Source organism: Triticum urartu, chromosome 7A (assembly GCF_056163025.1).
Source record: "Triticum urartu cultivar PI428250 chromosome 7A, HENAU_Tu73, whole genome shotgun sequence".
NCBI lineage: Eukaryota > Viridiplantae > Streptophyta > Magnoliopsida > Poales > Poaceae > Triticum > Triticum urartu.
The window spans coordinates 676,348,932-676,420,619 of record NC_141879.1 but is presented as its reverse complement, the minus strand read 5'-3'; the positions used below and the strand labels follow the sequence as shown (position 1 = coordinate 676,420,619).

The following is a 71,688-nucleotide window of genomic DNA, read 5'->3' as shown; positions in this document are numbered from 1 at the left end:
CTTGCTCGTAAGATGGAGCAGGTAGATATGCCCTTCACACATGCTCATGGTGTGGCGCACTTGCTGGTTAGTGTGGCTAACATCGAGTTCTTGCCGGACGTGGTCAGATGGTGTCACGAGGGTATTGCTTATATGTTGAATGTTGAGTATGAGGACCCTAATTTGTTTCAGGAATTTGAGGAGGTACATCATATGGACACTACTGAGGGGGGAGGTGCTCCTGGGAACCATGGTGATAGCGCACATAATGATGGTGACAGGGCTTCCAGGCCTGTGGATTCGTCTAAGGAAGGAGAGTCTGCTCAGGGGAAATCGCCGAGTTCGGTCCCGTCTAACATGTTGCAACTTGGTTCCGTAGGAGCTTTCTCAGCGCCTCCTCGTCTCTGGAGTGATCACGTGGACATGGATGACCCGTCGGAACATTTGCCGCCGGCGATTACGGGGATTGAGTCCGCCTTGTTTGTCGATGGACCGGGAGGAATTACTGGACAGGAGGTTCTCGCTACTCCTCCTACATCGCCGTTGCCTAGGCTGGAGGTGACGGCCACGCTGGACGGCTCGGCGGATTTGGGCGGGCGGGAGGCCCGGCCCTCAGCCGCGCTTGATGCGCCTGCTTCGAGGGGGCCCATGGCCTGTGCGGAGGCTATGGCCTCCCCGGGGGCTATAGCGGCCTCGGGTGGGACATGCGGGCAGGAGGCCCGTGCACCACTCTCTCCCTCCATGGCGATGAGTTCCCCTACGGCGGATTTGGCGCCATCTGAGGCGGTGGCAGCTTTCTTCGGAGGGTCGGCCGCTGGAGGTGGTCAGGGGCCGACTATCGCTTCTTTGGCCAGACCCGCTCCTACGGCGGGCGCGACGTTCATCTCCACGTCACCGCGCGCGGGCGGGGGTGTGGTTGGGCAGGTGGCCGCCGGCTAACCGGGCTCCGTTGTGGAGGGAGGGCTGGGTGACGCGGCCATCTCACCGGCTGTTGGGGGATGGGCAGGAGGCCTTTCCCCTAGCAGAGCTTCCCGCGAGGAGGTCATCGCCTTTGGCGGTATCCCGGATCCTGTCTCCCAGGGGAGGCGGATCAGCGGGAGGCTGCAGGAGCAGCCGGACGTTGATGACATGCAGCTCAGGTGTGCTTTGAGGGCTGCCAAGTTGCGTGACGTCGAGATCTCCACTGGTATGTCTGTTAATAAGTCGAATTCCATTTTGCATTTTACTGATGATGAAATTATTCATAATGCAACTCAAGTAGGAGTTTCACTTGGTAATAATGATCTTGAAATATCCAAGTCGGTTAACGACATTCTTGATTTGGAAGCTGAACGTGCGGTAGATATGATTCGTCACATTGCTGCCGTTAAACCAATGAACGACTCGGAGATAGATGCGCTTGGGGTTAAGGTTCTTGATGGCCTGTGTGCCGATCTTGACCCTGCATTAATTGAGACAGAGGAGGACACCAATCCTGAGACGTCTCTTCATGCAGATGAGCCTTTAGTGCTAGAAGCAGAGAATATGAGTGCGGTGAGCAGGCTGATGCTCACATAAAGCCAAAACGGACGTGGAAACGGAAGGTCTATCCAGTCTCGGCAGCGCGTAGGAGTACTCGGATCCGTACGGCCAAAAAATTTCACAATGAATTATGAGAGGCATTTTCTGGAATAGCAGAGGTCTTAGAGACTTGGCTAAAAGGAGGTTTCTAGCGGATGCTTCTCTTGAACATCATTTAGATTTTATTGCTTTGTCTGAGACTGGAAGAAGCAATTTCACTTCTCAATTTCTTGCAACTTTATCCGGGGGGTTGATTTTGATTGGCATTGCCTCCCCCCTCGAGGAAGATCCGGTGGGGTTTTACTTGGGGTCAAGTGCGAGACGTTGGAAGTTCGAAGCGTAGTTATGGGAGAGTTCACTGTCAAGTTTCGAGTTAGAACTAAGGCAGATGGATTTGATTGGGCCCTGGTGGCAGTTTACGGAGCTGCGCAACCAGAACTCAAGCCAGATTTTTTGGCGGATCTGGTATGTATTTGTGGTAACGAACAGCTCCCTCTCTTAGTGGGGGGGGGGATTTCAACATTATCCGTAGAAAGGAGGAAAAGAATAATGACAATTTTGATGGCCGATGGTCGTTTATGTTCAACACTATTATCGAAAGCTTGGATCTCAGGGAGATAGAGCTATCAGGAAGGAAATTCACTTGGGCTAATTCGTTACCGGTTCCGACATTTGAGAAACTTGACCGTGTGCTAGCAAGTGTCGAATGGGAACAGAAGTTTCCTTTGGTAATTGTGCAGGCATTGACACGAGGTGTCTCAGATCATACACCATTACTAGTCGACTCCGGAGTTCAAACCTTTGTGGGCAACAAGAACATTTTCTCGTTTGAACTTGCCTGGTTTGAAAGAGAAGGGTTCCTTGAGTTGTTAGCTAGGGAGTGGGCTAAAGACTCAGGAGGAAGGACGCCTATCGAGCGATGGCAATGCAAGATTCGTCATCTCCGAAGGTTCCTTCGTGGTTGGGCGAAGCACACGCATGGAATTTATAAGGCGGAGAAGGAGAGACTTCTTCTACTTATTCAAAACCTTGAAGTTAAAACAGAAACTTCTATCTTGGATTCCAATGAGTTGGAAACAAAGATAGAAGCAGAGATGCAACTTAAAAAGCTTCTTCGCGAGGAGGAATTGAAGTGGGCGTTGCGAGCTAAAGTTCGCAAAATAGTGGAAGGCGAGGATAATACTCAATTCTTTCATATGATTGCTAATGGGAAGCATCGTAAAAAGAGAATTTTCCAACTAGAACAAGACGAAGGGACGATAGTTGGTCAAGACAATCTCAAAGTTTACATTACCAATTATTATAAGCAGTTGTTTGGCCCCCAGAAGAGACTTTGGTGACGTTAGATGAGTTTAGAGTTGAGGATGTGCCTCAACTTGAGACTGCCGAGAATGAGCTCCTAACTGCTCCTTTCTCGGAGAAAGAGGTGTTTGAGGCCATTGCACACATGGAGAATAATAAGGCTCCAGGACCGGATGGGTTTCCGGCGGAGTTCTACAAAAAGTGTTGGCATTTTATCAAGGGAGATTTGATGCCCATGTTTCAGGAGTTTTTTGAGGGTCAGCTTCAGTTGTTTAAGCTGAATTTTGGGACGATTAATCTTCTTCCTAAGAAGACAGAGGCTGTTCGCATTGAGCAGTTCAGGCCTATATGTCTGCTCAATGTGAGTTTCAAAATCTTCACCAAGGTCGGGACGAACAGACTTACGCAGATTGCGCACTCTGTAGTTCATCCGTCCCAGACTGCTTTCATGCCTGATAGAAACATCCTTGAAGGGGTTGTTGTCTTGCATGAAACGCTTCATGAGATTCACTCCAAAAAACTTGATGGCATAGTTTTTAAAGTGGATTTCGAAAAAGCATACGATAAAGTTAAATGGTCTTTCCTTCAACAAGCTTTGCGTATGAAAGGTTTTGATCCGGCCTGGAGAAACCAGATTGATTCCTTCACGCAAAAAGGGAGTGTCGGGATTAAGGTGAATGACGACATAGGTCACTATTTCCAAACACACAAGGGGCTAAGGCAAGGAGACCCTATGTCACCGATCTTGTTTAACATAGTGGCTGATATGCTGACTATTTTAATAGGTCGGGCTAAGGATGCAGGGCAGGTAGGTGGCCTGGTTCCACATCTAGTTGACGGCGGGATTTCCATTCTCCAGTATGCTGATGATACTATCATCTTTATGGAGCACGACTTGGCGAAAGCAAGAAACATAAAGCTGCTGTTATGCTTATTTGAACAATTGTCTGGCCTCAAAATCAACTTCCACAAGAGCGAATTATTTTGCTTTGGAAGAGCAAATGATGACCAGGAGATGTATCAACAATTGTTCGGATGTGAAGTGGGCTCATTACTGTTTACGTACTTAGGTATACCCATTCATCATCGTAAGCTGACTAACATTGAGTGGAAATGTATCGAGGATCGTTTTGAAAAGAAACTGAGCTGTTGGAAAGGGAAGCTCATGTCATACGGAGGACGATTGATTCTGATTAATCCGGTCCTTACCAGTATGCTTATGTTTCTCTTATCTTTTTTCCTGGTTCCAGTGGGCGTCAGGAAAAGGTTAGATTTCTACCGATCTCGATTCTTTTGGCAGAATGATGAGCTTAAACGAAAGTATAGGCTTGCTAAGTGGGATATTATCTGTAGGCCGAAGGACCAAGGAGGTCTAGGTATTGAAAATCTGGAAGTCAAAAACATATGTCTCCGTAGCAAGTGGCTATTTAAGCTGTCATCTGAGACGGAGGCCACTTGGGCACAGATTTTGCGTAATAAGTATCTTTATGCTAAAACCTTGGCTCAGGTGAATGTGAGGCCTTCCGACTCACCCTTTTGGAAGGGTTTGATGAAAGTTAAACAACTCTTTTTCAACAAGACAAAATTTATTGTCGGGAATGGTGCCACTACGAGGTTTTGGGAGGATACGTGGCTTGAGGCAACCCCCCTTGCACTTCAATATCCTACATTGTACAACATTGTCCGACATAGATAAGCCTACGTGGAAAATGTTTTACAATCCGCTCCCCTCAATATTAGTTTTCGACGGACGCTAGTTGGAAATCGTTGGAAGGCCTGGCTACATCTCGTTAGACGTTTAATGGAAGTCCGGCTGTCTCAGCAGCCAGACCAGCTGCATTGGAAACTTACTCAGAACGGTGTGTTCTCGGTCAAATCAATGTATCTGGATGTCATTAACTCTAGCGTCATCCCGACCACGTTGCACGTTTGGAAAGTTAAGGTTCCCTTACGAATCAAAGTGTTTATGTGGTTTGTGCATAAACAAGTCATTTTGACTAAGGATAACCTTGTAAAACGCAATTGGGCGGGTTCGTCTAGATGTAGCTTCTGCGATCATAACGAAAACATCAAACACCTCTTTCTCGATTGTCCGTTGGCTAAGATTCTGTGGCGGTCGATCCATATTGCGTTTAATATTAATCAGCCCACTTCTATCAATATGCTATTTGGAACATGGCTTGATGGGGTTGATTCTGATACTGCAAGACACATTCGGGTTGGCGTTTGTGCTTTATTGTGGGCAGTATGGAACTGCAGAAATGATTTAGTCTTTAACAGATCAACAAACATTCACTTTTTGCAGGTTATCTTCAGGGCCACGGCGTTCAGCCGTATGTGGTCGCTACTCACTCCAACGGAGGCCAGGGAGCGTTTGGTTACTGCGTCTACCCGATGGGAGATGGTAGCTCGAGATATTTTCAACCAGTTTGGATGGCGGTCATGTAATAGGATAGGCATGTAGTGCTCCTATTGTTTTTGTCAGCCGGTTGTGGCTTTGGGTCTTATCTCTTTTGAGCTTTTGTTTATGTTGGCACTACGACCTTTTGAGACTTTGTTACTGGATTATCTTTTTAATAATATGAGTCGTATGCATCTTTCTGATGCAGAGGCTGGGGTACACCCCCTTTTCGAAAAAAAACCTGCCGTCGCTCACCGCATCGCCTCATTGAAATAAAACAGGGAGGTGTGCCGCTGAAACTGAGCACGGGCGGCGAGCACCGCCGGAGACTTGCCGCCATGGACTTGCCCCACGCCATCGACCGCCCGAGCCAAACCATCAAGCACCACGCCATCGCTCGCTGGATGCCGCTCACCTCGTACTGGTCGCCGTCGAGATTCTGCTCGAACCAGATTGTAAAAGGACGTGGGGAGTGGGCTGGATCCGTGAGTCAACGGAATAAATGTAAAATTACTTCGATGTCAATGGCCATTTTTTATAAGTATGATGTTGGCCATTCTTTATGTTGATAAGTATGATGTTGGCCATTTTTTATGTTTTACTTTATATATATGTGGTTGGCTATGATCTCATACTAGCAATTTAGCCGAGGCAGATCGTTTTCTAATTTTTTCAGGAACAAATCCATGAGTGCAAATGTTTTGGCGAAATGTTAATTGTCAAAGTTTCGTCAAATTTCTGGCACTCAATTTGTTTCAAAATTAGCAAAGGTCATGCCAAAATTTTGTTTGAATTTTGTAGATTTAAAAATATTAGGGGGATTCCCGTGAAGAGGTGGGACAAGGAAGACACTAAGTTAGTTACAACGAGCAAACCAAATCCGTACAAGCAATTAACGAATCAGAGGCATAAATAATTTTATCCGATCCTAGTACATTTGGGATTCCCGTGATAAACGATTTTGCCTTGAATGACCCGAAAGTAACACGAGTCAAGGAACTCATGGTAATTCATTAAGTCGTATGTATTTTGTTACCTTTATGAAGTGCATTTCTTTATGAACAATCACATATCTAAACGGCCACTTGCCTGCATGTTGCAGACACAATATTATGTGAAACAAGATGAAGCCTCAGTGGAGTCCTATGAAAGGTGGAACGACCCTCTGAACAAGGCATGGCACGTGGTCTTAGGCAAGGACTCGTTGGCGAAGCCGGGCACTGATCGGGTGACCGGCCCCGGCTATCATGAAAGATGGGGTAGAAGAAAACAAAGAAAATCAGCCTATGATCAACAATATGAAGATGCATAAACGGTTTGGATCTAATCGTTACCGACGCCGAGTTGCAGCGGAAGAATACGAGCCGGTGTAGATCATACTTAGGGTCCCTCAAACCGTAGATGAACGGTCCCGTGAACCGCCCACAAATAGTCCATTGAACGGAAGACAGAAAGCATAGCCTCTCTACGAGTTGCAAGCGTACGGTCTTCACGATCCGGCAGCCTTCATCATCCAGAGCTAATCGTCGCTGGAGAAGTAGAGGGAGGAGATTAGAACCACACTGGGCTTCTAATTATGAGGATTATAGAATCTAGGCCTAGCTCTAATTGATCAACTAGGACCAACTAGAACTAGAACTAGAGAACTAGAGTAGGCTCCAAAACTTGTGTGTCTAAAAGTGCTAAAAGCCTCTAGTATATATAGGTTAGAGGGGAGAGGAGGGGCGCCACAGGGACGAAAGGATTCCCCTCCTTGCGCTGGCTAAAGGAGGAACAGGGAGTCCTTCCCCCACCCCAATTCGGCCTCCCCTCTTGGGCCCTTGTGGCTCAAGTTGCCTTCCTCTTCTTGGTCCTTTAAGGCCCGTTGATAACTAATTAATTATAAAAGCCTCCTAACAATTATTAGAGCCTTTTATTATTAATTTAATATCTCTGAGAAAAAATTACACCTATATATTATTTATCAGAAATACCCGAAATTGCCCGGTAAACTCCGAAACCCTTCCCGTGACCCCGAAACGCTTCCAATTCCTCTCGAAACTATTCTGAATATTAATGAAACAATTCCACAAATATATTCTAATTATTATCGTCCTACTAAAACTTAGCAGATCGTGATTACCTTAAGCTTATGACCTTGTAGGTAAACATAGATATGAACGAAACCCCTTTCGTTCAATGATCGATAGCGGAATATTGGATGTCCATATCGATCCCTATGAGTACATGAATGTCATTCGAGTGAACCTTTGGTTATCATGTGATGTTTCCTTTGCTTCGCGGTACTTTAAAAAACCCGAGGTGAGATGTATTGGTATCTCTTGAGTCATACACTTGCTCATTATACCGGTCTCCTCATTACCAGTTTTGTTTTTCTTTCTCGTTCATGTGTTCCGGCATCTTCGTGGCATAGTCACGTGTGTCTGGCTAGAAGATGATAGATGTCGTCACACGGGAGGGCCCTAAGAATATATCTCCATCTTCGGAGGAACAAATTCCACTCTCGAGCTATCTAGTCCCTTGTCAAACTTTCCGACGAATCTGTAAGTTGTCGTTATGATCACTGTGTGGTAGATGACGTTTGAGCAACCCCAAAGTCCAACATATAGTAAGAAGTGACTATGATACTCTCATGGTCTAAGTAATTGAAAACACATGTTAAGTCTCCATGTTATAACAACTGATTTCAAACGATGTTAACTCAAAGTATAACAAACAAGTTTGGATCGATTCAATATGATCGTTCTTCTAACATCATACTCTCAATGTAATTTTAGGACTATCATTACACTTAATGATATCCTAAGATCCGGAAAACATGAACACCAACAACACTTGAGTCAGTCTTAGAGGCAAGACCAGGAACCTAATTTTACTGTTTATCATTCCACACGTGCATACGACTTTTCCATCGAATCGCATATTCTAGGATCATAGTAGTTATAGCATAGAATATAAACTCTTAATTATGAATACAGAAATATAATAATACAACAGTATTGCCTCTAGGGCATATTTCCAACACACACATCATCCGAAAGATGATGAGCTTAAAAAGCAAAGACGGGTAGCTAACCGAGATTCATAGATGCCAAAATGGTTAGGATGACAGAAGAGATGGCAAAGGGTTTCGATGCCAGAGTAGCATCCTCCGCGCATGCCGAAGTGAAGAAAATGTGGCCAAGTCTAATTGAGATCAGGAGACAAAAATTAGCAATAGGGATGCCTGCTAAACGATCAACCCAAATCTTCTTGACGCCGGCCAACATGAACTTGGATAAGGAGCCACTGCCCAATCCAGCACTTCATAGCAGCCCATCTGTCTCTTATACTGGCTAGAGGACATCACCGACTGATATCGACACCCTTACGGTTATTATCACTGCCTTAACACATGCATGTACCTTCTTGCATTGGTATGGTTCCTTCATTCAAATCTCTAACATCAATGAGGAATACATGTTCTGTAGGTGGACGCACCGTGCATTCTCCAAGCCATGGTGAACGGCAAACTCAAGGAAGTTGCAACCGGTACCGTCGTTGCACCAAAAAGCAAAATGATGCACAATGTAGTAATGCCAACAAACCTTGCTAGGGTGTCACTGTGTAGTGTGAGGTTTCAATGATCTAGAGCCTGCTGAACAACCTCTAGGTGCACATGATGGTATACGTTATACACTCATACAATCCTTTGGTTGGAACCTTAGGTGGCCTAAGACGCAGATCCTGTTGGAGACACAGTCCCCAATAATGATAACAGCCTCATTGTCGGCGCCTCGTACGACCAGCCTTGCATAGTTGGAACCATCTCCTTTGGGTCAAGGCACACTCGAAGGTCCCAAGGACAGCATACCTCCCATAGATCAGAAGCAGCCGAGAGGGAGGCAGCCGAGAGAGATGAGGTCGCCTGGTATGCTGAGCATGGTGGCGATGCCATCGATATGTTTTTGAACTATATGAACTATGATGGTAACATGCCTCCTGCTACAACTAACCCTAGTAGTGTTGCCAAGAGTCTTTTTAACACGCGGTCAACCGATGATACTCAAAATGACCAATCTCAAAAACCATCCGAAGCCAAGGTGACTCCAAACACCTTGAATAGGCCAGTCCGAGATAGTTTGGCATATGTCCCAGCCAAAGTTGTACCAAAGAAGAGGAAGCAACGAACTACAAAGAAGGATTACCAAGCCACAACCGGCAGTCAGAAACAGGCAAAGACAAACGAGTTCGTGTCTCATGGTCCATTGTTTCGAGGGGTCCATTTCCCTAGTGAAGCCATGGTACCGAGTTTCATGTATGAGACCATTGTGCCTGACATGAAGCTTCTTCATGATGACATCCTGAATAGAGGGTCACGTCTTTGTTCAGGATTTCCATGTGGACAAGTTCTATTTGCATTTTGACCAGATCTTCGACATGATCCACCTCCAGCAGTTTGAGGGATGCTCCTTAGCCAGGCTATGGACGCTTCATGCCAACAGGCTCAAGTTTGACAACATGAGGACGATCGCCGTGGTGGAACCTTATCACATGCACCACGTAAACCTTAAAAATCGAGAAGGTATGAAAGTGATGAAGACGTACCTTGCCAAATTCATGGTCCAACATAGACATGCACGCAACCATCTTGTGTGTTACGCTATGTGGTAAGTCTTCACTAGCTAGCATCAATGCACATATGCTTTCTCAGATGTAGTATATATCCTCTACAAAGACTGAAGATAGTTACTGCTCTGTTTGATTGTTTGCGCAGCGACGATCACTGGATCCTCTTTGTTCTATCCTCAAAGACTTGCAATTCTTATGTCTTGGATTCACTCAAAAGATCAAGAAAGAGTACAAAAAAACTAAAGTCTGCTCTGGAAGATGCTCTCATAGAGTTTGAGAACAACGAACGATGTGGCTGATTACAACACAACCTTTTGTTTCACGCAACAACAAACCGAGAGAAGTCATATGTCTGCCTACTACGCCATGAACCATATGGTTGATTACATGCGGAAGCATACGACCTTCACAAGAAACAATGACATCACCAATTGGAGGGGGGCCCTTCCATTCTCGCACTAGATGATAGTCGTGTTGAGTTTCGGATCCAGACCACCCTTGCAACCGTCGTCAACAATGATGTCGACAACAATGAGGGGATGTACTACAACGACTTACACGATCCTCTTGAGGAGCGGTGGGATCGGCAGAAACGGCAACATAATGACTTCCACGCCTTTACTATGTCCATGAAATGAAGGGCATCATAGTTGACTCGTGGTCTTTTGTATGGTTGTTTTGAAAACGATGTTCTAAACAAGGCTGGTAGCCTTACAGTACCTTTTGTGTCAATGAGAACTTAATCCCTTAAAGTCTGTAACTTTAGTACTTATTGCACATATCGAGACATGATGCATGATAGCAAAATGAGCCCTTTGGTTCATAGATGCTGCCATGGCCGAAAAATTAGCCCTTTGGTTCATAAATGATGCCATCATTTACTATGTAATCTTCCTATAGGTTGCCATGCATGTTCTATGTTAATTTGGTATCTATGAATGCATACATTGTTCTTTTCAGATGATTCGTCGACCTCAACTACAACAGTACAGAGTCGCTGCCTCACAACCAACGAGGCGCTGTGAAATGCACAATTCATTTACAAATTTGGCATGTGAAATGCATATGCTGGCAATTCCATAGTATCAATGTGTTACGTGAATTTAATATGTATATGTGATGACCCACAAGTATAGGGGATCTATCGTAGTCCTTTCGATAAGTAAGAGTGTCGAACCCAACGAGGAGCAGAAGGAAATGATAAGCGGTTTTCAGCAAGGTATTCTCTGCAAGTACTGAAATAAGTGGTAACAGATAGTTTTTTTGATAAGGTAAATTGTAACAAGCAACAAGTAACAAGAGTAAATAAGGTGCAGCAAGGTGGCCCAATCCTTTTTGTAGCAAAGGACAAGCTGGAACAAACTCTTATAATAGGAAAAGTGCTCCCGAGGACACATGGGAATATCATCAAGCTAGTTTTCATCACGTTCATATGATTCGCGTTTGGTACTTTGATAATTTGATATGTGGGTGGACCGGTGCTTGGGTGCTGTTCTTACTTGAACAAGCATCCACTTATGATTAACCTCTATTGCAAGCATCCGCAACTACAACAAAAGTATTAAGGTAAACCTAACCATAGCATGAAACATATGGATCCAAATCAGCCCCTTACGAAGCAACGCATAAACTAGGGTTTAAGCTTCTGTCACTCTAGCAACCCATCATCTACTTATTACTTCCCAATGCCTTCCTCTAGGCCCAAATAATGGTGAAGTGTTATGTAGTCGACGTTCACATAACACCACTAGAGGCTAGACAACATACATCTTATCAAAATATCAAACGAATACCAAATTCACATGACTACTAATAGCAAGACTTCTCCCTTGTCCTCAGGAACAAACGTAATTACTCACAAAGCATATTCATGTTCATAATCAGAGGGGAAATAATATGCATAAAGGATCTGAACATATGATCTTCCACCAAATAAACCAACTAGCATCAACTACTAGTAGTCATCAACACTACTAGCAACCTACTAGCACCAATCCCGGACTTTGAGACAAGAATTGGATACAAGAGATGAACTAGGGTTTGGAGATGAGATGGTGCTGGTGAAGATGTTGATGGAGATTGCCCTCTCCCGATGAGAGGAGCGTTGGTGATGACGATGGTGATGATTTCCCCCTCCCGGAGGGAAGTTTCCCTGGCAGAACAGCTCTGCCGGAGCTCTAGATTGGTTCCGCTTCGGTTGCTTCTGATTTTTTTTCTCATCGAAAGACTTCATATAGGAGAAGATGGACGTCGGAGACCCACCAGGGGGCCCACGAGGTAGGGGGCGCGCCCTAGTAGGGGGGGCGCCCCCCACCCTCGTGAGCAGGGTGTGGGCCCCCTGGACTTCATCTTTGGCGAGGATTTTTCTTTATTTATTTTAAGATATTCCGTGGAGTTTCAGGACTTTTGGAGTTGCACAGAATAGGTCTCTAATATTTGCTCCTTTTCCAGCTCAGAATTCCAGCTGCCGGCATTCTCCCTCTTTATGTAAACCTTGTAAAATAAGAGAGAATAGCCATAAGTATTGTGACATAAAGTGAAATAACAGCCCATAATGCAATAAATATCGATATAAAAGCATGATGCAAAATGGACGTATCAACTCCCCCAAGCTTAGACCTCGCTTGTCCTCAAGCGAAAGGCCGATAACAATAAATATGTCCTCATGTTTAGAGGTAGAGGCGTCGATAAAAATAAGATACGGACATGAAGGCATCATGATTATTCTCATAACAGCAACATATATATTTTGTCATATGATTACTTATGTTCAAGCGATGATCTATTCACAATGCAAAAGCATGAATCATAAATCTTATTGGGCTCCAACAAACTATAATCTCAGTCATTGAAACAATTGCAATTTATCATAACATCGGAAAGAGTCTATGTCAGAGCTTAAAAGCAAGTCCACATACTCAACTATCGTCTAGTCCTTCATAATTGTTAACACTCACGCAATACTTGTGGTTATGGAGTTTTAGTCGGACACAGAGAAAGATAGGGGCTTATAGTTTTGCCCCACAACCTTTTAACTCAAGGGTAATGTCAACAATAATGGTTCATGCTCCCCTACATCCAATTAGATATATATATCATGTTCTTTCCAACATGCTAAGCTTGCCAAAAGATAAAATGAAAAAGAAAAGGTGAAGATCACCATGACTCTTGCAAAAGGTAGAAGATAATAATAAAAGATAGGCCCTTCGCAGAGGGAAGCAGAGGTTGCCATGCGCTTTATGGTTGGATGCACAAAATCTCAATGCGAAAGAACATCACTTTATATTGCCCCTTGTGACGAACCTTTATTATGCAGTCCATTGCTTTTATTACTTCCATATCACAAGATCGTATAAAGCTTATTTCTCCCACACCAATCAATCATACATATTTAGAGCAATTTTTATTGCCTTGCACCGATGACAACTTACTTGAAGGATCTTACTCAATCCATGGGTAGATATGGTGGACTCTCATGGCAAAACTGGTTTTAAGGGTATTTGGAAGCACAAGTAGTATTTCTACTTAGTGCTGAGAATTTGGCTAGCATGAGGGGGAAAGGAAAGCTCAACAAGTTAGAGGATCCATGACAACATACTTTATCTCAGATATAAGAAAGACATAACTCATTACGTTGTCTTCCTTGTCCAACATCAACTCTTTAACATGTCATATTTCAATGAGTGCTTCCAATCATAAAAGATGTCAATGATAATATATCTATATGTGAAACCTCTCTTTCCTTATTACTTCCTATTAATTGCAACAATGACCAAAGCTATGTTTGCCAACTCCCAACAACTTTTAATCATCATACTCTTTCTATGTGAAGTCACTACTTTTAATAAGATCAATATGAACTTTTTGTTTCTTTTTATTCTTTTTCTCTTTTCTTTTATTCACCCAAGATCATGGCAAAATAATCAGGCCCTTGACTCAACACTAATCTTTATTATCTATATCTCATGGACTCGATTACAAAGAGAGATCATAAAGCAAAACTCAAAACTAGATCATGCTATAAACTTTATTCTACTAGATCAAGATACTACTAATAGGATCGAACTAAGAAAAAAACGGTAAAGATAGGAGTTGTGATTGTGATACGATACCGGAGCACCTCCCCCAAGCTTGGCAGTTGCCAAGGGGAGTGCCCATACCCATGTGATTATGTCTCCTTTGTCGGTGAAGAAGGTGGTGGTGATGTTGGCTTAGTTGATGGCTTAGGCTTCTCCCTTAATTTGCGCTTGAGGACGACATTTTGATCCCTCAGATCATCAATCTCCCACTCCAGGGTTAATATCTTTTTGCATAGGTCCTGCTTATTTTCCTGCAAGAGACGAAAAGGGATAAACTCGAACTTGGGTTTCTTTACTCTATCAGGGAGACTTGACTTTTTGAACTCCACGTGCATGTCCCCAGGTTGAGGTAATGGGGCTTCATCTTCATCTGAGCTCGTCTCCTCCTTCCCTTTGGGTTCATAGTCTTCTTCTTCCTTCGTGGTCCAACCATCGTGTTCCACATCTCCATAGACCTTGGGATTTGCTAAGTAATCATCCACATAGCATTCTCCTTCAGAATCCTGGGAAGACATGTTGATTTAACCTACAACCGGACAACTCGAAACGAAAACAGAGGATATTTGCGTGATACGGGAGTCAAAGCCTTCGGGAGGATATATAATGAATTTTTACCGACCAAAATACGTATCGTGTAAGAAAACGGAGTCCGGAGGGCACACGAGGTGCTCACGAGGTAGGGGGCGCGCCCACCAGGCCACCACCCTCGTGGGGCCCTCGTGTCCTTCCCGGACTGCTACTTATTTTTCTATTTTTCTAAATATTTCAAAACGGAGAAATATTGCCTTAGAAATTGTTTTGGAGTCGGTTTACTTACCGTACCACATACCTATTCCTTTTCGGGGTCTGAAACGTTCTGGAAAGAGTCTCTTATGTATTCCTCCGGGGTTACGGTTTCAATAATATTGGTTTCAACATTTATGGGATTATCTGAGATATAATATTTGATTCTTTGACCGTTTACCACCTTCGGATTTGTGCCTTCGAAGTTGTTGATTTTTATGGCACCGGAACGATAGACCTCTTCGATAACATAGGGGCCTTCCCATTTAGAGAGAAGTTTTCCTGCAAAAAATTTCAAACGAGTTGTATAGCAATACATAATCACCTACGTTAAACTCACGTTTTTGTATCCATACAATTCTTGGCGACAGCGGTTTTTTGAACTAAAAGACCAGTAGTATAGACAAAAATTCCTACGAAATAGGATCCTACAAAATTTCCATCGGACAAGGCCGCATCTCAACTAGCGAGGCGAGATTACATGCTAGGCACACGAGCGGCTAGACTTCAAAGGGCTGGAAACCCGTGGCTCTGTTCAGAAGAATGCCAGAGACGCAGGTGCATGCGAGGCATGCGAGCTGGTAGACTCCGAAGGACTGGGCTAGTTAGTTACATCAGGTGCATGCTAGGCACACGAGAGGCTAGACTCCAAAGGACTGCACTACTTAGTTACATCATATGTACAAGTGTTACCGAACAGAGACGGAGATCAGGACTCTCCCCCAGCCTTTCTACTTCAACAGCCAGACCTTTCTTGTTCTAGAGCCGTCTGTTCCCCATATCTGCAGTCGATCCCCGGTGTTGCTGAATATACATCTGCACATAAAGATGTCAGTTTTTTTTTCATATCCTCATTGGTACTATTATCGTGAGCACAAAAATAAACCATTACCAGGATCTCATCCAACGAAAGCCGGTCAGCAGGTTTCAAAGCGGTCATTCTATCATAAAGCTCGCGGTCGCCCTCATAATCACCCTTCCAGCCATCTGGAGGCCCTTTATCTCTCAGTTCCTCAAATGCCAACGCTCTCTCCAATAAAGACCCAAATCGTGTCAGCAGCTCAAAAAACATTACACCGACTGAGTAAATGTCAACCTGCCAAAAGATAACCACGAATATTCAGTGTTTTACCAAGCATAACGCACAAGTGCAAGAAACCGAATGAGCAGAAACCAACGGCAAGCACGGATGACAACGCAGCAAACAAGGAGGAAGACAGCAGGATGTGAAGCAAGTTGAAGGCGAGACGGGTGTCTCATGTCACCAAGAAGCAGGGAAAAGCACAAAGAAAAAGGAGTAAAAATGGAAAGAAAAGAAAAGAGAAAGAAGCAAATGGCAAGAAGAAACGACGACCAAAAAGTAGACTTGTCTCTCTCAACCAAGCAAACCAACGGCAGCGATCGGAGGAAAGCATGTTAATAGCCGAAGCTCTAGCATGGTGAAACCACAAGTTAGCTACAGAAGTATCCTTTGAGGGCTACGGAACTGTCTTGATGATTTGGTGTTTGACTCAATGTTAACCACGTGGGGCGAAAGGTCCTCTGCGCTACTTAAGAGACTGGCGGCTGCTGCACAAGGAGACATTGAAGGTACTGGATTGCTTTATAGCATATCTAGTAAATATCCTGCGATGACCGCTGGGCCTAACCACGATGATTCACCATGGGTGATGCAAGCAAGCAAGAATCTTGGCCTGACTTCGGCGAGAATGCGCCATCACACAGTGCACCTGGAGGTAGTGGGCTCCTCTGCACTTGTGCTTGTACCATGTCTGCTTTCTAGTTTATGGGGCAAACATATTTCATATTCTCGCAAGTTTTTATGCAGTTTCCTTCTGTTCTGAACTCCAGGCACTTATCCTACACTACTTTCCAGCTGTTTTTAGTTGTAGGACTGGACTCTGTATGGTTTCATTGTGTTGCAATGGAACTGGGGAGAGACTCTCTGGTCTTCTGGAAAAAAATAGCCTTGGGAGTATAAAATGCAATTACTTGCTGCTGCTGTTGCCATGAAATACAAGTCCACTACCGTGCATCTCCCGGACACTGCTTCCTATTGCAAGTCTACTAGCTAGCAACGTGCACAGTGGACGCCCCCAACACCGCTATCACTAGGTGTCCACCAGCCATGGTTTTCAATTTCAGTTTCAGAAAAATTTCAGCACCAACCGAAATCACTGAAATTCAGTGAATTTCAGTGATTTCAGTTTCCATTTCAGCCAAATGACCGAAATATTCACTTGAATTCAATTAAAAATTTGAAAATTTTAAAAAATATTATGAAAAATATTGGAATTGTTGTGCTATACTGAAATTGCTGAAATATTTTGGCCGAAACGTAATATTTCAGTGTCTGCTGAAATTACTGAAATTCAGTGAATTTCACCGAAATCTCACTGAAAGTGAAAACCATGCCACCAGCCATTCCCAGACCTTGGAGCACCACCTGCACCTACGATTCCAGCAGCACTACCTCCAGGACCTGCAATAGTAGCATCTCCAGCAGCCCACCCACGACTTACGCTTATACTGGCAGTGATGGCAGCCCGACATGAAGAAGGCCTATGTAACAACTCCACTGAGAAATTCGTGGCTGGCCACTGCTGCAAAAAACACTTCGTCCTGGAGATTGATCCAGGTGCAGACGACAGCAAGGAAGACGTTTCTATGGAGGCTGCAAGGGGCTAACAGCAGTCCGTAGTCCAGTTCGAGGATGAAGTGTCCAAAAAGGGAGAGAGATGTTATGTCGGGACATACCTTCTAGGAGCCACAATAAGGCCAGAGTAATGGTACATTCACAGACCAGTACGGGGGTTTTATGGGGTCATTTTAACTTGGGGAGGGACCCCACCCACCTGAAATTCTCGCGTGGGGGTGGGGGGGGGGGGGGTGTGAGGCCGGCAGGGGGCGGATGCAGGCCCCGGCCCAGGCGAAGTCAACGCGCCTGGTTCCTTCGATGTGGGGAAGCAGGGGATCGAGCTCGTGCTCGACAGAAGGCAGCAACGGCGCAGGGACGCGGTCAACGCAGGCGGTCGAGGCAGAGGCGATGCAGGTGCGGGAACACCGGATCCAGGCAGCGGCGCGTCCGGCAAGAACTTGGCGACGGCGGCTCCTTGCTGCAGCAACTACAGGGAGAGAGAGAGAGAGAGAGAGATGTGAGCCGAGAGGGAGAAGGAGAGGAAAGAGGGAAGGGCGGAGGGGAGCAGAGGGGTGGCCTGATAGTCGAGGTCGCCGGCAGCAGGTCGAGCCGGGGTTAGAGGAAGGGGCCCATGAACACCCTGTAACTCGTCCGTGCGTCTAGCAATTTCGATAAGGCCACCAAGGAGGTCACGGCTGAAATTAAAGGGGATAAGTATCCTTAGTAGTTTAAATCTTAGATATTTTTTTATTCTCAAGTTAGTTATTTCCTAAAGTTTATTAGTTCAGCTAGGCGTCCAAGTTTGTAAGCTGGCTATATAATGCCTAGCAATATCAATCAATAGACAAGCAGAAAAATAATCGCAATTATCCTTCCAGTTTTTCCCCTGCTCTTGTTGTGTGGCAGCCTCCTTTTCCTGGGCGCCACACCTCATCTGTCCAGGGGAGATCTAACCTATCAGCCTAGCACGTTCATAACACATTACGAAACAAAAGAGAGACTGCCAATATAAAGCCAAAAGGCAACAAAAAAACAAAGATCCAAAAGAGGAGCTACTGAGGAAACCCGGCTGAGACACAGAAAAAACAGACATGCTGCGAAAAGAAACCTAGCAAACGGAACGGGAAAAGATGGCATGTAACAACAAAAGTGGACCCTGGTTGTGTAAATAACCAAGTTGGCAACAACTAATAGAAATCAAACACATACCTTCTCAGTTATCTTCTCATCACTGTCAAGCTCTGGCGCCAAATAACTTTTTGTGCCACAATTAGGCGTACCGCCATATTTTCCGAGCTCGTCTTGGCCACAACAGGCATCTCCAAAGTCTCCAATTCGGACTTCATAATCAGAGCCCAGGAATATGTTATCTGGCTTAAGATCCCGGTGAACAATAAATTCACGATGCAGTGTTTTGACACCTCTTACTATCTCTTCGAAAAGTTTCCGCCTATCCGGAATTGAGGCAAACTTTTCAGGCAAAAGCACGTCCGTCAGTGTGCTGTTTGGAAGTTACACGAAAAGAGAAGCAAACAATCAGGCATTAATAAGGCTAAATGATGATGTAATAATGCATGCATTGAGATATAAAATGCAGCTCCCTCCTTCCACCAAAAGCTAACATGTTCATGACACAAGTTCATCCATCTGTGGTTGCATTAGATATATAGCTAGCTAATCTAGTTCCACCCTTGTGCACAAACTTATTCAAATTGGCAAGATTGAGAACATTGCATAACTCCCAGACTTGGCAAGATGGGTGCAGGCCAGTACGACTCCCACTCCCGCGTGCTGCAGATAAAACTCAAGCGCTTTCTTTGTTCTTATGTGATCTAAACTACTGAGCACAAAAATCATAATGGCCGAACAACTTAATGACGACACAGTTGTGCGTCACTCCATTTTTCTTCCCTGACTGTTGCCCATAAAAGGGCTTGGAGCAGCATAAGTGCAAGGGGGAAAAGACAAAAGCAGAAGGCATCAAGAACACGAGCGCGAGAGCAAGACTCCCAACTCATCATTCGTCAAATCAACGACATTACTGAAAGTGATGCTTAATCATTTAGAACTATTCTCTCAAGTTCCCGAAGAGCATCTCTAAATTACACAAATTGAAATAATAGGGGCTGCTGGGTGGTTGGAAATTGTAGTTGAGATGATATCGTCTATATATCTGCATCGAGTAGCTTATTGAATGATGCCAGCTGCAACCATTTCGGCTTTCAACATTAGGCAGCATCATCATCTGTCAAGACAGCCTACTTACCACGTCACATATGGAAACTGGAAGGGGATTAATGTACTGCAGAAGCTAATACTCCCTCCATTTCTTTATGTAAGGTGTATTATTTTGGACACGGTGACCAAGGCGCACAATTATAGAGGTGTTAGGACAAAAGTGTACCCTTGACAAATTTGTTAGTGGCAAGTAAATCAGTGAGTGCAGTAAAGTAAGAGATACATGCAATCGAGACAGAGATAGTCTCCTTTTGATACAAGGAGAGATACAGAAAATCAAAAGAGAGATACTTTCCTCTTTCTGGAGGGATAAAAAGGGAATTATGAGGATTTAGAAGAAATGCACCTTACATTGTGAAATTTTATCAAAAAACAAATACACCTTATATAAAAGAACGGAGGGAGTAGTTACTTATTCTAGAGCATATCTCTCAGATATGTACTGGAAAGACTCAGCTAATCCAGGACCTTAAAATTCGAGATGGGATTGAATTGCGATCTTATATGCATGTTGCTGCCTCTGCCTTATATTAACAACGTAGAGCTTCATAACGCACACCAAATTTGAGAACTGTCCTTATTTGCATAGTATTATGGAGAATGACAATGATTAATCAGTACCATGTGTCAGAACAAGAACATAAGACAAACAAGATTTCCCGCTCGGGTCACACAAATCTGCAATGATATTGCTGAAATCCAAAAAATAAATACTCCGCTTACGTCCTATAATTTGCATAGCTATTTAGTGAAGAAAATTTGAAAACTGCCTGGTCAATTAGAACCATCATATTTTCAGCATCTTCACATTAGGCTATATGTATGAATGAGTGAGCATATGCAGTGTAGATGAGTTTTTAATGAACTATGTGTATTTAGAATCAGGCACAGGTTAAGTCCTATGTGAAGATAAAATATGCAGGCTCTGGCTACTGACATGAAGCATATGCATAACTACGTTACTGCTAGATAAAATATGTGTTGAGCTAAAATCATAGTAACAGAATATGAACCTTGCGCAGAGCTCTAGATGGAGAAACAGATAATCTTCTTGTGGGGGAAGCCTTTTGTGATTCCACGGTTCTATCCAGGCCTAAAAAAAAATTCAGAAAAACCTCGAGAGCAACTGGAGGGAAATTCTTGTAGACATTACTTGAAAAAGCATCATAATGCGCCCATTCCTCAAACTTGAAATGATGCTAACTTCCCTAAATAGAGAAAAATAACTTAGTTTGAAAATATATTTAATAGATTAGGTTTAGAAAATAAAATAATTTTAAATGACCTTGGCTCTTCGAAGCAAGATGCACGCAGAGGGATGCATTTAACAGCACATTTACTACCCGAAATAAGGCACTTAAAATTTTTGCAGTCGCTAGCTTTGCCTATGACAAATAGAAATACAAATATCAATTCATAGACTGACAAACAAAATATTTGTACGAATAGTATTATTAATAACTCTTACCAAGTTTTTTACAAACATGGAAACTGTTGATTGACGGTTTCAAACAAGCTAGAAGATCATCAACAGTTTCAGAAGGAACCTAAGATTTTGAAAACTAATATTAGACTTTTAAACTACAACACAAGCAAATATAGGGTTAAGGGATAATTTATACATACGTTCGTTTCAAAATTGATTGAACTGTTCGCATTTTTGAAAACCTGTAAGAACAACCATTCTTAGTTATAAATACATTACAAAGAGTGTTAAAACAGTACAAAAGCTTAAGCAAAACTTAGTTATGGGCCTACACTGACTGTGGTAAAGGGAGCAGGAATAGGACCATCCATTTTAAGAGAAAACTTGCATAGCTCTTCCAATTCATCACGTTTCAACCAGATTAGGCGGTAGGCTTTTGTTAATTTCCATTGCTTGCCACCTACAAAAAACAGAACATCACGGATCTTTTATGGCTAGATGACTTACTTTTCTCCATTGAGAAGTTGAACCGGTATGGGCCTGGCCCATCTACCTTTGGCCCAAGTGGCATTTCTAGTTTAAGTATCTAGGAGGGCCCTCTTCTTGTGCAACCTAGCAACTGGCGCTCCTGAACAGCCGCCACAGCAATAGAAGGAGAGGTGAGGTCCTCTCAGTTCAACAAAAAGGTTGCCCATTTTTCCCTTTGACATTGATTACCTTACCTCCGACAGAAAATCAAGTTTCTAATCCATATATGACCAACACGCATTACAACAGAATAAAAGAAACAGCGAACAGAACTCCCTTTCCTTTTTAAGGTAACTAACTGTCTCATACTCTCCAAACCTCCCCTCTCTTTCTATCTCATATTTATATTTAAAATCACTTCTTAACAAGACCTGTACCTGCCGAGAATCTTCATTAAATGGACCAACTATGCATGTGAAGGCAATCCAGATGATCACAACATGTGCAGGTGTATTTCAATTCAACAAGGATGTCTCATGATGCAACCAAACAACCCGACAAGTTTAAATGACTAGATCTAACTACCATGATGCATGTGTCAAACTAATTACACAAGTCACAAATATAAGAAGAGTGACATAAATCCCCCAAAACATTCATATGCAAATCTGCAGACCCTGGACTGTACATGGCTGGTGGGTGGAAAGTCTAGCTCACGGTTTCAAATAGTGCAAAGCCTTGAGTTTGCAAAATCTAGCCCTTGCTGCTGGCATCTGGATAAGGACAGGGGACACTAATTTCTACAATGCAAGGCCTTGATTTTGCAAGGGTTGACGTGCTGTATTCCCCAAGCAGCAATTTCATTGCTCACAAACTTGCCAGCTGGGAGCCTCATTGGACCTTAAACTACAGGAGCTAATCCAAACATGGTTGTTGGGTGTAAACTCTAGTCCATGGTCTCAATCATTGCTTGAAAACTTAATCTAGACGTGTTAACTCTTTTTGCTGACACTAGTTCCTAGCTTATTCCATTGAGTATTGGAGAAGGTATGGCACTAAATTCAGTACATGCATTAGGTGAATATACTCTATGCCTGGGAACAAACATTTTCCCCGATGAGTGAGAAATTACATATATAGTTATCAGATCATATGATCGAATTTAAAACAAGTTGAGAACTTACTAAAAAATTTAAGCAACAGGTGCTTCTGCGCTGGCCAAATACGAAGCTTAATCAGATCTTGGTCAGTATCCCCATGCTCCTCATCTCCATCCTCCTTGCTGCATTCTGAATCATCACCACTATCATAACCTCCAGAAATTGATCCATCCTCATCCCGATCCTCATCCTCATCCTCATCCTCATCCTCATCCTCCCCATCCCCATCTTCATCCTCATCCTCCTCATCCCCATCCCCATCCTCATCCTCATCCTCATCCGCCCCATCCCCATCCCAGTCCCAGTCCCCAATCCCCGAGTTCTCCTTGCACCCCAGCCCTCCCAAAAATGACATAGCACCACCTGTTGATGGGAGGGCCCAGTCATCATCGCTCCAGTTGGATTTCACCATCGCATAGTCGTCAAGGGTCAATGGGAGGGACTGGTCGTCTTCGCTAGAACTGAATTCCGCCGCCGCATAGTAGTCCTCGGCCTTGTCAGCTTCCAGCGCAGGCTCGCCGCCGTGGAATAGCAGCCGCGCAATGTCGATGGTGTGGCCGTCTTGGACCACCGCCAGATACAGAGCGGGCTCACCGGCGAACTCTTGGTCGGGATCATCAGAGCCGCCCTCCACAGCTCGGGGTGGTGCGACAGGGACAAGACCAGCTATTTGAACCAGCGGCGATCCATATTGTGATCTCTTGTAGAGACGAACTTCGGTTGCCCCGCCGCACAACACCGGCGAAGGAATCTGTAGGCAACAACAATATACATGAGCATATACAGAACATCTTATTTCTGTTCGCTTCCTCAAATCGAACACATTAACGTACGCACAAGGAGCGTCCGCTCGCATGGTCCACGTGGCGCCTTCGCGATTGATTGGTGCGTGCTGGAGAACGAAGAGAAAAAAAGGGAGAAACACATCAGCCAACCCTAGCTAGCCCGTCGATTCCTCTCCCTCCAGCTGTCGCCGCCACCAACGTCCTCCCCCACGGCCTGCACCCCACCCCTTCTCTCCTCCCCTCACCTTCCTCCCACCACTGGCGACCTCGTCCCCTCCCCCTCGCTGTAGATCGAGCAGCAGGTCCAGATCCCGGCCACGGCGACGTGAGCACACCAATGCAGGGTCAAGACGTGTGAGGAGCTCGCTCGCTGCGACCTGATGCCAAAGGAATGGACAAGGTGAACATCTCTGTTCGTGACGCAACCCCAACCCTACCCTTTCCTTAGCGAGCGACGGTGTGATGCACCTCTGGGATCCACATGTCCCTGTCCATGCCGATCGTTCGCGCCTGCGGCCGCTGCCGCAACAGCCGCTGCCCTGCCGCCGCGCCGTGCCTCCCTTGCAGTCTCCCACCGCAGCCTCCTCGTGCCTCGCCTCGTCGCCACACGCACCATCCGCGCCTCCCCGGAAGTACGTGCTCTTCCTGGTTTGGTTTCCTTTTGATATCTCGTGGATACTTAGTTTATGGACTGGACTGAAGTTTTCCAACAATTTGATGAAACAAAGGTTTAGCATGATATTCCTCAATTTCATAAGATGCACAAGCATATTTCTATGCTCTTTGTAGTATTATGTCTTTCAACTCGCGTAGTATTGCAAAACTTGTGTATAGTCTTTGTCTCCTTTTTCTACAACATCAGAAGTTCAAAACTGAACATGTATAAAAATATTGTTTAAAGGAAATACAATGTTATAGAGGTTAATCTTTGTTGAGCCACATGTGTTGAAGTTTGTGTATAACTATGTCATGTAAAGGGAATAGTCTTAAGTAGAGGTTTACCCTTGATGAGCTACATGTATTCAGTATGTTGTGCTGATTGTCTGTTCTCATTGGTGCAGCGCTGACTGAGCCTACTGATATGTAACTTGAATCCAACAAAGAACTCTTTACTCTATTGAGTTGGTGCAACTACGTTAGGCTTATCTGGACCTGAAACTAAAGATTGAATTCTTTTTCCTGTAAATACAGTGAATAGGTCGACAAGTGCGAGCGCGTCAACACTGTCGGCGATGACGATGGTTGGTCGACTAGCAAACAAAATGGTTACTATTATGACTGTAATGCATTGGTGTTATCGCTGACACCTTCAGCTACTATGGGATCCGCCTCGCCCAGGTATGCCCATGTCCATTGCCCTTATCTGGATCCACAGCCCCTCTTTGTTTCTGATTATTGTTTGTTCTTATATACTCTCAAATTTCCATGAGTGTGATAAGATGAACGAGTATCCCGTGTCTGCGGCAACTCGCATAGCCTGATCCGGAAGTACGTGTGTGCTGCAGGCATTGCTTCCGCAGCAACGCCAAGGACATTGGCTTTATCAAGGTATGAGCCACCCCACTGTTTATTGATTTCCTGAATCATGTGCCTGAGTTTGATGACTGCTGAGTAGTAATATGTTACCCCATGTTTTGCTTTGAACAATATATATGCTTTATCTACAAGGCCTCTTGGTATGGCGCACCAGTTTTAATTTGTTGGAGACTACCATTTGGTAGTGGGAGTTATTGCATAATGTAGTGTAATGTATGACATGTTAGATTCAGTTATTCAGAATATATCTGTGTGTTGCTCTCCTCTTTCCTAGAGTAAACCTGGTTAAGTTCAGCGATCATCACATCATGTTCTGCCTTGCATTATTTTGTATTGATTTGATGAATGTGTAATTTGTACGCACCATAAGGCATCTTGGAATGGACGGAGTTGTGCATAACTACATGATATTTGCTCTGTTTGTTTGCTGTTCACACCTATATAAGTCTTACTCTACTGCATCTATCTCCAGTCTCAGCTATTTTTACTAACCGTCAACTACCAAGTTTTTCTGAGCATGCCAGTCCATTTCAAAGCAGAACAAATTGAGTGTATTGCAATTGCTCAAATATTTATTAAGTAGGCATTTATACATTGTATATATATCTATTTCCTGAATAACGATGATTTATTAGAAATTGAGATGATTTTCCTTTTGAAGAATGTTGTTTTCATTTCCACTTTTATCTCATTAATTGTAGGTTTTATGCTTCAGTTTTTAGGTTTGGGTAAATTATTTTTCAGATGCATATGTTGTGTCTGAATACCTGAATGTCTGTGTGTAGCTAATTTCTTGTATTCCTGTTCTTTTGTATCATCCCAATCTTTTTATACTGATAGCTGCATTTGCGCACTGAGAATGGATTTTCAGTACCCGGGTGTCCAGACACCCCTTTATCAGCACCGTACATTTACAATTCAATGCCTGGAGATATGTACCAGAGAAGAGTAGCTATCTTTCGTTTAACAGGCTTGTTCGGTCGCCAAGCCATATCGGAACTAGACTGGCACAGTTCCTACTAGGCGGATTCCAACCATTACCTGAGACGTCGAAAGGACATGTTGAAAAGACGTGTCTCCTTAGACATGTTGATACTGTAGATAATGAGAGAGCGTAAGCGCATTAATAAAAAGAAACAAAGGGTGGCTAGACCGCTAGAGTGCCTGTATGCGTCTGAAGCAGCAGGAGCAAGGTAAAAAAAGGCTACTTACATTTTACTACTCAGTGGGATCTTCTGTGAGCAATGTATATACTCTGGTTCACAAAAATACTGTTTGGGGAAGGGATACAGAAGAAGCCACATAGCTCTTTACATAAGTAATCTGAGGCCTTCAGAAAATTACTGCATGCATGTTAGACCGTGGCTAACATGCACCGGTTATGAGTAGTCTCATCAAACTGACACGCTTGACCTGCTGCCATCCCACGCATAGGCCTAGTGCCTGTTGCCTAGACCTTTCTTTATCTTAAATGACCTGTTTAAGTACTGTGACACTGCAAATCGTATGCTGATGTGCAGATCATAGCACGAATCTCAGCGGAGCTGAACGGGCAGATAAGGGAGAGTCTGGACTCCCGGGTGCCATAGCACCTTTTCGTTTGCGCACTTGTTTAACAGTACCATTAAGAATGGAAACCTCAAAGGAAGCAAGGACTAGGAAATTATCATCAAACTGTGGTGTTTCATCGAGGACGACCTTTATCAACAATGAAGTAATTGTGCCTGGAATTTGCTTTGAAATTTTCAATGCTTTGGACCTAACTCAAGTTATAATTTTGTAGTTAAACCACATGATATTGTTTTCCAATCGCATGTTTTTCCTACACAAACCATATGAATTTAATGAGCTTGCTTCACTACTATATGCAAAGGTATCATCTAAAAGGAATTATGGGTTTCAGATATGCTCCAGTTTTATTGCATTTCATTATATACATGCCAGGCGGCTGCACCCACATAAGGGACAAAACTTGTTTTTGGCTCACGCCTAGCTGTCCATTGTGTGGATCATGCACCAATTCCATCTGCCAAATCATATTTCTGGGGTTTCCCCTCTTGCTTACATTTCCATTTGTATACTTTATGGATTATTCAATTTTATTTGTTTAGTATATATAACCTGGATGTCCCATGCTTGGTAGGAGATACATAATAAGGGAATTGAGGCAAAGCAGTTGAAATTTAAGAACGTCATGTGCTCCTATTACTTTGATCAATCTGCAGTACTGTTTAGCCTATGAGCCAATACGGGTGACCAGCGTGAGAAGATGGGGCAAGGATGAGGCCCCTTCGTTTGGCCATGGTAAGATCCATGCGTGGACCTCAGCCACCCGAACGACGAAGCCGTCGTCGACCAGATCGCGAGTTGTACTCGGTGGAAGGCAACGGAAGACTTCCCTTTTCGATCAAGGCCAAGCACGCATGTCTAATCCATGGTTGGATCACATACCTCTTTCTTTTTTCATGGATGCTCTAATTTTCAGATTATGCCAGCATTTTTTTAGACATTGAATTAAATGACTATGCATGTGTTGTTGCACAAACTGACTCACATCAATGTTTACATTCAATATGGTTCTGTCAGTAATTCTATATGCCTGCTCCTTTTTTTAAAAGTAGGTTGTTCAACTGTCGTTTAATAGTGTTTATATAATGGTGGTACGACGACAAGGATATGCATTTGAGCTTCTTTGCCATAGTTCAAAGTGTGTAGTCCGGGCTATGCTTTATATATGTTCTTTTTGGCGTTGATGATCCAACAGAAAGTGTGCCCTAAATTATAGATCAGTCCATTCATCTCGCCTCTTTTTTTAGGTGGCAGGGTCAGATGGATTTTCGTGAGCTTCGCCATGGTTTTCTCTTCTGTTACTTGGTGCAGGGCCTGATGGAATTATGCTGAACTGTAATATTTTGGTAGTACAGAACGGTTCATTTATTATAGTTGTTCGTTGTAGTTTTAGAACCGTGGCATTCGATTATCTTGTTATATTCATTTTCCCCTCTGGTGGCGTGTGTGGTCGATGCTTCAGGTTTGCATCTCCTCCCGCATCCCTCGAATCCTTTCTGTATTTTCCCTCCCGCCAAGGAAAGGGAGATAGAAGCATCTACTCGAATTAGTGGTCAAATCATCCTAAAGAATCATGGTTAGCTACATCTAACTATGTGATTGCATTTGGAGCTAGAATGAAGTTAGGTTCGTCTCTTCCCTGGAAACTAATCAGCTATGTCATCTCCATGATTTGGGAGATTAAATAAAGAGCTAGGTTGAGGTTTCACGGGTCAGCCTATCAATTTGTGTTAGGCTGATACAAATAATATTTGTTTAGTTTATACAAAGGTTACCTGACAAATTCATCTTGCTCTTTGCAAATATTAGATGATATAAGTAATGGAAGCACTATCTTTATGCAAACAAGAGCGCACACCTCCACCTGAGACTTAGAGGTGTGCGTCATGTGTTTCAATTTCTGATAGAAACACACAATATTTCTATTTCGCTCTTTAGACAATCGCATGCACGTTGCACACTTATGGCATGACCAGGAATGGAAATGCACAAAGCAAATGCATTATGACTCGATGCTTTAATTTATAGGAACATGTATAAATTGTGAGTTGCTTTTTGTTTGATCAACATTGTTTCTTCGTACGCTTACATGGTTATTGATTTGGTGATTATTCATCATTTAATTTTACCAGTACTTACATGATTAGTGCTTTTGTACATCCCTTGCAGTGAACAAGCAGACTAGCAGAGAAAAGATTGAAGGTACTTCAAATTTTATTGAAGAGGATTCTGATGGCCGGATTTACAAGATGCTTCATATGTTGGATCAAATTCTCAGTATGATCTTTGTGTGCTCCTTTTTTTATACGACTATGTTCTAAAAAGAAGAATTAATATTTCCTCTATGACGGCAGTGGCACGATGGTTGAGAGGGGTGCTTTTTTCTTTGATGCCTCCCCAATACTATTTCATTCTCTCCCATGTTTCCAAAATCTGAAGTTACCATTCCATGTTCTGTTTCTGTACTTTCAACTCCTAATCTCAATAATCAGAACCTCCATGGCAGATGTGGAGACCGATCATGAACCTCTCCTTTCACATCAGATTGTGTCTCATCTAAAAAGCTTAGGTCTTATTCCATCAATTTTGGCTTAATACATATACCTAATAATTAAGCAAAGAATTAACGCATAATTTGTTGAATGACTACAACTTTCTGAACTCAATCTACAAATTTGAGAATGTACCTTTTGCATTTTTGAGCAAGGAAGTGAATGTTGTGTTCATATGACTAATGATGAAGCTCTGACATTCAAAGTTTAGCAACCATCTTGTGAGAAGAGAGATGGATGCAATACACAGATTGTATTGATGTCAGAGGTATATGCTATTTTAAGGGGCTTTGCTAGCACAGATTCAGTATAGTATAGTGCAATACGATTAACCTGAAAAACTAGATAGATACAGACACTTGTTGTGAACTAATCTACTTCAATATATCTCAAATATTGATGACCTTCTCCTATGATTTTTGTCTTTTCGGATTCTCAATATCACTTCCAAAGGTTTATTTTAGTAACCTTCACTTTTTTGATATTGAGTTGTTCCTTGAACATAGATCCTTCGGAGAGGAAGAGTTTATATTGCGGGCAAGGAATCAGATCTTGAGGTGACCACACATCCATTCAAACCAGGTGACCCATACTTCCTTTTATCTCCCTTGCAATCTTGATTTGGCTCACCTCCACTTCCATCCTAGCTTGCTCTTTTGGGTTACTGTAGGTTCGTTGCTGGTTCGTTGTCGGACAGTTAAGAACTGAAATAGCTGAAGAGAACATTAGGAGGTGATGTTAGAAGTTTGCTTGTGTGCTACCTGCTGTTGTGATTAGAAGGAATTTGCATGTTCTCACAGAATAGAAAAGGAGGCACTATGGTGAGACTTGACTAAATGTAGAGTTTTGAATCCCTTTACCATAGTAGTTTACATATTCTTTTCATGAGGCAATGATTAATCAGTGTTAAAGCTGCTCCGCATATTAGTAAAACAAAATTGTATTTTAATTGGAAAGTATAGTTTCTTTACAGAACCAGCGACCGATCAATGTTGAATTAGCTTTGAATATTTTGTTGAAGTTCATTGAAGCACTTATTTGAATCTTTATATACCAACTATGATTGTTTCAGTACAAACAGGAGAGTGGAGAGGGCGCCTCCCATCTGGCACCGCCCCAACCTTCTCTCAGGCGGCGCCACCAGGTGGCGCCCCAATTGCTAGTCTGTAGACAACAGGGCATCACACACGCATGAATTTCCTCTAGTGACAGCAGCACATCTACGGAGCAATATACATGAGCATCTACTATCAGTGGACAGATCCGTGAGCAATATGCATGAGCAGTAAACATGCCACCGCACATCACAGCACAGATCCATGTATTTGTTCACACATGTAGCAGCACATCACCATAGCACATCACAAGTCATTGCCAGATGCAGATTAATATATATAACATTTATAAACTATCGGGATTTTAGGGCTAGAATAGCTACCATATGCAGTAGTAATATTCTGGAAACTCAAAATCAACATAAATAAGGTTACGTTGGTTCACTGGATGAAACACTAAATAAAGCAATGCAGAAGGTACATATGAAAATCACAAATCCTCGTGACATTGTGCATTCTAGCTTTATATATGCGTTGGCACCACTTACGAGAAACTGGTACTCCCTCCGTCCGAAAAAGCTTGTCCATCAAATGGATGTATCTAGAAATAACTTGGTGCTAGATACAACCATTTGAAGGACAAGCTTGGGACAAGCTTTTTTGGACGGAGGGAGTAGTTAGCAAGTATTCATGTAACTGGCTAAGAGCAGCAGAGAACTGTCCAATCACTCAGAAATTGTAATCACATACCTTTTCTCGTTTGTTTGTCTCAGGTTCCATTGCCTTGAGCTCTTTCTCCTTTTTCTTCACATCCTAAAGGGAGATAAATGCATGCATGACATAAGGAATCGTACATAAACAAACTACTGAAAGGATAGCCAAAACTATCTTTGCACGTGAACAGTGTAAATAAAGGAATAACTATCACATTTCCTATACAGTTTTACTCCATACAATGAACTTTATAAGGCGCATTTTGGCCTGGCATATGAACTAAGAAACTTCCAAGACTGAGAAAGTCACCAAACAGAATGACTAAAATACCCTTATATTTACTGCTTTTGAAAGATGCAAGAGAATGTTTTATGTGGTTGGTCCATGCATATATTCTTATAAAATTATAGTGAAACAAATAATTCACAAAAATAACAAAATTAATTATGCATGGATGCCTTATTATTTTGGAAGACAGACCAGACTTTTAATATCTTCACCAAAAGTAATTTGGTAATAATAAAAAATAACCAACGAAAATGGCAAAGAGAGCATTTATCCACTTATAGTAAGAAGCTAAATTGACACAAGAGTGAAGAAAAAACTTCTCAAAACTAGAAGTACCTTAGTTGAATCCATAGGAATGTCCACATTATAAAAACCCGCTGGCTCGTGGGAGAGAGGTGAGAGCCGAGAACTGGGGGCAGGGGGAACGCTTCCTCCCTGTAGAATATGAAGCATTTGGAAGATATTAGGAACAGACAGCTAAAAAACAAAATTAGAAGCCTCTGAGCAACTTAATAATAGCATGATCTTCTTTTTGCCGGAACAATTAATCTGCTGCTCAACAACAATATTTTATGTAATGTATACGTAATTACATCTGAACCATCAACATACCATAGCATACTATGAAAAATCAGACGAAAGAATCTAACGATTGAAAGAGACCAAAAGCTTTGATGGGAGCAAAGATAGTTACTTGCTGCATGCCTGCGCAGTTACTTGATATTAGAACTTGAGACTGGTTTTGGCATTAGATACCCGGTAATCAGTAAATATGCATGACAAAAAATATAAAATATTTTGGCGTGCTAGTATGTTACTGAGCATTGCCTGCCAATGCATATATGCTTCCATGGGCATGTGCATAGGCACTTTAAGTTTTGCATACGATCAACACAACGGGGCGTGTTTAAGTTGATTACACTCAAATGTGGTCTTATTACATCAGCTCAATGACATCACCAAGAAATAAACCTACGTGTTCTATGCGATGACAAGCGACATCACAAGTTGGGTTAGCTAAACTAATAGGCTTGTGCTTCACTGCAGTTTGTCTATATATACACACATGAATGTAGCTTTGACATCATTTGTTCTGACTTCTAGCGCTGCCACTGCCGGGTGGTACAAAACACCTTGCGACACGTACAGTTCAATTTTTGGAAATTTCCACCTAGAGCCCTAGAATTTGAGAAATCTCAGACTTACGATTTTTATCCATGAGCTATCTATACAATGGCACTGGTATCATTAACCATGTACTAACATACATTTACCTTGTAGCACATTGGTGCATGGAAACCACTTGAATTACTGAACTCAAAGCATTGGATCTATAATTAAAGATGTCCTAAAATGCCCTGATGTTGAACATATCATACAGTAGTAGCCAAGCTCCGACAACTTCGCACTTGTATTCATCAACTAATTAACAAGCAAACCAAGTCATATAAGACCGGTACCACACACACCATATTGTGTTGGCCTGCTACGACAGCAAATCTCAAGTTCCAGCAACCAAGCTACATTTTAGTTCACGCATCGCGCTTCCAATCACCTAGCACAGCTACTAATCATCCACTGGGCAGCCTAGTTCATCACACGAGCACAAAACCAGAGCTAACCAACCATTTCCAGAGCAATTAGCGGACACAACTACCAAAGCGTAATCCCCAACTCGAAGCGCACAAATCGGCACCTCCCCATCGCATCCCCATCCCGCGTTCGGAGCCTCAGATCCAAGCAACGCCAGCCCCAAATACGAGCACAGCCCACGCGAACCAGACCGGTTTAAGAAAATAAAGGGATCCCGAGATCTACGCATACGGGGGAAGTATCCCGAGGGCTGTTGCCGACGAGTGAAGCAGGGATGGAGGACTCACGGCGAAGGGGTTGACGTCGTCGTCCTCGAAGTCGTTGCGGCCCGCCATAGGTCCGGCCTCCTCCTTCTCCGAAGGCGGCGATGGACGACGCAGGCGGCGGGCGGCGTGCTCGCCCCCTCCCTCTCTACTCGCGTTGTGAGACGGGGTGGCTGCGCGAGAGGTAATCGCTGGCAGGTGGGGCCCGCTGAGGCCGCCAGGTGGGGCCAGGAATGCGAGACGCCAACCTGGCGGAGTGGACTGGCGGTGCGAGGCTGAAGGTCTACTTGTGGTCAAACCTGCCTAGATGGCCCGGCACGCCACACGGGCCCCCCTGCCTAGCCGAGGCACGGGCCCCATATTACACGCGCCGGCATGGCCGGCCCACTTGGCCTGCGTGGCACATTTCGCCCAAATACCTCCAAAAAATACTGGAAATTTGGAGGTATAAATTCAGATCATCGTGTGGGTAGTATCATAGTAATAGATGGAATAAATAGTTACTTTCGGAAAACGGAACATCAAAGGGCATTTGGTCTAGTGGTATGATTCTCGCTTAGGGTGCGAGAGGTCCTGAGTTCAATTCTTGGAATGCCCCCTATATTCATCTTTTTTTTTGTTCTTTTTACCGAAAAAATGAATTCCTTATAGATGCCATGAAAATCAATTTGTGCGAGGTAATATTTGCATTCAGAGATGCATTACGACTTGGGCAAGTGTGCATGTACGGAGTAGTAGCTGGAGCGTTCTTGCGCGCAGCTGCCGACGCACACAGTATCATTAGGCTTCAGTATGGATACGACGGCGACCTAAAACCCCTCTCAGGCGATTAGGGTTTCGCGGTGGATACGACGGCGGCCGCCGGATCTGATCGGCGGGCCGCACCAGATCTCCGACGAGGGATGGCCGCAGCTTCCCAACACGCAAGTGGGGGGACGCCTCCTGACCCTCCCCGGTCGGCTAGGGAAAAGTTGGAAGAAGCGCTCGGGAAACTTGGCATCACTGAGGAAGAAGCTACGCCCTTGGTGATTGATGACGCAGATGATGGCAAGGCGAAGAGGTGGTTACTGGCAGGCAAGGTCCTTCATCGGCACCTATTCCACATCCAAACTATTACCAGTGCCCTCCGCCCAGCCTGGGGGAACCCAAGGGGTCTGCAATTCAGATCCATGGGGGAAAACACTTTCGTTGCAGAGTTCGAGACACAAAGAGATCAAGATAAAATTTGGATGGGCTCGCCATGGCATGTCAGCAAACATGCAGTGATTCTTGCAGATTTTGAGGATCACATGAGACCTGATGAGGTGACGTTTGACCGGCTCCATCTATGGGTACGTGTCCCAAATTTGCCCGACAATCTGCAAGATGATACATGGGGCAGATTGATAGCCCAGCAAATTGATAAGAATGCAACTTCGGTTCAGTTTGATCATGTGGGGGGCTTTTTGAGAGCTAGAGTCTCCATTGATGTCAACAAGCCTCTGCGGAGGTGGATCTTGATTAATTCAGCCAAGAGGAAAAAACAAGAGATGTATGATATTCAGTACGAGCAAGTGCCTCACTTCTGCTTCTCTTGTGGCCGCTTAGGGCATAATGATCTTTACTGCCCTACTCCAGGGCCCAGGGACAAGAATGGCGATCTTCCCTTTGGACTCATGTTAAGGGCACCAGAAGAGAGGAGGAAACCTGCCTCGGGTGATAACACGAGCAAAGAGCAGTATTCAGGCCCGAGCAGCAAGAGAGAATCCAAGAACTCAAGTAATGTGGGAGAATCTACTGAGGTGAACTCTCCAAGCAAGAACCGACCCAATGCAAAACGGAAAGAGGCACCAAAGCTGGTTTATCGCAGAGTTGAGCAACCTCTCCTTATCACCGCGGGAGAACAGATGGATCTAACTACATATGATAGTGGTAAGGGGAAGGAAAGAGTCGAGGATGCAAGGGATGAAAAGGGACTGGAAAGGGAACCGAAAAAGAAAAAACCTACACCTGACAACTCAGCGGCGTCTGCGGAGCAGCGCTGCCCATCCCAATGAACATCATCAGTTGGAACTGCCGGGGGCTTGGGAACCCCGAGGCAGTTCGAGAGCTTCGCAGCATGGTGAAGCAAGAAGGGCCCACCCTTCTCTTTGTTATGGAGACGAAGATAAGGGCAGCGAGGGTGGAAAACCTAAAGTTAAATTTGGGTTTCGATGGATGCTTCGCAGTTGACAGTGTCGGTCTAAGCGGAGGCATTGGTTTGTTTTGGTCAAAGGATGTTTCAGTCCAACTAAAAAACTACAGTACCGGCCACATTGACACTGTGGTGCGGAAGAGGGATCAAAGCTCTTTCGAGTGGAGATTCACGGGTTTCTATGGTGCGCCAAGGTCAGAGGACCGTCATCACAGTTGGCGCTTCCTCCGAACCCTGAACACGTTACCCCATGATGCATGGGTGTGCATGGGAGACTTTAACGAGACCTTATACGGAGAAGAACACTTTAGCCGCTCAGCACGTCCTGAATGGCAGATGAGAGCGTTCCGTGAGGTTGTCGAAGAGTGTGCTTTCCAGGATCTGGGATGGTCAGGAGTCCCGTTCACGTGGGACAACCGACAGGCTGGAGAAGCGAATGTCAAAGCTAGAATTGATCGGGCCTTCGCAAATGAGGCGTTTAGGCAGCAGTTCAGCTTCACCAATGTTCGTCACATAAGTGCAGCCGAATCAGACCATTGTTTTGTCCATATGGTGTTTCGGGAGCAGCAAGGGGACGCAATGCATAGGGGTTCACGACCCTTTCGTTATGAAAATGTCTGGCAAACACATTTGGACTATGAAAAGGTGGTGACAGAATGCTGGCTAGCTCAGCAACGATCACCAAACCTGCAGGGCATTGTTGATTCATTGAGTGCCATGCAACGGCGACTCGAACCCTGGGGTAAGAAAGAATTCGGATGCCTCGCAAGGACAGTCAGAAAGCTACAACAAAGGTTGGACAAACTGCGACGGCAGTCTGTAGGACGTGGGCCTTCTGATGAAGAGAAAAGCATGATGCTTAAGCTGCGTGAGGCTCTTCGACAGGAGGAGATATGGCTTCGCCAACGATCGCGAGTGTTATGGCTACGCGATGGTGATCGAAACACCGAGTATTTCTAAGCACAAGCGAAACAACGACAGAGAATAAACAAAATCCTGGGGCTGAGAAGGCCAAATGGCTCGTTGTGCGCAAATGCTGAGGAAGATATTGAAGAGATCTTGTCTTTTTATCAGGCTTTATACACCTCTCAGGGTCATGTGGATGCCAGTGAGTTGTTATCGCATGTGCCTGTCCGCATCACTCCGGCGATGAATGCAGCTTTGGATAAACCCTTTGAACCGGAAGAGGTGCATAAGGCACTATTTCAAATGGCACCGTCCAAGGCACCAGGGGTCGACGGCTTCACTGCAGGCTTCTTTCAGAAGCATTGGAAACTACTGCGAGATGATGTAACTACTGCAGTGCTGAGCTTCTTAAATGGTGGTGAGCTACCTTTGGGTTTGAACGACACATCGATCACACTCATTCCAAAGGTACGGAACCCACAATCCATCTCACAATATCGCCCAATTTCCTTGTGTCCGGTCTTGTATAAGTTGGCTGCTAAAGCAATCACAAATAGATTGAGGGAATTTATTGATGAGATAATTAGTGAGGAACAAAGTGCTTTTATCCCCGGCTGACTGATAACCGACAATGTACTAGTTGCTTTTGAGAGTATCCATACAATGAGAAGAAGAAAGAAGGGGAAGAATTACGCTTGCGCGGTCAAACTTGACATGATGAAAGCTTACGATCGAGTTGAATGGAGTTATCTGGAGGCCATCTTGCACAAGTTTGGGTTTGGCGCTGACTTTGTTAGGCTGATAATGAAGTGTGTAACTTCGGTTCGGTTCTCAGTTCGAGTGAATGGGCAATTGTTACCTTATTTCAGCCCCTCCCGAGGGCTTCGGCAGGGATGTCCCATGTCACCTTTTCTGTTCCTCCTGTGTGCAGAAGGTTTCTCATCGCTCCTCAAACACTATGGCACAATTGACAGAGGAATGAGAGTTAACTTTCGTGCTCCGTGGGTCAACCATCTGCTCTTTGCGGATGACAGTCTCATCTTCATGAAGGCTGACACCGCTAGCGCGACGAGGTTAAACAGTATCCTGCAAGTGTATGGCAATGCGTCGGGCCAGTGTGTGAACCGTGAGAAGAGTGCAATCTTCTTCAGCCCGAATACACCAAGCGGCTGCAGGCAAGCTATCAAGAATGTTTTAGATGTTCATGTCGAGACATTCAGTGAACGGTATCTTGGTCTTCCAATAGCAGTGGGTAAAATAACCAGCGGTACTTTCGATCACATAAGGGAAAGATCAAGGAGCAAAATGCAGGGGTGGTCAGAGAGGCTCTTTGCTTGTGCGGGTAGAGAAAATCTGATAAAGTCTATCGTTCAGGTAATCCCAACTTTCAGTATGAGCGTCTTTCTCTTGACCAAGAAGGTTTGCAAGAGTCTCACGTCTTGCATGGCAAGATTTTGGTGGAGCAGCTCAATTGACAAACGCTCTCTACACTGGATATCTTGGAAAAATCTCGCTACACCAAAATGCACAGGTGGAATGGGATTCCGGGACCTCCATCCTTTTAACTTGGCACTACTGGGTAAGCAAGGTTGGCGCCTCATCACAAATCCTAATACCTTATGTGCTAGAGTGCTCAAGGGCAAGTATTTTCCGGATTCAGAATTCATGCAGGCTTCAACTCCAAGATCCTCCTCGGCCACCTGGAGGGCGATTGTAGCTGGGCGGGAAGCACTTGCCACCGGTCTCATCAAGCGTGTGGGGGATGGATCCACCATCTCTATATGGGATGATCGTTGGATCCCCTCGACCACCACCTTGGCTCCCTTATTCCGTTCTCCTAACGCGAATGTCAACATGGTCAGTGAGCTGATCGATGAGGATAACTGGACGTGGAGAAGGGAACTTATCCAAGACACCTTCATCCTCCCAGATGCAGAAGCGATCCTGAATATCCCTTTGCGCAATGGTGGAGGTGCTGATTTCCTATCATGGGCACATGAAGTTTCAGGCAACTATACCGTCAAGTCGGCGTACCGAGCTCTAATGACTCGTAACGAGCGTCAAGCTCCAGAGGAAGGGCAGGCTACCGGTTCTTCAATTGACAATCAACGGTTGTGGAATGCTCTTTGGAAGCTAAATGTTCTACCCAAAGTTAGGGTTTTCTTCTGGCGAGTACTACGGGGCATCCTTCCAGATGAATGCACTTTGGTATATCGCCATATAAGGCATCAGAAATTGTGTCAAATTTGTTTGGCCAAAGACGAGGATCTCGTGCATGCACTGATGGAATGCTCACATACAAAACTCTTCTGGGACGAGGCGCGGCAACTGCTGGACTTCCATATGCCTAGACTGCATCCATCAACATGGGCCAAGGATATCGTATGTGATGAGCAATTCTCCTCTAGAGACAGGGCTGTTATAGTCTCGGTCATGTGGGCCATCTGGCACTCACGGAATAGGCTGACCCATGGAGAAGAAAGGCTCGATCCGGTGAACTCAGTGCGCCGGACAAGGGAGACGCTGGCACTTTTGGATGTACCCCGCCAGCAAGCCCTGGTGATGCCGGGTCATGGATGGCGGCCACCTGACCCTGGCTTTGTCACGATCAACACCGACGCTGCTATCAAGCGTGAAGATGGTAAAGGAGGAGCCGGCGGTGTTGCCCGCTCCCCTAACTCTTTTCTAGGGCCTGGAGTAAACCCTACCCCGGAATTACGGATCCTCTTATAGCTGAGGCAATGGCGGTGCGGGATGGTGCTATCTTTGCAAGCTTAAGAGGTTTTTCAAACGTCATCTTGGAGACGGACTGCCTGGAGGTCGCCAACCTCTGGACCACTCGCCACGACTCTCGTTCGATCGTGGCTCCTATTTTATTAGAGATTGGAGAGCTTACTGCTAGTTTTAATTCCTTTACTATTCGTCATATTGTAAGATCAGCTAACGGGCCTGCTCACATCTGTGCTAAGTACGCTTGCACGATTGACGTGACTGAAAGCTGGATCGAATGTACTCCGAGCTTCCTGATCAGTAGCCTGTTGGCGGACTGCTCAGCGAATGCCTTTATTAAATAAAGCTCTCAATTTAGCCCGCAAAAAAAAAAGCTGCCGACGCACACAGAAGGCAGAAGCCAAGCGAGACGACGAGGCAGTACAAATTGTGATTCTTGCCACGACGAGAAAGAAACCCACAATTCTTGGTAGAAGAAAAAGGGAAAAGAAAGAAAAGGCCATTCAGTTTAATTGTGATTCTTCGATCACAGTGCGTCGAATCTTTCTTGCTTGAGAGGAACGTGTACACCACACATACCGATCGACATACATATGTGACTGGCATCGATCTTCTTTTCAAGAGTCTTTCTCCCCTCAGTTATACGTAATACTTCATCGTCGTCTCATCAATTCACACCGGCGCACGGTGCCGTGTCCGTCCATATTTTGCAGCGGAATAAGGAACAAACTTGCCAACCGAGGGACATATGTACAAGTTGTTACAATCACAACTATTAGTGCTTATATACACATGCATTTGGTTTGGTTTTTTAATAAAAGATGAGCTCTTGCATGCCTGACAAAGTCTATAAAAAACATACGAAATTTTACAATACCAAATTCGTCATGAAATATATATTTTATGAAAATATATTTGGCCGTTTTCCATTCGAATTGAGTTAAACTTCAGTCTGATATGCCCGCAAGGAAAAACTTCAGTCTGATATACCCGCAAGAAAAAACTTCAGTATGATAAATAAATGACCACATGATCTTCAAAAGCAGAGCTAACGACAGCAAATCACACTGAAGTTCAACTAATCGGGGTTTGATCCTCTGACAGTAATTAATCCATCCGGACAGCAAACCCAAAGTGGGCAGCAATATTATTAATTTTCTAGTGCCAAAGTGTATTTTCTGAATCTACGTGCATACTATGAGGCAACCTGGAAAATCAGTGTGGACGCCTTATGAATGAGAACTAATATATGTGCTCCCATGAGAAGGAAAAAAGTAGCAACCATCAAGGAAAACCACTGCATCCTGGCAGCCTGAAATAGTGAACCAGCCTAGATAAATATCCACACAGAGCATCAAAATTCTCCAGGAGACAATCTTTTATGCCACTGGTCTTTTCGGTGACCAGGGCGTAGCAACTAGCAATGTAAATCCCACCCTCCAAAAAAAACATCTTATATATATCATCCAGTGCTTCACCTTCACCGTGCCCTTCACCAATGCCATTGCCTAGGGACAAACATATATAACTAGTCAGTAACCAATGCGTATTCTAATGGAAAACGACCAATACAAAAAGGAAGGGATTACAATAGGAGCACAGTTTAGATGAGCCGCAGCCGGTGCGTAGTTGTTTATCGACTTGGAAAAGTTATCACTCCCATACAATATTTTGGAATAGTTAAACAAATAAATTTGGCATGTGCATACATATAGTGCCCCAACACAATTTATGAAAGACAAAAGTATGATCTGAAAATTATCTCAAGCAGACAAATTCCGTGTATGTCAAAGCTCTACATGAGAGCGAGCTCCCGCGACGCCGCCGCCGCCGCCGCGTAGATTCGATCCCCGAGCTCCTCCTCATCCTTGTCTCATGGCCTCCTCAGCTTCCACCTCCCTCTCCCCAGCAGCCCTCCCAGCCACCACTCCACCTCCACCCCCCGCTCCCTGCCCCCCTCCCGATCCAGATCCAGATCCCTCGCTTGCTGCCGCCGTTGGAGGGCTGGAGGCTCCCGTCCCTTGCTTCCTGGGGTGCTCTGAGCTCCTGCTGCCACCTCCTCCACCTCGCCTTCCCGCGAACTCTACGCCGAAGCTGGTCGCCGAGGCACTTGTGGCGTCTTCCGAGCAGCCTTGGGTGGAGGTTGGGGGATAGCGTCGTTCGTGGATGGAGAAGGCGCCTGCTCCATCTCCCAGGAAAGGGGTCGGTCTCTCCCTCGCCTTCAAGAGGAGAACGTACGGCCGCTGCTTCCGTTGCCTCGCGTCGGAGCACTTCGTGGCTGACTGCCGCGACCCTATAAGGTGCCTGGGTTGTGGCATCTCTGGCCACCGCGAGCGGGAGTGCCCGACACGCCTTCCGGCCAGACAAGCTTCAACCCGCCACTCCCCCTCGCCTGCGGCCTCTCCACGTCGGTCACTGGATGCGCCACCCTGCCACGCGCCTCCGCCAGATCCGCGACTTCGCTCGTGGGCCTCCGTTGCTGCCTCTCCGGCTGTGCTCATTCAGGAGGCGCCTTGTAGCAACTCCGGCTCCCCCTGCTCAGGTCTTGCCGACCTCGTCAAGTCTTCCATTGCTGCTGAATTGGGGCTGCTCCAACCCCACTTTGCAGCTCAGATCGAGGCGCTGCGCACCGAGGTGCAAGCCCTGGCTGCTGCTCGTACTGAGGAGGTCATTCAGCCTCTCCGCGACATGGCGTTCGCTCTGCAGGGTTGGGCGGTTCAGGTTTCGAGCCTCTTAGAGCGGCTGGAGGCTATCAGTGGCAGTGTTGTTTCTTGGCCGGCCATCAATGGGTCTCCTGAGGTGCGAGAGGGTGGGACTACGAGGATCAGTGGGGGACCTTTCTCTTCCTCGGCGCCGATGGATCCGCCTCCCCCCTGGTGTGAGCATGAGGAACAGGCGCCTCTCGTTGTTGCTTGTGCTAAGGGTGTCAGTGAGATTAGTGTGGCTGGTTGCTCGTCCGAGGTGCTGGCTACTATGGCGCTCCCTGCAGATGTTTTTCCTACTTTGGATGTAGATTTGCACAAGATGGTGATTCAACACGAGGAGGAGCAAGGAACGGTTGAGGAATAGTCAAAGTGAGCAAGGACATGGAGCAGATTGAGGTGGTTTTGCCTGCTGGCTTGGCTGCAGAGGTGCCTCCCTTGGTCTCCTCTCCAGTGATGCTTTCTTCAGGGGGCACTACCAATATGATGTCTTCGGGGTCCGAGGAGCTACTTGGTGACATTGGCATGCCTCAAGGTCCGGCTTCAACCACCTTGCTGGATGAGTTCCTAAGTAGCTTCAGTTGCACAGCGCCGCGGTCCTTGCTCGAAACACCGATTCATGTGCAGATTGAAGGGGCATCTACTTGTTCCGAGAGGCGTAGTGGACGTTTGGATAAGAAGAACAAAAGTTGCAACATCCCGACTGCCAAGCGTGCTGAATATAGGTTGGCGGAGGCTTTTGGGGAGATACCAAAGGGAACGACATCTAAGAAAGTCACCGAGGAGGATGTGCAAGAGAAGATGAAGTCTTATTTGCGGATGTACAAGAAACCGCTCACGTCGACGGTGATCCAGGCAATTCGTGCCTTGGTGGAGGTTAATGTGTAATAGCATTTTTCTGAAGGTTAGGCACGAGTGCACATCTGGGTGCAGGCGTGTTCTTGAGGTTGCAGAGGTTGATTTGGTTGGGTATGTTGTGTTGTCGATGGTCTTGGGCCTAGGCACTCTTGTATCCAGCTCGGACGATGTTCCTTGAGTGCTAGTCGGGTGTGTGTGGTCTTCGCCGGTTTCCCTTGATTAACCGTGCCATGTACGGTTTTTGGGTCCGGTTTTCATTATTAACTGGACCAATTCTCTTCTTCTTAATGCAATGCGGGAGCTCCCCGCCCTCTGACGAGGTTCCGTCAAAAACAAAGCAAACAAAACTGGAACATGCCAGACCTCAAAAACATAAGTAGCTATAGGTAATTAGGCATTCAGATTTAAATAAGGCTGACAAGAGGCAAACTAAAGTGAATTTCATTTTCACTGGTACAAATGGAGCACTTGCAGCAGGGCTGTTCGACTTGTGAAAAAAAAAGGAACTACCATCTAAAAAGTTAAGGGCTCAAAGCAAGTACTTATTATCAGCTTAAGAGCTATAGCAATATCAAATGAGATTAAAGTACTGACGAGAGATTGTAACTAGCGCCAAAGTACCCAATGTAACTACCAACCGAGCTACTTGTTTGACATTTAAGTTGGTCCAAGGATAATTAAATGCTCTTACATTTCTTTACAGAGGGAGTACTGCTCATCAGTTTCAAACTATTAGCAAACCTGATCCTGAAAGGGAACATGGTGCAGCTATCCACATAAGAATACTTCTGTAACACAAACTTATGCACATGGCTAAATAGACAAGAACAATACCCACCCTTGAGTACTGTTGTTATTAAAGAAATTCATCCGGCAGAAAAAGAAACAACTGAAACAATATGTACTAAAATGATAATTACAGAACTCAAGCATTATGACAGACATTTCATCAAGCAATTACTGAATATATCAAAAGGCTATTTTGTTATGCTGGAAAGTGATTATATAAAGTAATGCTATTACAAACGAGTGCTATTATGCAGAATCAAGCGAGCTAGGAGCCACCACATCACTAGTGCAAATGGACAGATGTCAAAAATGACGAGACACTACAAACTGTCAAAATGAAAAGCAATTCAATTTGGTGTACGCTAAATAAATGCCCTCACGATCTTCATAAGCACGTTCGATTATGTAGCAGTAATTAATCTGGCCCACAATAACCCAAAATGACCAGCAGTATTATTAATGACTAACGCCAAAGTGTAGTTTCTGAATCTAGCTGTTCGAACAGGTGTATACAGTTACTACTATCAATCCGGAAAATTTGTGTGGACGCCTTACCAATCACAGTAAGAGCTAGTAATACTTCCATGAGAAGAAGAAAAAATATGAATCCTCAAGGAAAAACAACGCAGCTTGCCAACCTGAAATAGCAAATGAACCTAGATAAATATCTGGAGAGCATCAAGATTCTTCAGGAGAAAATAATCTTATGCCCCTGGCCTTTCCACTCACCAGGGCATACCTACCACCAATGTATATAACACCAGAAAAAAAACATTATTATATATCGTCCACCGCTTCACCTTCACCATGACCATCACCAATGCCATTGCCTAGTCACGAACTTAAGTAGTCAGTAACCAATGTGTATTTTGACAAAAAGTAACCAATACAAGAAGGAAGAGATTATAGGACAGTTTAGATTCAGAAACTACACTTGGGAAACGTTACTTGCTTTGGCACCAGATTAGGAGTAGAAAAACAAAAATTGCACGAAGTTGCAAATACAGGGCATTCATATGTGCTCAGAAATTGACCAACTCATTTTGGTACTCCACATCCACCTCACAACAATACCCATGGAAATGTTGTTCATAGACTAACAATAGATCGATACAAGCAGTAGTTGTTCATTTGGATAAGCTTATAAAGGTGACAATTGAGTCTATCATCATTTAACGTTCCAATTGGTTCAAGCTCAGCTTTCCACCTCAATTAGTACTCTTCAATTTTCAACTGTTATGTCTCACGCACCAAAAAGATCTCTAGCTGTATTACTAATTTATTATGTGCATGTACATACAGATTGTTATGAGCGGCATATATTACAGCCAATGCAGTTAGGGGCCTGGCCCAGTTATCTTATCGTGTTAGGGGCTTAGCACAATTATATCATTAGGAGGATTATATAAACTCATGTAAGGACCCATTTTGAGATTAAGCAAGAAGCAATCATAATTGCTCGGCTTCCTTAGGGAGCCAGGAGACCTAAACCTAGCCTCCTCCTCCCCTGCGCCATCTCCTTCCTGTCACAGCCGCCGCCACCTCCACCGCGCAAGGACGGCTCCCAGCCGCCGTCCGTCGCGCCCTCAGCCTCGTCCTCCTCCGTCCTTCCACTACAATCTCCGCCCTAGAACTGGCAGAACCCTAGCTCCTAACACAGATAGTACCCGAGCACAATTTATGCAAGACAAAAGTATGTTTTGGAAATTATCTCAAACATACTATGTCAAAGTGAACAAAATTAGAACGTGGTCATATACAAAAAAAGTATCCATAGGTAATTCGGTATTCAGATTGCATAGCCTGATAAGAGACATTATTTCATTTTATTTTTTCACTGGTACAAATGGAGCACTTGAAGCAGGGCTCTTCGACTTGCAAAAAAACAAGAACTATCTGTAAACATTTAAGGGCTCAAAGCAAGTACCTATTAGAGTTATAGCAATATCAAATGACATTAAAGTACCGATGAGAAAATGTAACTAGCACTGAGGTTCCAAATGTGCCTGCCAACCGAGTTACTCGTACGACATTTAAGTTGGTCCATGGATAATTTCCATGTACCAATCATCGATTTCCAACTGTTACCAAATCTGATGCTGAAAAGGATTATACTGCAACTATCCACATAAGAATACTTCCGTAACACATACTTATGTAGTTATGTGTATGGCTAAATAGACTACAACAACGCCCTTGAGTACTGTTGTTCTTAAAGAAAATCATCTGGCAGCAAAAGAAACAACTGAAACGACATGTACTAAAATAATCATTACAGAAATCAAGGATTATTACAGGCATTTCAGCAAGCAATCATTGAACATATGAAAAACTATAATCTTGTCATGCTGGAAGGTGATTGAACATATGAAAAACTAGTACCTTGTCATGTGTATTACCTGCATCATAGAAACTTGAGAATGCATTGTAGATATGGATATCCCTGGCGCTGCCACTGTTGCAGAGTCTCTTAAACGTCATTGACTGGAGATGGACCAGGAAGATGCCACAAGATGTCCTTACAAGGGTCACATTGTTTTCCTCGTCGAATCCCACTAAGGCTAGAGGCTTCCTCTTGCCTGCTGCTCCTAGAGGAAGAAGCTTGTCTAGTTCAACGATCCTTCCCAGAACCCATGTCGCATCATCATGACGAACACCAGCTTTCCACTTCCATAGTTGGGCACGGAAGTCCAACACAACGATTAAGCCAAGGCCACCATCTTCAGCCGGCATAACCGCAAAAACGGTATCATCGTGGGCATATGCATCTGGCGGCGGCTCTATCAATGCCAGCCTCTGCGCGTCCAAATCAAACTCAATTATGCAAGCTCCACCAAGAACATACGACCAATAGACTGAATTCCCAATCAAGATAGTGGGAGTGATGACAGGTTGAAAATATTTCATAGCTGTAGATGCCTTGATCCTGGAATGTATGAACGGCATTGAGATAATTTCGCCCCATTTGCTGGTCGCCGACGAGTAAATGGTTGCGAAAAGATGAGAATGGCTTCTTCTGACAGTGGCTATCAGAGCCACTTGGAAATGGCCGGAGCGACGACAATCGCCGTGCGCGTGTCCCTGGTCGCCGGCAGAGCAAAGCAGCGCCCCGGTCAAGATGACGGTCCCGTCTCCGTAGAGCTCGGGGGGGGACGGCCAGGCGGGTCTGGTCCCCGGTGACGGGGTCCCACAGCAGGAGGAAGGGCCGCGGATACATGTTGACGGCGAGGGCGCGGCCATGGCGGCAGCCGAGGAACTGGAAGTGGTCGCCTTCCTCGAGCCGCAGGGAGAAGCGCGCGGAGGGGATCCGGTCCGGCGGGTCGAGTGCGGGGGTGAAGGTGGGGTTCCCTAAGGTGGAGAAGAAGCCGAGGACGGGAGGCCTCCGGTGGTGGGCGCGGAAGCGGCGGAGGAACGCGGGGTCGGCGACGAGGCGGCGCCAACGCTTACAAACGAGGGAGGCACGAGGGAGCGCCGACGGCTGCGGGGGCAGGCGGAGCAGGATCTCCCCGAGGAGGTCGTCGTCGTCCATCAGGGCCGCCGGCGAGCGGCGGAGGCGGCTCATCGTGATCGCGCCAGGGTGAATGGTCGCGGTTGCCAGGCCCATCAGTGGCCCATGGATACCCATTTGAGCCCAGAAAAGAGGAGAGAAAGAAAGATGGCGCGAACCCACCTCGTCGTTCCCGCCAAAACTAAACCATTTCCGTTGTTACACATTTTGGTTGCAGTCTCCTGTTTCATCTGCTCGATTTCGGTCCTTGTTCTGTTCTTACTATAATACTAGTAAAACGCCCGTGCGTTGCTACGGGCAAAAACCGAACACCCATACATTGTCACAGAATAATAAAAATATGAACACATTGATTAAATTATTCTTGTAATTTAAAAATACAGGTTAAGCATGGTTACATTCGGTTTTCATCATGCGACGAAGAATATAGATTCTCTTCCACTTTTCTCGGCAATCTTCATATCTCCTTAACCATCCTAATCGCTCGCCACCCAAGAACTCATAACTGCATATAGATTGTCTATTTTTTAATAGTATTAGTACTCCCTCTAAAGAAATATAAGTGATGTAAACGCTCTTATATTTCTTAACGGAGGGAGTATCACTCAACTTCATGCATCCATGTGTCACTATTACAAGGTACATAAAGATTGACAGGCACTATTACAAGGTACACAAAGATTACCAAATTCATAAGCCTCTTATTACAACAATAATAGCCCAATCAACGCAACCTTCAACAATAAGCTCATTGTGTATGGGAAAGATTCCATTTATCTTGAATCAAAAAATTTCAATAATAAGTTGGATATGTATCTAATGTTTGCGAAGCTCATTGTATATAGGAAAGGTTCCATTTATTTTGAATCAATATTTTTCAATAATAAGTTGGATATTTATCTAATGTTTCCGAAGTTGAGGGATATGTAAACAATTAGTATCTTTATTACCAACACAATGGTCATGATCATGATCGTGGTCGCGGCAGCAGGCGTCGAGCTCTTCACGACGCCACCGCTCTTCTTCCACGTCCCCACCAAGTTCAAAGAAGGTGCGATGGCGGCGAACCTGTCACCAGCCTTTAGGCCTTTAGGTCTGTCACCTTTCACACCGGCAACGGTGGCCAACCTCGCCTGGGGCTTCGACTTCTTTAGCTACGCGATGGCGGATGCCTCGCTCTCCCTCGGAAACATCATGATGGCCACGGTCAATCCTGCCCTACCAGCCGGCATGGTCGCCGTCGCACACATCACCTTCCCATCCAGCCTGCGCTCGCCGACCGTCTTTCGCACGACCCGCTCCACAACTATCCGGCTCCTGCTTGCATGAAAACGCCATATATTTCATATTCACCAAGAAGTAACAGAAGTAAGATCACTAATTAAATCCTACCAAGTAAACTTGGCACCGGAGTACACTTGGCACCGGAGTACACTTGGCACCGGAGTAAACCCCACATTAAACAATGTGGTAGATACTTTTTACCTGAACGCTGACAGAGGTATACCAAGTAACAAAGCTAGTTAGAGCCAAAGCTCAATGCCTCCAAGCCAAAGTTTAAGTCCTAACATGAAATGTATCCAAATCAAGCTAGCTACGGTCAAACTTTGGAACCTAAAAAAATGGAGGGGATAGCGAAATCATGAAAGGCAAGAGAAAGAAAGTCATATAGGAAAAAAATTATCTTACTGCTCCAAACATATACAGTACTACTAAGAAATCTCCTTATTAGTTGTTCTATAGGATTAACCCACTAATGAGATAAGATACTAAATATAGTTATTTATTACAATAATCTCTGGAAGATTAGTATTACAACAAATTTTGTCGAGAAACATACACATCGAGAGTTGAAGTGGTTTTGTTTCAGAGAACTAACTGAACAAAGAAACTACAATTGATAAAGTAGCACATAGTTCGTGATGTAATTTGTAGCAGTCAGTTCCATTGATGTGATTGCATCAAGAAAGTGGTGCAATTGATTCTTACCACACGAATACAAATTACTTGAAGCCTGCCAATCAAATCGAGTATGATACATATTAAGAGAACTAATGTGTGAGTCAAGGAAGCAGCATCAAGGACACGCAAGGAAGTCACTTGTCAGTACATTCCCCTAGTCTCACCAATTATACTGCATGCTCATACACTCTGTTTTTGCGTCCTATATTATGTTTGATACATCAATTGATCATGAATTACACCAGATAGAATATCAATTCTTTTGGAAAGGTAGACATCCATATAAAAGAAATGATGTTTAAATACTTCTGAAAGCCATTACTTAACTTTGCATAAGCAATCGAAAAAATGATCTATGGTTTCCATGTGCTCTAGATTGTAGGTTTATCTCAGGTGCAACATGAGAAATTTAATTGCTTTGAAGAATCTAAAGATAGCAAATGAAGAAAAAGTTGAACTATGCACCATTGAAAGAAAAAATAGGAAGTCATTCAACATCTATTCACAGAAGACAAAAAAAGGTCAGTCGATTTGCAAAGCACATATATGCATGGATATGTCACAAGTTATATGTTTGTATTAAGGTTACAGAATGGTGACCAATTCTCAGGATAAAACTACCTGTAACATGCCTCTCATTCTTATTCTTGTCGCGAAATTTGGACAACCATGTAAGATCTCAATATTGTTCTTGATTAAAAGGACAAAAGATAAAGAAATGGAAAATCTCACCATCAGTACTCAATAATGTTTGCGCGCAATATTGGCGGCGGCGTAGTACCCGGCCTTCAAACCTAAGGTATCAAATGAGCGTAATCTCTATCAGGATAACAGCGGTACCTCTTATAAAGAAAATTATGTACAATACTAACTCTCAATAAAATCGATTACCAATTTGTATCGCTCCATCAACAACCTGACATTACCATGTTCACTGTGATGCTTCGGCGCACCATCGTGCACTTGTCCTTGCTGTCCTAACAGGTCTGGGAGATTCAAAAGGAGTTACCACAATAGATCACTTCAGCGATAGTCACACAAGCTTAGAGTTCAGAAACTGCTTTCGTAGATAAGTTCAGAGGGCCGTTGAACTTGGCATGAATAAACTACAAAAAGAAGACAATGTAAATTAATTAGTTCACCTTTGGAGGAGTGATTCTGCTTCATGGTGAACAACGCATTCACCTCCGTCACTTTGAGCTGAAGAGCAGAGAACTTATCTGTCATCTTGTTTATGTTAGTACGTACATGTCCTCCTGCATGAGGCTCAAGCGGGTCCTGGCGATGGCCACCTTCCTGTTGATCTCCGTGTACCGGCACTGCAACTCCAGCAGTAGTGACAGCCGGACAGACCCACATTCGGCGACACTCTCCACACCGTCCTCCACCAGCCTTTCAGATTTTAATTTCAGTATCAATGAGTACATGCCTGAATTCTAAACACCAATACACACCACGTGACTGAACCGGACAATATATTTCTTACTCTCGGAGACTACACATACATAATGCTAAGATGTAGGCTACATAGATAGAAATCTAAAGCATCAAAATTGTGTACTACCTCAGTAGCTTGGGAGCCCTGGGAATCACCCCAAATGAAAAAAGCTGCTTAGTGCATCTACGCTAGTCAAGCAGAGCACATGTCAACAAGGAGAGGAGAACTCTGCAGAAGGAGAAGCTGTATACCGATGTACCCGACGACACGGCGACCGCCGTGGAGCACCTTCCACTGCTGCATGTGCTCGTCTGCGCACATCTTCACCAGTGCCTCGTGCCCGGCATTGTTGCTGTAGAACACGTGCTGTAGTGTGTCAAGGAACCTGAACGTCAGCAGAAAATGATGATTTTCCTCTACCACTTGATTCAATCACACAACTTCTTATACGGTAGATGATATCAATTGTTGTCCAGATGTTAGTTTCTGGATCGAAATTGACAAGAATACAAAAGAACTCATTGAAGAAAAGAACAAAACTAAAAGGGCATGTATCAAGCGAATTAAAATCAATTAGTTTTAGGGGTTATGCACAAACCTCCAGTCTAGCCCGGCTGCCCGCTTCAGGCGCTTGTTCTAGTTCCCGTATACTGTCGCCCAAAAAAGATACAGTTCCATTTTTTAAGATGACATTCCATATTGAGATGATGTACTGAATGATTCTTCGACATCTGGAAGTAGTTTTCGCTATACCATAAAAGCACAGCATTTCATTAGGAGGCAAACAGTTAGTTTTTCTTGTAGCATAAAGCACAACATTTCATCATGATTCACTAATCCTCGGACTGTATGAATTAAAGCTAATTAGCATTACCTTAGCATACCAAGTGTACCCATAAAAAAGCAAATGAAGTGGAAAATAAAGAGTCACTGCTCCATGCATACACATTGTTGGATCTGATCTGTACAAAAAGTACACCACCAGGAAATCATCAGGGCTTTATAAAAAGACCAAAACACATAAGTACATATTTTCTCTAGAAAACATCATGAGTCAAATTGAATGTTGCACAAAAATTTCAGAACACGATCTCCCAACAGTATTGAAAAAAAAATTACATGTATACTGTTACATCAACAGGAAAGGCGAATGCACGCATCTATAGATGTACATAGAAGCAGTTGTGGAGCTAGACAAGTTTTTTTGTATTACCTGTTTCGAGGTTTCCATGCCTATGTGGCAATCCTTCCATCAATGGCGACAGTAGACCCTACTCGAGGAAGCAACATGCTTCTTCAATTTAAGAAAAACAATACAAAGAGTCATACCATTTCGAAATGCAACAGTATTGTATAATACCTCAAGCAAGCAGTTCACCATGCCCTGCGTCCATCCTTTTTTGAGCACTCACTCGCATAGTTGTTTCACTTGAAAATACCGCCTATTCCTTTCCATTTTTCTCAATATCACCAAGAAATAAAAAAAATGGATAGGTTGTGCACCATTAAATTCCTGGTCATTGTACAGGTAGTAGGCCAGATTAAGATGTTAGTTCTAGGTTGCAGACTTAGAGTAGATAGATTCAGTTGCATAATTTGAGAAGGTACTCAAACTTGCAACCCATGATCTGCGATAGACACGACGACAACAATAGTAATAGTAAGCACGTCGATCACGAGCAGCTACTTGATAGGACGGACAGTACAATAACAAATAAGAGGACATTCCAAAATATAAATACTGGAAAGATGACTTTTCCGTACACCATTCCATAGTTAGAAGAAAATAAAATAACCTCTTCCTTTAACCTCTTCCTATGCATGTTTTCTTTCTAGTTAGTGTCTTTCCAACTGATGTAGTTTATTCAGTAGCCATTAATTGGTACTTCTCCATTCATTTACAGATTGAAACAGAACACTTGCAAGAGGGACGGCAATTCCATATGCTCCAGCGGGCGGCACTAATTATTTCCATCAAGAAGGAGAGTTGCAAATGCCGCTTTGATACAACTAATGGCTACAAGCATAGATAACTGAAATTAGAAATCAGCATTGCCTTGTTACATGCTAAACAGGATACAACCTGTGATCTTGGGGAAAATGGATATGATTTTGTAGTACCATTTGCAATATCAATTTGAGACCATATGCTTTCGGTAGAAATAATTGTTATGATCAAGACATAAAGTAATAACTGGACGACTTCTTAAGTGTGAGCTAAAGCTCATTTATGATAGGACGCTACTCATTTTGAACTTTGAAGAGCAAACACTTCCCTTACTATCACAAACCTTAGAGCAAGTCGTGGATTCCCTTTGGCCAAAGACTGTAATGTAGGGAGCAATAACCTAACGTCTTGTCACCCTAGGCCAATGTTGTGAGCAATCACCTATATCCACAACCATTTATGTGATGTTTAGTTAGCCCAGCTAATTCACAGAAGATTTGGCACTGGTTTGATTTCAGTTTTGAATTTAGAACAGTGGCAAATAAATAAAAAACAGAGAAGAAAAGAAACAGAAAGAAAACCAAAAACATACCTGAAGCCAAGCCAGCCCACGGCCAGGTCTTCTTGAACATCTGCCTGTAGGCAGAGGCGTGTTGCGCGGGCTCACCCTGCTGCCACCTCCTGCTTAGCGCTGTCCCCCACGTCCTCGTCCCCATCCGCTCGTCTGGGAGATGCCCTGCACCCCCTCTCACTTTCCCGTTGCTCTGGAGCTCTCTCCCTCTCCTCTAGCGCTCGATCTCAAGCTCGCCCGAGTGCACAGCCGTAGCCGCCGTTGATCGTCCGTGTGAGCACCGCCGAAGAATTGCCGCGCCTTCGTGTCCACAAGCATCACCAGGCCTCGCAGTGTCTCTCCGCGGAAGCATTTGAGAAGAAGAGCACCGAGATGATGCCATCGACCACAACTTCGCCCCTCTGCCCGACGATCGCCTCTGACTGATTCGGCCGCTGCAGAGCCTCCCCTAGCCCGATGGGCGCCTCTACATATTCCCTGTTAGGTCCTCTTCGATTCCAATATAGCATATGCTCAATTACGTCCTGTAGTCGCGTCGCCCGCAAGTCCGATCGCCATGGTCCCTATCACAAAATCTGAATAAAAACTGAATACACTTGGATGGAGGTGCACAGGAGCACATGCGGTGGGAGGTACATGGCAAAGAGGTGGTGATTAAGAAGAAGAGGAGACTTACCATTGAGGAAGGAGTGGATGATGGAGGGCAAACGTCGGACGGAGCGCGGCCACCACGAAACAGTCTAGGAGTGGATTATGAAGGACAAGAGCTCGTCCATCCTCTGACCCGCGCGCACCAACCGCATGTTGGAATTTTGCTAGTAGGCCTTTGGCCCAAAGCTCAACTAAAATTCTGAAATTTTTTTGGCTTATTCATGTACACATGTGAGTGGAATGAGTGAGGCTAAAGTTTAGTCCCACCCTGGAAGTTGAGAGAGAGTTGCACCTCTTTATAAGATGAGCTCTTCTATCACTTGTATGAGCATGAGAAGAGGAGACCTACACGCGCGCTCCTCCTCCTCGCGCGCCGCGCCGCGGGTTGCGGGATTGAGCCGAGCCGAGGACAGAGCTATGCACGTTGTCTACCCTAGCCGCCGCCGCTTCGTATGGTTTCTCACCACCGTTCGCGCCGCCAAGCAAGTCTTCTCCATCCCTCCTTCCGGCGTGCACCGCGAGAAGTGTAGAATTCATGCTTCTAGTATGTGCCCTAAATGTGATATGTTCATCTGCTATGCTAGTTCGCATGATTAGTTTAATCTCTGCTGCTGTGGTCATGATTTATCTTCTGTTTATTTGGATTAAATCTCGTAGTAATTTGCTCATATTTCCAACAATCCAAAAACCTGATTATAGGCAATTTACTCCGAGTGGTTTTGCTGCGCATCTGAAGCCGCCTGCCTTTAAGGGGGCGCAATATAAGAGGTGGCGCACGAGAGCAGTCTACTGGTTTCAGACCATGGGCTGCTACGATGCCACCAAGGGCAAGCCTGAGGGCGATCTTAATCCAGCACAGCTGGAAGCTTTTGAGAAAATTGATACCCTCTTTAAAGGCGCTCTTCTGATTGTTCTTGATGACTCTATTGTGGATTCGTATATGTCGTTTGACAACGGTAAAGACATGTGGGCTGCGCTCGAGGCCAAGTTTGGTGCCTCGGACGCCGGCAGCGAGTTGTACGTCATGGAGCAATTCTATGACTACAAGATGACTGATGAGCGCCCTGTTGTACAGCAGGCTCATGAGATACAGTCGCTCGCAAAAGAACTTGAGTACTTCAAGTGTGTGTTGCCGGACAAATTTGTTGCCGGAGGCATCATTGCCAAGCTTCCACCTTCGTGGAACAATTTTGCTACTTCCCTGAAACACAAGAGACAGGAGTTTTCCGTTGCGGATCTCATTGGTACTCTTGATGTTGAAGAGAAGGCGAGAGCAAAGGACACACGTGCTCGAGTTGCTAAGGGAGGTTCTAGTGCCTACATGGTACAGAAGAAGAACTCCCAACCCAACAAGTTCAAAAACAATAAGAACAAAACTCAGGGCAAAGGCAAGTTTGATACAAAGAACAAGCCATCACATTCTACCAACTTTAAGAAGAATTCTCATAAGAAGGGGAAGGGACTTTGCCATGTCTGCGGTGATCCTAATCACTGGGCTCCGAAGTGTCCTAACCGCTTTGAGGAGCGCGAACATGAGAAGAGCGGCAAGTCCGCTAATGTTGTCATCGGTGATACTGATATGAAGGAATCAGGATACGGTATTTTTCCTACCATCATTTCAGTATTTCAATCCCCTGATTGGTTAATTGACACCGGTGCCAATGTACATGTTTGTGCTGACGCCTCCATGTTTTCTTCTTACCAGGCAACAGGGACTTCACCCGTGCTGATGGGGAATGGGTCACATGCCATCGTTCGAGGTGTTGGTACGGTCGATCTGAAGTTTACTTCGGGGAAGACTGTGCGTCTGAAGAACGTTCATCATGTGCCGTCCATCAATAAAAATCTCGTTAGCGGTTCCCGTTTATGTCGAGATGGTTTTAAGTTGGTTTTCGAATCCAATAAAGTTGTAATTTCTAAGTGTGGACAATTTGTTGGAAAAGGCTATGAGTGCGGAGGCTTGTTCCGCCTATCTTTGTCAGATATTTGCACTAAAGTTATTAATAATGTTTGCCACAATAATGAGTCTGATATTTGGCATTTACGACTCTGTCATATTAACTTTGGTTGCATGACGCGGTTAGCCAATATGAATTTAATTCCAAAAATCTCTACTGTCAAAGACTCCAAGTGTCAAGTATGTGTGCAAGCTAAGCAACCTCGCAAGTCCCATAAGACTGCAGAGGCAAGAGACTTGGCGCCACTAGAGCTTATACATTCTGATCTTTGTGAGATGAATGGCGTGTTGACAAAAGGTGGAAAGAGATACTTCATGACGTTGATTGATGACTCCACTAGATATTGTTATGTGTATCTTCTAAAATCAAAAGATGAGGCTTTGACTTTCTTTAAAAACTATAAAGCTGATGCAAAGAACCAACTTGATCGAAAAATTAAACAGCTTAGATCCGATCGTGGTGGAGAGTATTTTTCCAATGAATTTGATCTATTTTGTGCGGAACATGGTATAATCCATGAGAGGACGCCTCCCTACTCACCCCAGTCAAATGGGGTAGGCGAAAGAAAGAACCGAACTCTAACTGATATGGTTAACACCATGTTAGACACTTCGGGTATATCCAAGGAATGGTGGGGGAGGCGTTAATGACTGTGTGTCATGTCCTAAGCCGAGTTCCCACAAAGCATAAGACCATGACTCCATTTGAGGAATGGGAAAGGAAAAGGTTGAAACTCTCTTACCTACGTACTTGGGGTTGTTTGGCGAAAGTCAATATACCAATTCCCAAGAAGCGCAAGCTTGGACCAAAAACCGTGGATTGTGTTCTTCTGGGCTATGCTTTTCATAGCATCGGCTATAGATTTTTGATAATAAAATCTGAGGTATCCGACAGCATGTTGGTACGATTATGGAATCAAATGATGCAACTTTCTTTGAGGACATATTTCCTATGAAGGATATGTCGAGTTCATCAAATCAGGAGATACCTACTCCATCTAGTGAGGAATTCACTGTAATTCCTGAACCCACCATTGCGATGGAACACGTTGAGAATCCTGTTGAGGGTAACAATGGAACTCCTGTGAGGAGTAAGAGATAGAGGACTGCAAAGTCTTTTGGTAATGATTTCATTGTGTACCTCGTGGATGACACACCCAGGACTATTTCAGAAGCCTATGCATCTCCTGATGCTGACTACTGGAAGGAAGCTGTATGTAGCGAGATGGATTCCATCTTAGCTAACGGTACCTGGGAGATCACTGACCGTCCTTATGGGTGCAAACCTGTAGGATGTAAGTGGGTGTTCAAGAAGAAGCTTAGACCTGATGGTACGATTGAAAAGTACAAGGCACGGCTTGTGGCCAAGGGTTATACCCAGAAAGAAGGTGAAGACTTCTTTGATACTTACTCACCCGTGGCTAGACTGACCACAATTCGGGTGCTACTATCACTGGCTGCCTTACATGGTCTTCTCGTTCATCAAATGGACGTTAAGACGGCTTTCCTCAATGGAGAGTTGAAGGAGGAAATTTACATGGATCAGCCAGATGGTTTTGTAGTACCTGGTCAGGAAGGAAAGGTGTGCAAGTTATTAAAGTCTTTATATGGCCTTAAACAAGCTCCTAAGGAGTGGCATGAGAAGTTCGAAAGAACATTAACTGCTGCCAGCTTTGTAGTAAACGATGGTGACAAGTGCGTGTACTATCGCTATGGTGGGGGCGAAGGAGTTATTCTTTGTCTGTATGTCGACGACGTATTGATCTTTGGAACCAAACTTGATTTAATCAAGGAGGTTAAGGATTTCTTATCTCGCTGTTTTGAGATGAAGGATCTAGGAGTAGCTGATGTTATCTTAAACATCAAGCTGTTGAGAGATGAGAATGGTGGGATCACACTGCTTCAGTCTCATTATGTGGAAAAGGTCTTGAGTCGTTTTGGGTATAGCGACTGCACGCCTTCTCCAACTCCATATGATGCTAGTGTGTTGCTTCGAAAGAATCGACGGATTGCTAGAGATCAACTGAGGTATTCTCAGATTATTGGCTCGCTTATGTATTTGGCGAGTGCCACGAGGCCTGACATCTCTTTTGTTGTGAGCAAGCTGAGTCGGTTTGTGTCAAAACCGGGAGATGATCATTGGCATGCGCTTGAGAGAGTTATGCGCTATTTGAAAGGCACCCCGAGCTATGGGATTCACTACACCGGGTATCCAAGGGTACTGGAGGGTTATAGTGACTCAAACTGGATATCTGATGCTGATGAGATTAAGGCCACAAGTGGTTATGTTTTTACACTTGGTGGTGGCGTTGTTTCCTGGAAGTCTTGCACGCAAGCAGACCATCTTAACGAGGTCAACTATGGAAGCAGAACTCACAGCATTAGACACTGCCACTGTTGAAGCAGAGTGGCTTCGTGAACTCTTGATGGACTTACCTATGGTTGAAAAACCAATACCCCCTATCCTGATGAACTGTGATAATCAAACTATGATCGTCAAGATAAACAGTTCTAAGAACAATATGAAGTCCTCAAGGTATGTGAAGAGAAGACTAAAATCTGTCAGAAAATTGAGGAACTCCGGAGTTATTACGTTGGATTATATCCAAACATCGAAAAACTTGGCAGATCCCTTCACAAAGGGTCTATCACATAATGTGATAGATAATGCATCGATGGAGATGGGTTTGAGACCCACCGCATGAGTTGTCCATAGTGGTAACCCACTCTATGTGATCGGAGATCCCGTGAAGTAGATGTGGGAGACAAACTGTTGGTCAGCTGGGAGAAGAGTATCCCTATATTAATTATCCCACTCCGTGAAGATGCAATACTCTCCTGATCTACATGGCAGGTTGATACTTATCTTAATGTGTTTCAAGTGGCTTATTCGGGTACGCAGAGATGTTGTCCTGCAGAACATCTTCTGAGGAACACACCTATATGAATTTGACTGTTAACGTCGCAGTCTGTGAGAATTGGGTGTTCTCTAATAAATTCATGAAAGGCCCTGGAGTATGACGTATACGCTCCACCCGCGGGGAAGCCTTGCGGCAGCACAGTATCGGTCAAGAATTTGTGTGAAACTAGTTTCACAGAAAACTTGTAGTTCAAGGCATAGTCCACTATTCAAGTTGTGATCTAGTGTAGCATAAATTTCTAAGTGGAAGTTCAACTTCACAGTCTCCACTAAGCACCGATATATAAAACAATATTTTAGAACTAAATGATGAGATGTGTCAATGAGACTTTGTGGGGGATTGTTGAAATTTTGCTAGTAGGCCTTTGGCCCAAAGCCCAACTAAAATTCTGAAATTCTCTTGGCCCATTCATGCACACATGTGAGTGGAGTGAGTGAGGCTAAAGTTTAGTCCCACCCCGGAAGTTGAGAGAGAGTTGCACCTCTTTATAAGGTGAGCTCTTCTACCACTTGTATGAGCATGAGAAGAGGAGACCTACACGCGCGCTCCTCCTCCTCGCTCGTCACGCCACGCCTCGTCACGACGCGCCGCGGGTTGCAGGATTGAGCCGAGCCGAGGACAGAGCTATGCACGTTGTCTATATTTTTGTTGCATGGAAAAATTAATGAGTCATTAATTAATAATTAACGGACGCGTTAATTACTGAACTGTTTCCGATTCTTTTGGATCGTGACGACTCGGACGCGGGGTTTACTCCCACGACCTACCCGGCCCGCACTATATAGTCAGGTAGACGTCTACCCTAGCCACCGCCGCTTCGTATGGTTTCTCACCACCGTTCCAGATCATTGCGCCGCCAAGCAAGTCTTCTCCATCCCTCCTTCCAGCGTGCACCGCGAGAAGGGACAGCAGGCCTCCGGAACCCCGCCTCTCGTGATCCTGTACGGGAGAGGGGCGATCAAGTTTTTGGGGAGCGCACTCGCGTGACTGCTGGCAGCGACGACTTCGCGAACGACGACTTTTTCCCCGACCTCGGCAACCTCGTCCTCGACGACATGGGCGACAACGTCAACGCCGGTGGTGCTACACCCGCTGCACCGTATGTGATTCTATCCTTCCTGTTCGAGATCGTGATAGAATTCATGCTTCTAGTATGTTCCCTAGATGTGATATGTTCATCTGCTATGCTAGTTCGCATGATTAGTTTAATCTCTGCTGCTGTGGTCATGATTTATCTTCTGTTTATTCGGATTAAATCTCGTAGTAATTTGCTCATATTTCCAACACCGCATCTCTTGTCATTGGATCGGACTGGGAGGAGGGGTGGAGAGGGCCGGATCCAGCAGCAAGGACCGGATCGGCAGCATGGCGGCTGCATCCACCTCTCTTGAACGCCATAGAGTGAATCCCTGCCGTGGAGGCAGAGCTGTGCGGGGCTGGCAGTGAGGAGTGGCGAGGAGGAGAAAGATCAACGGATCTGAGGAAGTGTGTGACGGCGGCGACCTGGAGGAGGCGGTGCGTGACGGTGGCGACCTGGAGGCGGCGGCGACCTCGTTCCCCGGCGGTGGCGGCGGCTCCTCTCGGGGCTGGGGCATCTTCTCTCGGCGGCGGCGGCGGTGGCTCCTCTTGGGGCTGGGGCGTCTCCTCTCGGCGGCGGCGGCGGCGGCGGCGGTGGCTCCTCTCGGGGCTGGAGGCTGAGATGAAATAGATCGAGATTGAGGGAGCCTCGTTGGCTGTTTGTTTTAGGTGCGGAGTGAGATACGAAAGAAAAACCAGACGAAAAAAACCTATGAAGATTAACCTACGAAAAAAAAACCCGGACGAAAGTGGTGGGACGAAAATTGACCGGCGGAGACTACCAACTGCTCTATTAGGAGTAGAGATTACTAATACTATGAAATATTGGTATATACGGAGATTTCACTATGGACTATATATGGAGCAAAATGAGAGAATCTACACTCTAAAGTATGTATATATACATCCGTATATAGTCTATAGTGAAATCTCTAAAGGTCTTATATTTAGAAACGAAGTGAGTAGCAAACATGCCCGTGCGTTACAATGAAAGGAAAAAAACAAATGCTCCTAGCACAATAAACACAACTCTAGACTCCTCTACAGGTCCACGTTATCTATTTCAACATAGCGCCTCATCTGTGTTATCACTTATCATCATTCCAAAAAACCATGATCGCATTGTGTCTGAACGTGGCCAATCCCATGGTGACGATCTCGGCCTTGGTCTAAACCCTAAACCCACTCACACTTGCTTTTTTAACTTTCAAAACTAATCTCGGCAAGATAGACATGACGTCCGCCCTTCCCGCTACAACCTACACCATACACCATCCCTCATACGCTACACTCACTTTTAAATTGTATAATTGTTTTTTCAAAATGCATCAACATCCTTTTTTTAATACACACAAACACTTTCTAAATCACATGGAGTTCTTAAAACAGAATATATATGTTTTAGATTATGAAAAAAAAGCACATGCCATTTTTTGGAATTACATGAAAAAAAATCATATAGAAAAGAGTTTTTTTTTCAAATTATATGAATATTATTTTAATACAAGAAAACTTCTATTAAAACTTCACAAAATAAATTAAATGGTGAACGATTTTTAAAAATTACCTAACATTTTTAAAAGGAAAAAAACATTTTAAATAACAAAAAAAGAAAAATGCATGAAAAAAAATCAATTGGTATTGTTGCCCTCACCAACATGACCATAAATTCTCATCGTACATGGATCCTGTGGCTTCTTTTATATTTCCTTTTCATCCTGAAGACCCAATCCTCATGAACTTGACATAGTTGTTAGCTGTAAGTAAAGAGACATCTAAGTTCAATGTGATTCATCTCATCAACCAAAATGAAATAGAAACTTCCCAGAAAAAACTGCCTAGCCACTCTCTGCACATTAGTGTTTGTACTTTGTTGCTCAGTATGAGTGTTTTGCGGACTTGTGATGCTATTTAATTGCCGATGTGTAACAACAGGAACCTGGAAATCACACCTGGTGAGGTAAGCTCTGGAGAATCCTTGGCTCCAAGAGAGGCAGAGAAGCATCAGGATGGAGGTGCTGATGGTGGCAGCAAGCCAAGCAAAGTCGAGCTAACGGAAGAGCAGAAGGTGCGCACAGAGGCCTTTTTTATGCCCCCTGCTTTCAGACTTTTGAACATGGAGAAGGTTTCTGAAATTCCTGAGCATACTTTTTGATAGAGGACCTGATGCTCTCAACACAAATTTGAGTACATTTATCTGAGAATTCTGAAGCTCTGAAGTTTAATGTTTGCATGCAGCTCTAGTACAGCCAAGCCATCATTTGTGCAGAACATACTCATCCAGAATTTGAACTCATCACAAGCATGTCAATAGAAGAAATTAACTAACTCATCCACTCCACTCATGCAGATAAAAGCTAAGTTCTCTCACTCTAAGTTACTGATAAATAGATCATCTCAACTAAGGACATAGATTGAAAGGCGGGTCACAAGCAGATAAAACCCAAGCCTTCCAAGTTCCAACACAAACATCAGTACACAACATAAAAAGAAGTCTTAGGTGTCAGTGCTGGTCAAATTCAACCTGCTGACAACATATCCTGCTTACATACATACGATACTTGATACGGACATGTCATACTACATCAGCGCCATCTTGAACATCCGCCATCCTACTCCAGATGTATGGCCCAAGCAAGATCAAGCTAGCGAGCTTAGATCTGCATACATGTATTTAGTTAGTTGGAAATTTTAGGCAGCCGCTGTTGATGCAATGGGAATCTTTCCTATCCCATTTTCTTAGGAAGGATGCATGTGCTAAATAGCAGAGTACAGTATAGCTTAACAACAAAGGCACACAAGCTGCCATAGTATATTGCAGCCTAGAAGGAACATAGACAAAAACTTGGCAGACCATAACAGGCGAACCCTATCTGTTCTTGAAAACATAACAATGTAAATAAGAAGTGCTCATAAATACAAGACTCAAGGACTTCAAACATCAACCTACTGGTTATGCAACATTCTTATTTTGAACATCACTGTTGAATTGAATGAATGATGTTGTAGTAAGTGCTAAGTATGACTAATGATGCAAACGTGAAAGCCATTTTCTCTCCTCAAGATATGGAACAATAAAAATTATCTTTCCAAACTATTGAGTAATCTTACTTTGGAATTAACATTCTCAAATCACAATCACATATAATTGTCAAACATGCATGCAGAACCAAACCATGAATTGACTACCTATCCTAGCTAGTTGGACAAGGTAGTCAAGCCCAATAGAACAATAATTAACTTTCTTTATAACCATGGGAGTAGAAATTTGAAGCAACTGCACGGTTGATGTAATGGGAATTTCCTATTTGCTAAATTGCAGAGTACAATATAGCTCAAGAACAAAGGCACACAAGCTATTTGTTCGTGCTTCCCAAGAATCCCAGAGCTATCTTATTGCAGTTTGGAAGCAAGGTTAATACAAAATAGCAGACCTTAACATCTGAATTCTATGCTCTTGAAAACACACGGTAAATAAAGAATACTCAAACATCAGCTTACAAGTTGTGCAACGTTCTTGTTTTGAACATCATCATTCAGTTGGATGAGTGATGCGTAATTACTAAGTATGACTAAAGAAGTAGTATATGAAGCGGCAAGTGAGAGAGCCATTTTCTCTACTAAGATATGGAGCAATAAGAACTAACTTTCTAAACTGGTATGTAATTTTTTTTTCATTGATCTTCTCAATGTGTCTGGCTAAATAGACTACAACAACGCCCTTGAGTACTGTTGTTCTTAAAGAAAATCATCTGGCAGCAAAAGAAACAACCGAAACGACATGAACTAAAATGATCATTACAGAAATCAAGGATTATGACAGACATTTCACCAAGCAATCATTGAACATATGAAAAACTAGTATCTTGTCATGCTGGAAGGTGATTGAACGTATGAAAAACTAGTACCTTGTCATGTGTATTACCTGCATCATAGAAACTTGAGAATGCATTGTAGATATGGATATCCCTGGCGCTGCCACTGTTGCAGAGTCTCTTAAACGTCATTGACTGGAGATGGACCAGGAAGATGCCACAAGATGTCCTTACAAGGGTCACATTGTTTTCCTCGTCGAATCCCACTAAGGCTAGAGGCTTCCTCTTGCCTGCTGCTCCTAGAGGAAGAAGCTTGTCTAGTTCAACAGTCCTTCCGAGAACCCATGTCGCATCATCATGACGAACACCAGCTTTCCACTTCCATAGTTGGGCGCGGAAGCCCAACACAACGATTAAGCCAAGGCCACCATCTTCAGCTGGCATAACCGCGAAAACGGTATCGTCGTGGGCATATGCATTTGGCGTCGGCTCTATCAGTGCCAGCCTCTGCGTGTCCAAATCAAACTCAATTATGCAAGCTCCGCCAAGAACATACGACCAATAGAGTGAATTCCCAATCAAGATAGTGGGAGTGAGGACAGGTTGAAAATATTTCATAGCTGTAGATGCCTTGATCCTGGAATGTAGAGTCAATTGCAAGAAACCACCACATTTGTGGCTAGGTTTGCAGAAAACCACCAACTCGTTAATCCGTTGCAGAAAACACCGGAAAATTTGTTAAGTCATTGCAAAAAGCACTGGTCGGGTGATTTAGCCCGTTTCATCACTTTCTGACAAGTGGGGCCGGGTTGTAATGTGGTGGAACGTTGCAGAAAACCCCTCACCAACATGATCATAAATTCTGATCGTACATGGATCGTGTGGCTTCTTTTATAATTCCTTTTCATCCTAAAGACCCAATCCTGATGAACTTGACACAGTTGTTGTTAGCTGTAAGTAAAGAGACATCTAAGTTCAACGTGATTCATCTCATCAACAAAAATGAAATAGAAACTTCCTAAAAAATAACACGAAAGCCGTGCCTAGCCACTCTGCACATTAGTGTTTGGACTTTGTTGTTCAGTATGAATGTTTTGCGGACTTGTGATGCTATTTTATTGCTGATGATACAATAGGAGCCTGGAAATCACACCTGGTGAGGTAAGCTCTGGAGAACCCTTGGCTCCAAGAGAGGCAGAGAAGCATCAGGATGGAGGTATTGATTGTGGCAGCAAGCCGAGCAAAGTCAAGCTGACGGAAGAGCAGAAGGTGCGCACAGAGGCCTTTTTTATGCCCCCTGCTTTCAGCCTTTTGAACATGGAGAAGGTTTCTTAAATTCCTGAGAATATTGATTGATAGAGGACCTGATGCTCTCAACTAAGGACATATATTGAAAGGCAGGACCCAAGCAGATAAAACCGAAGCTTCCAGGTTCCAACACAAAAATCAGTACGCAACATAAACCAAAGTCTTAGACATCAGTGCTGGTCAAATTCAACTTGCTGACAACATATCCTGCTTACATACATACGCTACTTGATACGGACATGTCATACTACATCATCGCCACCTTGAACATCCGCCATCCTACTCCAGATGTATGGCCCAAGCAAGATCAAGCTAGCGAGCTCTGATCTGCATACATGTATTTAGTTAGTTAGAAATTTTAGGCAGCTGCTGTTGATGCAATGGGAATCTTTCCTATCCCATTTTCTTAGGAAGGAGGCATGTGCTAAACAAAGGCGCACAAGTTGCCATAGTATATTGCAGCCTGGAAGGAACATACACAAAAACTTGGCAGACCATAACAGGGGAACCCTATCTGTTCTCGAAAACATAACAACGTAATAAGAAGTGCTTATGAATACAAGACTCAAGGCCTTCAAACATCAACCTACTGGTTATGCAACATTCTTATTTTGAGCATAGCTCCTGAATTGAATGAATGATGCTGTAGTAAGTGCTAAGTATGACTAACGATGCAAACGTGAAAGCCAATTTCTCTCCTCAAGATATGGAGCAATAAAAATTAGTTTTCCAAACTAGTGTGTAATCTTTCTTTCGAATTAACATTCTCAAACCTCAATCACATATAATTGTCAAACATGCATGCAGAACCAAACCACGAATTGACTACCTGTCCCAGCTAGTTGGACAAGGTAGTCAAGCACAATAGAACAATAATTAACTTTCTTTATAACCATGGGATTAGAAATTTGAAGCAACTGCACAGTTGATGCAACGGGAATTTCCTATTTGCTAAATTGCAGAGTACAATATAGCTTAAGAACAAAGGCACACAAGCTATTTATTCGTGCTTCCCAAGAATCTCAGTCATCTTATTGCAGTTTGGAAGCAAGGTTAATACAAAATAGCAGACCTTAACATGTGAACTCTATGCTCTTTAAAACACATGGTAAATAAAGAGTACTCGAACATCAGCTTACAAGTTGTGCAACGTTCTTGTTTTGAACATCATCATTCAGTTGGATGAGTGACGTGTAATTACTAAGTATGACTAAAGAAGTAGTATATGAAGCGGCAAACGAGAGAGCCATTTTCTCTAGCTTTCCAAACTGGTATGTATTTTTTTCATTGATCTTCTCAATCGCAAACAATTGTTAAACATGCGCGCAGAATCAAACCATCAATTAGCTACATCTTCTAGCTAGTTTGACAAGGTAGCCAAGCCCAATAGAACAATAATTAACTTTCTACATAACCATGTGAACAGAACAAGCAAAGCATGCACCCAATGGCAACATAAAATAAAATAATTAGGCTTACCAGTTGATCAGATAGTTGGTTCCAATAACAGCGGCGGGAAGCTAAAGCAGGGGAGAGCACGTTTGCGATTGAGGAACTGCTCCATCCTTGTACAGACTTTGGTAATTTCATAAGTCTTGACCTCCATTGAGTAACAATCCACATTCTCAATACGAATACCTTTTGGAGCGCCTTGGAAGAACAAGAATCCCTCAGCTGCACCCACTGTGGAAATGGAATAGTCATGATACTGCCCTGGCAGGCTTATGACCTTCTCGAGCTTCCATTCTTGGGAATTATTCTGTAGAGAGGTATGGTAGAGAGCAAAGTAGCCATTCTCACGGACAAGAGAAAACATCTCAAGGGTTCCTTCCCTACCCGTAACAACTGAATTCGGACGTCCACGATAAGAGTTCTGGTGGTGCAGATCTCTGAGCTCCTGATGGTAACCGGTGAGAAGATCGACAGTGGAAAACCTCATGGTGCACGTGTCCAGCACCATCAAATGGTCGCTCCAAGTATAAGGTTCTGTCCAGTAGAAGCGACCGCGCACACAGTCAAAACAGGACATCTGATCCAAAGAAGGGAGGACAGGAGACTCCACCATACACCATTGCATAGTTGTGGACGGGAAGACAAAGAGGACGAGCTTGGTCTGGTATTTTGCTATGCATATCACCTTGAAGGGTTCCTCCTCCCCATTCTCGCTGGTGTTTGGAGCAAGTACAGGCTCGAACTCCCAAAGAGAATCTTGCGGCTGGGCGGCGAGGTCTTCAGGTATGGTTGGAAGCAGCACGTATCTGCTGGACAGGGGGTCGCAGACGGCGAGGTGGAAGTCGGCGGCGTTGCACCGCTCCCGTTCGGTCCACGTGGGGCGGTCACGCGGGGTGAGCTCATTAACGTCCATGAGGATGCTTACTTCGGCGTCGTCTTCGTGGTAGCAACAAATGCGCACGGTGCGGGGGTGGAGGGAGATCCAATCGAGGAGGACGCGGCCGCCGCGGACGTCGCGGGGGCGCCAGCGGGGGCCTTCCCCGTCGTCTTGGACGCCCGGCGGGACGTAGTAGGAGCAAGAAGAAACGACGGCCGGGACGAAGGAGAAATCGGCGGCGCGGGGGGCGAGGGCGCCGGCGAGCGGGGCGGAGGGGTGCGGCGCCTGGGCGTGGTGGAATCCGGCCGCGTCCATGAAGCCGAGGAGCGGAGGCCGGTGCAGCCCGCGGAAGCGGCGGCGGAAGGCGCAGCCTTTGATGACGCGACGGAAGGAGGTGCAGGCGGCGGAGGCGCGGGCGAGCGCGTCCGGGGTGGGCAGGCGGAGGAAGATCTCCTCCAGGAGGTCGTCGGGGATGGGGATGGAGGCCAGCGGCGGCTGCGGCGGCGCCATGACGGCCGTGGTGGAGAAAGGGGATCGAGGGTTTGGGCTTGGGATGCTGGAAGCGACGAGTGAGTGAGTGGGCTGTGGATTGTACGAAGCCATTTAGCGAACACCTGGTACGGCTCCATAAAGCTTGGAAAATTGTACTAGTCTTCAAAACATTTTAAATGAAAATTGTACTCCCTCCGTAAAGAATTATAAAAGCTTTTAGATCATTAAAGTGTGTCAAAAACATCTTACATTATGAGACGGAAGGAGTAATTATCTAAATGTTCTTATATTTCTTTATAGAAAGGGAGTAGTTTAAAGCGTCATTTCTTGTCTCATTTCATCTAGATATACACACTAAAATCTCCAGCTACATTAATATCTCATTAAAACTATATTTTCACATTTGAAATGTAAATTGCTGTTTGAAGCCACATAATTCTTGGCTCCATATAGGTTGGAAAATTTAAATTTTACGTAAAACATCTCGACATGGGCGGAACCCTATATTGTGATGTCGCCTCCACTACTCACCCCCATCACCCCCTTGGTCATCGGCTCGTCGCCGAATGACGCCGCCGGGCCAAGAATGTGTAGTCGACAGTGCGGCGGGGCCTTTTCCTTTCCCATAAGCAGGAGCATATGTGGGGGAGGCTCAGCCCCCTTCGCGGGCATCCTCTTGTGGCTTCACGGTTTCCTTGGGAACGCTTCTGGTGGGAGATTGATTTAACATCCGCCCGGTCATAGCGACGTCAACGGAGTACAAGGACTTCACTCCGATGTCCTCTGATTCGACGTTTAGGGGTAGGCTTGCTATCACCTCCGCTCAGATAGTGCTTACCATCGCGCATCGACGTTGTGTCGGCCTTTAGTGGTTTATGGGATAGTGTAGCGACGATGGGATGCTAGATATGGCTGAGTTCCAACTGGATCTGGCTCATTGGCGTGCCTCCATCAACTACCTGATGATGGGTGCACTACTGGAAAAAAGCTTATAGGTGGGCTCAAATTATTGCCGGGCGATGCATGGCACCCGCCACAACTATTATAGAAAAGTTACAGTGTCAGGTGGAAAAAAGCGTTGGCCACTACTAATGTCTTAGCGTGGTAGACAAAATTCCTCACCCACCACTGTTAGAAATATGCCCTAGAGGCAATAATAATTATGTTATTTATTTCCAAGTTTATGATCAATATTTATATTCTATGCTATAGCTGATATGATTGCCGCATATGCGACTTGAAGAAAAATTCATGGGAATGTGTAGAGTTATAAATGGTAAAACAAGATTCATAGTCTTGCCTCTAGGACTAGCTCAAAGTGTTGATTGATGATTCTGTTTTCCTGATCATGGGCATGACCAAAATGCCGGCAACATTTGAGATCACGATGTTGGAAGAACACTCGAGTTGAATTGACCCAAGTTGTTTATTATACTTAGAGATTATATCGTCTAAAGTCTGTAGTCCATAACATATGAGTTAACATATGTATGATTACTTAAACCATGAGAGTATCGAGTCACTCAGTATCGGACGGTGCACTTTGCGGTTGTTCCAATGTCGTCTGTAACAGGGTGATCATAACGGTAACTTACGGGTTCATTAGAAACGTATAACGAGGAACTAGATAGCTTGAGACTGGGATTTGCTCCTCAGACGATGGAGAGATATTCTTAGGGCCCTACTGGTGTGACGACATTCATCATCGTCTGGACAGACACATGTCACAGGGATGCTGATACGTCCATTTTGCATCATGCTTTTATATCGATATTTATTGCATTATGGGCTGTTATTACACATTATGTCACAATATTTATGCATTTTCTCTCTTATTTTACAAGGTTTACATGAAGAGGGAGAATGCTGGCAGCTAGAATTCTGGGCTGGAAAAGGAGCAAATATTAGAGACATATTCTGCACAACTCCAAAAGTCCTGAAACTCCACGAAAGTCAGTTTTGGAATATATAAAAAATATTGGGAGAAGGAAGCACCAGAGGGGGGCCACCCACCGTCCACGAGGGTGGAGGGCGCGCACCCTGCCTCGTGGGCCACCTGGAAGCCCTCCGATGCCCATCTTCTGATATAAGGTGTCTTTTGCCCTGGAAAAAAAATCAGAAGAAAGCTTTCGGGACGAAGCACCGCCGTCTCGAGGCGGAACCTTGGCGGAACCAATCTAGGGCTCTGACGGAGCTGTTTTGCCGGGGAAACATCCCTCCGGGGGGGGATCGTCACCATCGTCATCACCATCGATCCTCTCATCCGGAGGGGGTCAATCTCCATCAACATCTTCACCAGCACCATCTCCTCTCAAACCCTAGTTCATCTCTTGTATCCGATCTTTGTCTCAAAACCTCAGATTGGTACCTGTGGGTTGCTAGTAGTGTTGATTACTCCTTGTAGTTGATGCTAGTTGGTTTATTCGGTGGAAGATTATATGTTCAGATCCTTTATGCATATTAATACCCCTCTGATTATGAACATGAATATGATTTATGAGTAGTTACATTTGTTCCTGAGGACATGGGAGAAGTCTTGCTATAAGTAGTCATGTGAATTTGGTATTCGTTCGATATTTTGATGAGATGTATGTTTTCTTTCCTCTAGTGGTGTTATGTGAACGTCGACTACATGACACTTCACCATTGTTTGGGACTAGGGGAAGGCATTGGGAAGTAATAAGTAGATGATGGGTTGCTAGAGTGACAGAAGCTTAAACCCTAGTTTATGTGTTGCTTCGTAAGGGGTTGATTTGGATCCATATGTTTCATGCTATGGTTAGGTTTACCTTAATTCTTCTTTCGTAGTTGCGGATGCTTGCGAGGGGGGTTAATCATAAGTGGGATGCTTGTCCAAGGAAGGGCAGTACCCAAGCACCGGTCCACCCACATATCAAATTATCAAAGTAACAACGTGAATCATATGAGCATGATGAAACACTAGCTTGATGATAATTCCCATGTGCCCTCGGGAGCGCTTTCCTTTATATAAGAGTTTGTCTAGGATTGTCCTTTGCTACAAAAAGGATTGGGCCACCTTGCTGCACCTTTTTTACTTTTTTTACTTGTTACCCGTTACGAATTACCTTATCACAAAACTATCTGTTACCGATAATTTCAATGCTTGCAGAAAATACCTTACTGAAAACTACTTGTCATTTCCTTCTGCTCCTCATTGGGTTCGACACTCTTACTTATCGAAAGGACTATGATAGATCCCCTATACTTGTGGGTCATCAAGACTCTTTTTTGGCGCCCTTGCCGTGGAGTGAAGAGCCTTTGGTAGGTGGAATTTGGTAAGGAAAATTTTATATAGTGTGCTGAAATTTACTGTCACTTGTTACTATGGAAAATAATCCTTTGGGGGGCTTGTTCGGGGTATCTTCACCTAGACCAGTAGAGCAAAGAGTTGCTCCTCAACCTACTGAACCTACTGAAAATGTTTACTTTGAAATTCCTTCAGGTATGATAGAGAAACTGCTAGCTAATCCTTTTACAGGAGATGGAACAATATATGCCGATATGCACCTAATCTATGTGGATGAAGTTTGTGGATTATTTAAGCTTGCAGGTATGCCCGAGGATGTTATCAAGAAGAAGGTCTTCCCTTTATCTTTGAAGGGAAAGTCATTGACATGGTTTAGGCTATGTGATGATATTGGATCGTGGAACTACAACCAATTGAAATTTGAATTTCATCAAAAGTTTTATCCTATGCATATGGTTCATCGCGATCGTAATTATATATATAATTTTTGGCCTCACGAAGGATAAAGTATCGCTCAAGCTTGGGGGAGGCTTAAGTTAATGTTATATTCATGCCCCAATCATGAGCTTTCAAGAGAAATTATTATCAAAATTTTAATGCTCGGTTTTCTCGCAATAATCACTCCATGCTCGATACTTCTTGTACTGGTTCTTTTATGATGAAGACTATTGAATTCAGATGGGATTTATTGGAAAGAATTAAACGCAACTCTGAAGATTGGGAACTAGACGAAGGTAAGGAGTCAGGTATAACATCTAAGTTTGATTGTGTTAAATCGTTTATGGATACCGATGCTTTTCATGAATTTAGCACTAAATATGGACTTGACTCTGAGATAGTAGCTTCTTTCTGTGATTTGCTACTCATGTTGATCTCCCTAAGGAGAAGTGGTTTAAATATCATCCTCCCATTGAAGTAAAAGTAGTTGAACCTATTAAAGTTGAAGAAAAGACTATCACTTATAATGTTGATCCTATTGTTCCTACCTCTTATATTGAGAAACCACATTTCCCTGTTAGAATAAAGGATCATTCTAAAGCTTTAACTGTGGTTCATAAGAGTCATGCTAGAACACCTACACCCCCTAAGCAAATTAAAGTTGAACCTAGTATTGCTATGGTTAAAGATCTCTTGGTCGAAAATATTGATGGGCATGTTATTTACTTCTGTGATGAAGCTGCTAGAATTGCTAGACCAGATACTAAAAATAAACATAGACCATTGCTATCATGGCTTATGTGACATGGGTGCTAGTGCGAGTGCAATACCTCATTCCTTATACGAA

The 71,688-nt window shown here is 44.2% G+C and overlaps 5 protein-coding genes, 1 non-coding gene and 1 pseudogene across 11 annotated transcripts in view; 3 read left to right on the top strand and 4 right to left on the bottom strand.

Annotated features, from left to right (window-relative positions):
- The window catches only part of LOC147961374 (uncharacterized), a 7,461-nt gene extending 2,156 nt beyond the window's left edge, over positions 1–5,305 (top strand). The window contains exon 2 of the mRNA XM_087533779.1: positions 5,147–5,305. Coding sequence (XP_087389905.1) covers positions 5,147–5,305 — 159 coding nt within the window. The remainder of the gene's footprint in view (positions 1–5,146) is intronic.
- Positions 5,306–15,113: 9,808 nt separating this feature from the next.
- Positions 15,114–33,248, bottom strand: LOC125525362 (uncharacterized). 3 transcript variants are annotated; one of them, XM_087532742.1, is made up of 13 exons: positions 33,025–33,248; positions 31,481–31,579; positions 30,893–30,955; positions 22,670–23,396; positions 21,350–21,477; positions 21,218–21,259; positions 21,060–21,138; positions 20,877–20,976; positions 20,745–20,799; positions 20,605–20,684; positions 18,563–18,854; positions 15,608–15,811; positions 15,114–15,531 (listed from the first exon to the last, which is right to left on the bottom strand). In XM_087532742.1, the coding sequence occupies exons 1-13, from the start codon at positions 33,070–33,072 to the stop codon at positions 15,475–15,477; spliced, it is 1,974 nt and encodes a 657-aa protein (XP_087388868.1). In that variant the 5' UTR covers positions 33,073–33,248; the 3' UTR covers positions 15,114–15,474. The 3 variants fall into 3 exon arrangements, with proteins under 3 accessions (XP_087388868.1, XP_087388866.1, XP_087388867.1); XM_087532740.1 differs by having other exon boundaries at positions 21,356–21,477; positions 33,025–33,190; XM_087532741.1 differs by lacking the exons at positions 30,893–30,955; positions 31,481–31,579; positions 33,025–33,248 and adding an exon at positions 23,483–23,657.
- A 278-nt stretch (positions 33,249–33,526) lies between these two features.
- On the top strand, positions 33,527–33,598 carry TRNAP-AGG (transfer RNA proline (anticodon AGG)). The gene has a single exon. It is a non-coding gene; the product is annotated as a tRNA-Pro (tRNA).
- Positions 33,599–33,902: 304 nt separating this feature from the next.
- LOC147961373 (uncharacterized) lies at positions 33,903–35,036 on the top strand. Its single transcript, XM_087533778.1, has one exon. The coding sequence runs from the start codon at positions 33,903–33,905 to the stop codon at positions 35,034–35,036; it is 1,134 nt and encodes a 377-aa protein (XP_087389904.1).
- A 10,465-nt stretch (positions 35,037–45,501) lies between these two features.
- Positions 45,502–46,720, bottom strand: LOC147961372 (uncharacterized; annotated as a pseudogene).
- A 14,145-nt stretch (positions 46,721–60,865) lies between these two features.
- On the bottom strand, positions 60,866–63,741 carry LOC125523149 (uncharacterized; the record flags this gene model as incomplete). Its single annotated transcript, XM_087535083.1, has 2 exons — positions 60,866–61,851; positions 63,100–63,741. Coding segments are annotated over 2 exons (648 nt in total), but the record flags the coding sequence as incomplete, so codon positions are not given.
- Positions 63,382–67,229, bottom strand: LOC147961371 (uncharacterized). Of its 4 annotated transcripts, none has more exons than XM_087535081.1 (2): positions 65,794–67,229; positions 63,382–63,513 (listed from the first exon to the last, which is right to left on the bottom strand). In XM_087535081.1, the coding sequence occupies exon 1, from the start codon at positions 67,151–67,153 to the stop codon at positions 65,801–65,803; it is 1,353 nt and encodes a 450-aa protein (XP_087391207.1). In that variant the 5' UTR covers positions 67,154–67,229; the 3' UTR covers positions 63,382–63,513; positions 65,794–65,800. The 4 variants fall into 4 exon arrangements, with proteins under 4 accessions (XP_087391207.1, XP_087391206.1, XP_087391208.1 ...); XM_087535080.1 differs by lacking the exon at positions 63,382–63,513 and adding an exon at positions 63,741–63,957; XM_087535082.1 differs by lacking the exon at positions 63,382–63,513 and adding an exon at positions 63,741–63,929.
- Between the last annotated feature and the right edge of the window lie 4,459 nt (positions 67,230–71,688).

Coding starts and splice junctions, on each gene's coding strand:
- LOC125525362 (XM_087532742.1), bottom strand. CDS start 33,072: ATGGCGGGCCGCAACGACTTCGAGGACGACGACGTCAACCCCTTCGCC. Junction 21,139..21,217: donor CAATCAATTTTGAAACGAAC/GTATGTATAAAT, acceptor TCAAAATCTTAG/GTTCCTTCTGAAACTGTTGA. Junction 20,977..21,059: donor CCATGTTTGTAAAAAACTTG/GTAAGAGTTATT, acceptor TATTTGTCATAG/GCAAAGCTAGCGACTGCAAA.
- LOC147961373 (XM_087533778.1), top strand. CDS start 33,903: ATGGCCGCAGCTTCCCAACACGCAAGTGGGGGGACGCCTCCTGACCCT.
- LOC147961371 (XM_087535081.1), bottom strand. CDS start 67,153: ATGGCGCCGCCGCAGCCGCCGCTGGCCTCCATCCCCATCCCCGACGAC.